Source organism: Cryptomeria japonica, chromosome 7 (assembly GCF_030272615.1).
Source record: "Cryptomeria japonica chromosome 7, Sugi_1.0, whole genome shotgun sequence".
In the NCBI taxonomy this organism is placed as follows: Eukaryota; Viridiplantae; Streptophyta; class Pinopsida; order Cupressales; family Cupressaceae; genus Cryptomeria; species Cryptomeria japonica.
Genome location: NC_081411.1, coordinates 169,375,013 through 169,447,101, shown reverse-complemented (window position 1 = coordinate 169,447,101; position 72,089 = coordinate 169,375,013). Strand labels below are relative to the sequence as shown.

Below are 72,089 nucleotides of genomic sequence, written 5' to 3'. Positions count from 1 at the left end.
GATTTATTGGTATAATAAATAATATTACGTAATTACCAAACTTATGGGTTTCAATAAAAAATTATGGATCAAACTCCACCAATTCAATATTTTTAAACAATCAATTATGACATAGCCATATACATGTAATAAATTTGAATAAGAGTAGAATGATAAACAATTGGATATTACTATATATTTAAATAAGGTAAATAAATTCAATTTTGATTATAGAAAATATAGAATATTTATGAAAATATATTGCATGAACTTATTTTAAATCTTTTAGCCTATTTTCTTCAGATTTTCATTTTTCAAGTTTTTTTCATTTTTTCATACCAATCATAAAATAAAATAGCCCATGGTCGCCTTCTAAATTACCCCATCAATGATAACACAAAGGAAATTCAAGGAATCCCCATAAAATAAACTCCATGGTCACTTTCTAAATTACCCCATCAATGATAACACAAAGGAAATTCAAGGAATCCCGATTAATCCTATAGCTGTCTTTACCTCTCCACCTTCGACTCAAGATTCATGACCTTAACTTGAAGGCCAATAATCTCACTTTTTAGCTGATTAGCATTGATCTCATCCTCGCCAATAGAGGAATTTTTAGAATGTGACACCATTTCTTCATCTTCAAAGGCCACTGAAGAGGGCGAATTTTCACTCACTTTCTCCTCCTCTACCTCTTGAAAATCATCATCCTCTGCATCATCATTTGAGGAATCATCATCTTCCTCATGGGTAAAAACCTCTGCATGCTCAAGGGAAGCCTCTTTTGTTTCAAATTTCTCTTTTTTGTGCTTTGCGAGGAGGCTAACTGAGCACCTTTCCCTAGAGATTCTCTTCTATTTATCATGTTCATGTAGGATTTCCTCCTTTTCCTCGAAGTCATGCACATCTAAATCAATTTTTATCTATTGTTTGTTGGAATCCTTCCCAGTTTTCCTAGTCTACAATCTATGTTGCTACCCAACAACAAGTGAACATTGCTTATGGCCTCCCACAAGGATTTCATTTTATAATTTTTTTTATCAAAAAATATAATCAATTGGGAAGAAAAGAGAGAAAGAGGGAACAAGTATGTCGTTCCCTAGATGTGGTCTATCTATGACCTAACACAAAAATCATTTATGATTGTGCATATGAAACCTACTGTGATCAAGCCCTAGAAACAAATGCACCCTAAGGACTACTACATCTATGATATTAGATTCAACCTAAGTGAAGTTAAGAATCCAGCCAATATCAAGACCATTATTAATAGGTTGAAATTCGAGAATCAAAGTAAAGATGCAAAAATTAACTAGCTCATGATAGATCTTTAGTGGCATGTCTTAAAATAAACACTCCAACTTTAGTACACTAAGAATGCAAATTTCTAGATAGAGCTAATTGAAACTTGAGCCTAGATAGATTCCTTGAAAGAAGAGGAAACCATAATAGAGAACAAACTATGGGCTCATTTGGATGGTATGTGAGCTCTAATTGACACATTAAAAGAAGAAAAGACTATCACTGACATAAAATTAGGAGTTATAGAGATGATGTGATATACAATGAAATTTGGGATTTAAAATATTTTAAAACTTAATATGATTTAACAACATAAAACCCTAGTTCTATAATGAAATCCACTATACAACAATGAATAACCTAAAAGTATGCAAAACAACAAATATGGAAGAGTATTCTTTCACATGCTAATTAGGGTTTAATGTCCATTGTTTCCTATTTTCATTTATCTTTCTTTGATACTATGGTTTCTCATAGATTTTATATGTGCACAAGAGCTCAAAAAATAATGGATTGTGCTTGTGTAGACACTTGATTTATTGATTGGTTTCTATGTCATAAGTTCATTAGGGATTAGAGATAGAAAAAAATAAAGGATCCTCTTTTATAGAGAGTTCCCTAGAAATATTAGAGAGGTTTTTAAAGGGGAATTAAAAGATGAATGACAAGTGCCATGGAGGGAAAAATCTAATGAATTAATTAAAGAAATAAATATTTATTTAATTAAAAGAAGAGGTGCGGCCAATTAATTAAATAAATAAAATATTTATTTAATCTAGAGAAATGATAATTTAAATAAATTAAAATATTTATTTAAATGGGAAATTGCTTTCGAAGAGGATTAATGAATTGATTAAATATATAAAAATATATTTAATTAATAGAAGGCTTAGGCTAAAATAATTAAATAAATAAAATATTTATTTAATTAGACTAGGAAAATTTTAGGTGTCTACAAATGCATGTTCACAAAATTATTTTAAACTGTGAATTTGCGACAATAGTTATAGAAGGAGGTACAAAAAAAGAGATAAATAAATCTCTCAACTCAAAGATGAGATAAATCATATTTCATAGCCACAAACATTCTCCCATGATTTAAGAATTGTATTTTTATAATCGAGATAAAATTAGGGATGAAGTCTTGCATCTAAAGAATTCACTTAGATTCATTATATACTTTTAGTATTTAAGTGCAAAGGTGAGTGTTGCTATGATGAAAATCGTCTCTTTCATCTCCCCAGATATGTAGATTCACAAATATTAATGCAAACACTATATAGTGCAAATAAGTACACCTTTCAAATGATAGGAGTAAATAATATGAGATAAAAATACTAAAGGTAAATGAATTTTTAATTTGTAAGAAATTTGCAATGGTCATGTAAAAAAAGGGCACATCAAACAATTGGTCCAACTAGGCCTTTGTTTCCTATTCCTTTAAAATAACAATCTTTTAAGATGATCAAGTAAAGAATTTATTGTTTAACAAGCAAAAGGATCAAATGGATTTTAAGGGTCATATTCAAACATTAGAGTCCTCGATGGGAGAGCTTTCTACAGTGACTCACCTAGCTAGATTATCAAGCACAATTTGTTTGCAAATTTTAAATAATTTCTCTTTTAAAAATATTATTAATCTAGAAAATGTTTTAATATCTAAATGTTTATCTCATAGAGTTTCCATGTCGGTCCCAATAGCCTTCTTTTTAAGTGGTCCTCTTTTATTTGTCTATGTAAAGTTCATGAAGAGTGTGCAACACATTTCTCTCATGCAAGTTTTATTTAATTCAAATTCTTAGCCCCCATTCAAGGTGTGTCTGAGTACCATTTAGTAGCTTCATGTATCAAAATACAAAGAAAGAGATAAAAGCTTCACAAGTACTTGAAGCATAGAATGACACTTGTCACATTGGTGCAGTTTTTAAAAGTGCTTGTGTATTTCACAAATTTAAAGTTGCACCATTAGTTAAAGCCTAGATGAAAGGTAGTTGGCGAACCTACTGCCAAAAGAGAAGAAGGAGAACATGTGACAAAATTATGCTTGTTTGAAGAATGATAATTTTCTTTTGATTTTAAAAGTTTATTGTTGGCCAAAATAATGGGAAATGATGAGTGTTAGCACGACACTATCTAAAAGTTGAGGGATTAAGTTTTCCTCCCTTGTTATGATTATAATCAGAATTTATTAGAAGAAGTTTACATCTTACATGCCCCGCATTAAAGGGAGAAGCCATCATCATTTTTCAGTTAAGTAGTTTCAATTTCTATATGAAGAAGCATGGGAGGAATTTATTGAGGTTTTGTCTATCGCCTCAAGATCTACATAGAGTAGAAGGGGATAGGTCTACATAAGTTTTTCTTAGTTATTTGTAAAGTGAGGTTAATTTAAACACTAATAGTAGTTTTCAGTAATAGTAGTTTTCAGTAGGAGAAATAGTAAAAGTGTTTGCATTCCATTTCGAATCTTAGATCTCACTTGTAAAAAGGGTTTGAATATATTAAATTGTGTTCTAATGATCTATGAAATGTGTTTCTCCACATTCATGATTTTGGAATTGTGGATTTTCACTATTTTAAAAAAAAGTTATATAGTTTTAGCTCTATGATAAATATTTAGGGTATTGGTTCATGTCCACACTATTATAATTCCTCATGAATGTTTGCAAAGATAAAACTTTATTATGATTTTATAAGGGTGAATTTTCATTAAAGTATTGGTGTTTCACATAAGAATAGTTTTCTAGTTTTATTTTGTTATACTATTTCTCTTTTCTTTTTGTTCCCTGACAATTTTGAAGAGCCTAAATCTAAAATTTTGGATGTTGTTTCATAAACTCAATCAAGTCTTATGTTCATAAAATTTCATAAGACTATCATTTTAAGTGTCAATTTGAGAGATCAATGATAGAAAATTAACTTGAGGCTACATTTTTTATTTTTTATCTATTTAAATTTTATAGATAAAAAAAAAGAAAACTATTTTTTACGTTATCATTCACTAAGGCTTAATATCATTGCATATGAGGACCTATGTGTGAAGTGATTTGGATATGTGACATTCTAGCCAATATGAGTATTCCTATAGAATACCACCAATTCTATATTGTAACAATAATGTAGATAGTTTTCCTTGAGAGATCAAAGCACATTGAGATTGAACTTATTACATCTGAGAGCATGTGATACACCACCTCATTCACCTTAGTACTATCCAACTGATTCTTAATTCGCCAATATACTCACCAAGCCTCTTCGCAAGGTAAAATTTGAGTAATTTTTGGGATACATCTAAAGGAATGATATGATTACGGGGGAATGTTAGGGTAATACATTATAAATGGTACCTATTTATTTCTTGTTTCTTACAATTTTTCAATCAATATACCTCATTTCACATTATATTTATTTTCCTATAGCCTATTGAAATAGTCAAGTTCATTTTGTTTCTTTTCTCTTCTATTCTCTTGTATTATATGATAGGCTTCTTCTTGCTTAGCAATATGACTAGATCCCATATAGACATTATCTTTAAAGAAAATATATTTTACTTATTAGACAAATGGAAAAACTTGAAATGATTTGAGTAGATAATGTAGTGAATAGAAGATGGAATATATGCCAGTGACCCCAAATAAGTAATTTCTTATCTTTGAACCTTGTAGTTATTAAAATCTCTTATTAAGAGAATAATCTTTTTTCCTTATTAACGTAAGTGACAAGAAAATAAATTGAAAACAATTACTACCTATATGTGAAATAAAATTTAGTAGCTATGAAATATTTCTCTCCCTTTATAAATTACTTGGTTTTATGACTTCTGCAATATATAACATAAGAATCACATAGTAAAACATAAAGATCCTTCTTATAAGTAATAAATATAAATATATAGAGAGAGACTGACTTTAATAGAATAATGTAGATATAAATTTGTGAATAAATCTATTTTAATGTGCCCATATATATCAGGCCGAAAGGAAGCCCATTGAACTACAAATTTGTAAGTCCAAGTTAAAGGAACTTAAAGGCAGAATTTTTTACCCGTCCTTGAGAGTCTAGCTGGAATCCACTGACCAGTAATCACTGTGCATGGGCGCTTGGAGAGGAATCATCTTCCAACATTTAAGGCAAATAGAACAAGTAAAAATAAAAGATTTGAATAACAGAATAATAAAAAAACTCTAAACCTGACCAATGTTCTGTATATAAATAAAAAAAAAATAGTAATAAAGAGTAATGAAGAGAGATAATATAATAAATTAATATATGTGCAGATATACCTATCCACGACCTTAACCGCCTGTGCAAATTGTCACTGAGAAGGAGATATCTTTATAGAGCAGAACCTGATTAGTTAATGGAGCATAACAGTATTGAAATTTTTAATCATTTCTCTTATTTTTTATCAATATATTCTTTTATTAAAATTTCAAAATAAAGATTCAATGTAAATTACACGATATTGATTAAATTTTTGTTTAAAATGTTAACATAGATTAATTGAAATTTACTTTATTCTAAGTAATTTGTAACTTTCTAAAATACTGTTTGGCTGACATGATATATAATGTATTCTAAAGGCACTCCCTAAGGGTGTGGCCATTGATTTTGGAGAAGCGTTTACAAGTATAAAGTGTCAAAATAACTCATATAGTTCTCTAAAAAAATTTCCACACTCTGGACTTTGACATAGGGAACTCTTTCATATCTTATTTAAGAAGAAATAATTGATAATGGATATTTTGCAGGAACTCCCTGAACAAATCTTTCGAGACATCTTACTAAGAGTACCATACAAATCCCAGTCAAAGATTAAGCAGTTGTTGAAACCTGCCAAAGAAATTATGGAAAGTTCCCGGTTTTATCAAGATAGAATTAAGTTTGGCCTACCTGAGAAATACATATGTGTGCTCCACTCTAATGAGATATCTATTTACCATCCCGTTGATCAATCATTCAAACTGCTCTCTCGTATTCCCTCTATATCCGATGGCCATTGTACTGAGATTATAAATGTGAATCATAAGATTGTTGTGCTGGGCTTTGAATATCGTACTACTCCAATCTTTGTGATATATGATTTATTATCTTGTACATGGAAGTATGGTGCTGAATTTCCCACCCCCAAACCTCACGGCGGTTCGTTTGCATGGTGTGCCTCACCTGATGGATCGATTTACATTGCAGGAGGAAATGAAGGATATATAAATAATAAACTCCGTGCAGCAGCAGTTTATAAAGTAGATGAAGACAAATGAGAGCTTCTTCCTGAGATGAACCAAGAGATGTACCCCTGTAGGGGTGTTTTTATCGAAGGAATGTTTTATGTCATTGGTTATAATGGATGTCAAAGATTTGATCCCACAACAAGAGTATGGACAACAATAATAAATATGTCTATGCCTCCTTCACGTTCCTTTGTTCTTAATGCGTTTGGACAACTAGTTGTGTATGGAACTGCTGGAATAAGGCAATATGATTGGGAAGGAAATGTATGGAGAGAATTGGAACGTTTCCCTCAACACATTTTCCGATCTGTTTGTGCCACAGTGTGGCGTGATCGAATTTTGTTTTGCGGACGTCCTAACTTTCGTATGTATAAACCTGGAGCATCTCCATCTGAGAGGTCGATTTCTGTTGACGAACCGAGCATTTTTGACAAAATACTTGTTGAATTTGTTGCTACAATAGAGATCTAATATAACCCTACCCGCTTCATTATTATAACATTTAAAACATACGATTGTTCAAACGAGACTTCAGGTACCAATCTTACAATTGGGATTCCACAATGTCATTTAAAACATAGGTATAAGAATTATTATTTTTAATATTATTAAATTTATCTATATATATAATTTTAAATTTTTAAATAATTTTTAATATATATATTTGGTACATATTTCATCATATCAATTATTTTTTAATATTTTTTCAAAATAATTCATCTTAAAACTATCATATTTTTCACTATCCATAATAATATCTAACTGTTTTCTAAATTTGATTGTGTGACTTTTTTTGCATCAACATTTTAGATTACACCCATCATCAGAATGAATGTATACTATATACAGAATGTTAGGATATGAAAGAAGGCAAATTGCATAGCTCATTCCAATATTGAAGGATGGGCAAGCATGTGGAACAAGGAGTAGAAAAATAAATAATAATAATAATATTAAATAATCAAAAAATAATAAAATGAAATGGCTAGTTATCAAAGGCTACTAAAAAGACAAAAAAATAAAAAAATAAAAAAATTGAAGATAAAAATAAATAAGTAAAATAATAACCCAAATACAAAGCCTATGACAAAAGAAGAGCTAGCAACAAAAATTAAGAAGAAACCAAATGCACTATATATACACATACACATACACATACATGTGTGTATATATATATAAAAGTGAGTGCACGAGTGTAAAATATATGTATATGTATAGGTATATATTATATATATATAAATATATATGCATGTATGTATAAATAGTTCAGAAAGCACCTAGATATAATTCTAAAATTGTAAAATTGAATGATTATAATGAACTCAATAAAAATAAATCTTGATAATTTTTAAACCAAACACATAAGAATATTATTATAGTAGCTAATGAACAAGTGATGAGAACTCTCACAAACATGCACTTTTTTTCATTTTTCCTATTGGACCGTGTCTGGTGGCATCTCTCTTCGCTGTCCATGGCCACCATGTTGCTTCTGAAACATAATTCTAATAAAGTAAGTAGTTATTTGGGATTTATGCAACGTATTAATACAATAATATAGATCATATAAACTAGTTTGAAAATTGTGTGTCTTTTGTTGGTATAAAATATTAATAGAATAGTATAAAGTAGTTTGAAAATAGTGACCCCCAACATTATCAATTTCTATTATATATATATATATATATTAAAAAAATTATTCTTATAAAATTGTTATTATAATCATTCATATACATATATATTTGGTATTGTGTGTGAGTTCAAATTTTGCTTTATTTTCGTTTTCTCAAATATTTTGTTACGTCAATTTGTAAATTTAATTGATCCCAAATGAACACAATAGTCCAGAATGGACATTTTTCCTCTAGATGGGGTTCTAGAAGGGTGGGCCTAGACATTGGTGGTGGGAGTGAATGGTTGGCTCTTGGTGGTGGTGGTGGCTAGCCAAACTATATTGAACACACCTTAAGACTGACAAGGGGAAGGTTATTCAGTCTAAAAATTAGAACATTTAACCTTAACTTTATCTTTCCAAAACAAAAAAATAGCAAGTGTGCCCTCCATTTTGAAACATCTAAAACATCATTACAATGAAATGCAAAGCAATTTTTCATACCAATCAAAACCAATTCTAATAGACAACCAGACTGTTAGCAAACAATAATCACTATCCACACTAGCTACAACAACAAGAACTTGAAAAGATAGCAATGCAATGTCCACAGAGAAATTATTTTATGTCCAAATCGACAAGACTAAATTATCGAATGTGGAGGAATGTAGAGGAGTATTCTCACTAGACTTTAAGTACTCTTTCCTACATATCACATCTCATATAGAAAACATTCAAAATAATACATAAATTGGAGCTGAAGTGCTATCGTCAAGGAGAGCACACCCACACCATCATAATCCTCATGCTATAAATTCACTACATATCATTATTAACACACCAAAGAAACTACAACTATCAACCATCTATACTATATAACATATACCTCAAACATAACAATATTAGCTTTATAGAAACATCAATAAAAACACATATTGCCAAAAAACTCTCCCTTTGCCATTGATGGAAACGCCATATATAATATTGCATGGACACCCAATATCAATAGCTACATTTATCATTGACATCATGGACAAAGGGTGCATAGATAAATATCATCATTATTCTAGCATTAATATCTCCACTCCTTTTAATTTTGTATCTAGAAAAATTCTACATCCATAAGAGGAAGAAACGAGCCACCCCCATAATCCTATCTCCTTATTCTAACTCTAACCCCCACATTAGCTAAATTAATCCCCCTTCCCAATTTAATTCAATTCATTAGCAACTTGATTAAATTCCCCATTCACCTGCTTATTAATAAATCTAAGGATTTATTTAATAAGTTCATTTCAATAGTCTCGTTTGATTAATTAATATAAATTATTTAATCCCCCCCTCCCCATTTAGTTCATTCTTCTAATCCCGTAATTAATTAAAACAAATCAATTTATCAGTGGTTGAAAGTTAATTAGCCGTTTACTATTATTTGAATTTTTTAATTTAATTTTCCCACATGTCTCCTAACTTCTAACCATCTAGCCTAACCACCCCCTAACCTAACCCATTCCACCTAATCCTGGGTTTAACTAACCCTATCCTCTTGCACATCCAAACCTTTTTTATCCTAACCACTTATGGGTTGGATATTCTCCCCTTGAGACACATGGCACTTTTGCCACATGTCTCCTCCCTTGGACACTTTCCCTCTTATGAGCAAGGCTCCTTGACACTTGTCACCATAGAGATGACAAGTGTCCCTCCCTCCAACCTCTTCTCCAACCTCCTCCAATTTGACCCTTGATATCTTCAGACTCAATCTTGACCGTTGATTCCTGCCACCTCACCCCTGGCCTTGGAAATCCTATAAATATCCCCCATTTTGGAGAACAATGGTTTCTATCTCAAGCATTGTTATTATAGGAATATCATGTCTAGCATTCTAGTTTAGCATTGTTATCATTTATTGCATCTTAGATCTAGCTTAATCTAATCATCTTCTAGCTTGATTGTGTCTATCATTTAGCATAATCATGCCTATCATTAGCATACTTAGCTTCTTGGATCAATATAGCTTAATCATGCATTTATCTAGCTTGCACATCATATCATTTTAAATCCTTCATCTTGGTGTAGTCAAGTCATTGGGATTGCTCATCTAGATCTAAGAGAAAATCCACAATCGCATCTCTTAGGAGGCAATAGGTCGCTTTGCCCTAGTTTAGCTTTCATTTTATTTCAATTTGTTAACCATGCTTGTAATGATCTATTGAGTGTTTGTGTTGCAGTTGCAGGTACCCTACTTCACACATGACATTTTGGCACCCACCGTGGGGCAGGGAAGCTCATTTCTTGGCCTCTTGCATCTTCAAATCTTCAATCTCACAGATATATGGCCATACTATCTTCAGAATCTTGTACGAGTATATTTTTAGTACCGAACGAGTTTCTTCTGCACTCGCATGGGTATGTGAGAATACTCGTACTGCTAGGTGAGAAAACTTGTACGAATTTTTGTATCTATCTTTTCATAAACAAAGTTCATTTTAGGGTTTTCATGCTTAAAATTTTCTATTACTAATGCTAACCCTAGTTTATTTGTGAGTTTTCTATCAGCCTAAATGGTTTTCTGTAGAACTTTTGTCTAAGATTGCATGGGCCAAAGAATCAATTACTCAAAAAAAATGTGATTACTAATGTATTGGTTTTGCGCGCTTGTCATAGTAGGATAAAGTAATCACCATGTGAGAACAAACCAAGTGATTATAGCTAGACCTAAGCTTTCCAAATCACTCTAAAAAATAGGCCTCTTGGGATTAAAGTCTCGGAGGATGGGATTATTTGAGTTTTCTCTTTTGAGATCTCTCATATCAGACATTTTGTAGTGCCTCGGGGTCTCAATCACACTTGGGTGACTACTTCTTGTTTCGGTACCTTTTTGGTCTATGTGTCTAAATCGCACTTGCATGACTGCAAGGAGTAATTCCAAACGGAAATCCTTACTACGAACCCTAAGATAGAAGTTACCATGTTAACCTCCGGAAGGAGGATAATCTTTGTGAAAGAGAGATAGTAACTCTCCCAAGACACTTTCCATATCGTGCCCCCATTAGCATTTGGATTCGGATAATATGACGTTGAGAATCCATTGTGTGAGACTCAACAACCTTATTTTGATTAGCTATTGGGCGTGTATCTAAGTTTGCAAGGAAAGGTTTTCTCTCTCAGCCAACTTCCTTAGGATTTAGGATGTTGTGCTTGAGGTCACTTATCATATCGCGTGTTTGTTGTGTTTTCATCCTTGGCACTAAAACTAAAACATTTAAAACTGGAAAACACAACCAAAACATCAAACATCATTGGTCAAAAATATGTCAGAGTCAAATATTTGTCTTTGCTCTAAGTTGTACGAGTTTCCTAGTTTGTCGTATGAGAAAGCTAGTTCATCGCTCTATTATGTCTAAATTGTCGTACGAGTCAGATCAGCAGAGGTTCTTTGTTATCAAATTGTCATATGGTTTCTTCTAAATTGTCATTCAAGGTTTTGTCTCTGTCAGTCCAGAGATGTCCTCTTGCATGTCTTTTTCAGATCTATCATGTTTGCTTGGTCAATTTACATTTATCGCATACACATGATATCATTCATTTTGTGCTTAGGTTGTCTTCTTGGTTTGCTCGGTTAAGTAATCTTCTGTCAAAATGGATTCTAGAACTAGACACCCCAAGATTTTCAAGTATTCATCTTCAACAAGTTCAAGATCTAAAATCTCAAAGTGCATCATCACCTTCTTTCATAAACTGATCACTCAAAACATAGTTTCTCATCGGGATCTATCATCCTTTATCACGAAACTACAACATTTGATCAAGATAACCGCATCCCATATCAGAGGATATATTGTTCCTATTGGACTTGGTCTTATCAAAATCATCTACATTGCACTCCATCCTAAGATCGAAAAACTTACAAACTTACAAATACTTGAATTATCTTTTCGTGTCATATCACTCTATCATATCGACGTTGACAGTTGGTCACTTATCAAAACACCTTTTAGACAATCGAATCCCTGCACAACATCCAACACACATGTATGCCCATTTTGACTAGAGCTTAGAGATGTAAGATCGTAGAAATGAAATTAGAAACATTTGAAATAGATGAAGATCATAGGAACATGGCATACCAAAGTGAAATACAAGAAGAGGACATAATAGATCAACATATCAGAGAAATCAAACAAGATCCTAAATTCGATAAATTTATGGAGAAAATATTGGAGGGAGAAAAAGAAAAATACTTCCTAATGTTAGAAAAATATAGTGCTACACTCCCCCAAGATTTTGATGTGAGCAATTTAAGAAAAAGGAGAAGTGACCCTTTCCATGATAATGAATGACATGAGGAGATTTCCAGTCACAAATAGGACAACACATCAATTCCTGATAATACAAGAACTAATGAGGAAACTTTCTTTCCCAAAGAGGATGACGTAGAAATTCTCAAAAATCCCAAATCTAATCAGGACACAAGAAAGAGTCAGGATGATATAAGAAGAGATCAAGATCATACTAGAATGCAAACTCATGATTATACAAGAATAAATCATGTGGATAATCCTCTCATAGCTTTTACACAACAAATACAAATGTTGCAAATACATATTCAAGATATGCAGAGAGATACTGTTTGAAGATACTCGCTTCAAGAGATATGTCCTTACCCATTTGACAAAAATCTAAACATGATACCATTTCCTACAGGTTGTGAAACTCCTAGATATGACAAATATAATGGAAGCACTAATCCTCGAGATCATATAAGAGAATTTTGCATGATGAGTATGGATTTTTCACATGAGGATACATACCTGATGAGATTATTTCAAAGAGCTTAACTGGACTAGCTATGGAATGGTTCTCCAAACTTCCACCTGGAATTATATCATTCACATAATTGGTGGATAAGTTTCACAATACTCTTACAACAAACAACATGAGGTCACAATTCTAGACCTATTTAATACCAAACAAAAGACTGGAGAGCCTTTCATGACATTTCTATAGAGGTGGACATGAATGGCTTCATGATATCCTCAAACGGTGTCAGAATATGAGAAAATAGACATTTTCATTGACAACCTAAACAAACAAATGGGCTATTATCTAAAAATGAAATGTCATAAAAGTGAGGAAAAGATGATTGATAATGGAATCAAGACGGAGGAAGCCATGATAAAGAAGGGTGAGTTGAAGCTATGCAAAGAAGGGGTTAATCCTCCTAACAACAATACTAGAAAAAAACACCAATGATAAGCCCAAATTTTAGAATAGAAATCGAATGTCATCAATAATAGAATAGTTGATAACAATAATGTAAAACCAAAGCAATCAGTTTTCAATGTATCCAATCACTCAGTAGTGGCTCAACAAAACAACAATCACCACAAAACACCTTTCAACAATTTCTTTCACAGGAAATTTATAAAAATTGGTGAACCACTTGGGTCAGCATTAAAGATGCTTCTTGCAAACAAGTTGATCACCTTGCCAAAAGGAAGAAATTTTGAACCCTAGGTGAAACCTTCTTGGTGGAATGACAATCATTATTGCGATTTTCATCAAAACAAAGGACATGAAATGGATAATTGTCAATGGTTGAAACATATCATCCAAGATTTGATTGATAATGGAGTGATAACTATGGATGGCCATACGACAAATGAATCTCACACAACTTTCAAAACTCTGCTTCCTAACTATGAGAAGGGTAAATCATTATTAGTGCATAATGGTAAAGGTAAAGAAAAGGTGAACTATGCTCATACATATGACAATGTGGTAAATGTGATTATCATCAAAGAGAAACAACATCAAGAACCCGCACATGCTATCATAAGAAGAAAAGCCAAAGTTGTTTTTCTGGGTCCTACAACTAACATGTCATCCACTTCAAAATAATATAGTCTAGTGGATCAACTATAGAAAACTTGCATGCAAATATCCATCTTAGAACATTTAAGGCTTTCACCTGCACACAAAGAAATTCTAGAAAGAGAATTAGTAGATACGATAGTGTCCAAAGATCTTGGTGTAGATCAATTCCAAACCATGGTGGGACACCTCATAACCCCTCACTACTTATCATTCACCAAAGAAGATGACATGTCCTTGCCACATCCCCATAATGCTCCTTTACATATTGAAGATCTCATTCATAAGACATGTGTTAAATGTGTCCTAATAGATGGAGGAGCTTGCCTAAATATTTGCTCATTAAGTCTTGTTCGTGGTCTAGGTTATTCTGAAGATGCATTTGACCCCTGGAAAAATATCACAATCAAAGAAAATGATGAAGAAGAGCGTTCCTCCAAAGGAATTGTGGTATTAGCCTTCAGACAGGGACCCTTGCAAAAAGACACAACATGCCAATTTATAGACTTGGATTTATCATACAACATACTTTTGGGAAGACCATGGATACATGACATACAAGCTATTCCATCAACATATCATCAATGCCTGAAGTTTCCATACAATGAGCAGGAAATCATGATCTCAATAGATTCAAATCCATTCTAGTACTGTAGTAATCTAAAACTGGCTCAAGAGGTCATTTTTCCTCATAATAGGGAGGCATCATCTTCAAACACACAATCTAAGGAAAAATTATTTTCCTCAATTTTGTCAAGTATGGAAAAAAATGCATCTAAGAGATTGAGGGAACAAAGAATATTCATTGTCACAGTTACCACTTTCTCCTAAATCTTATGGAAAACCATCAAACTTTAAACAACAAACAATTGTGAAACATCTTCCAATATTTGATGGCATTTATCAGTGCTGGGATGTTATCTGAGTAAAACAAAAGACAAATATGTTCTATAGTGGCTATATAAGGATGAAGAAAATCAACAATGTTAGAATACCCACAGAAAAATATGGAAAAGGATTTAACATTCTTCAAAAAATGGGATACATTGGAATGGGTCCTGTAGGAAAAATAAAAGAAGGTATCTCAGAACCTATACAACCTCATACTCAGTAGGCTATAGACAAATCAGGCTTAGGGTATGGACAAGTTACTCTACAAGAGGACACATCTCCTACGCAACAAAAAGATGAACATGATAACAGGCAAGGGCAACTTGCAATTGAAAGGGAAGAAACATCTACCAAACAACAGGAATAAGAAAACATAAAATGACAAAAGAAGAAAGTTTATAATCAACAGGAAAAGCAATCTAAAGGCACTTCCCAAGTAGAGTTAACTCCTAATCAAAACAGACAAGAAGTTGGTAAAAATCAAGGAGAGATGATAGAAAGGTTGACGAAACTCAACATCAGCCCAGAGGAAACTGAATATGAGAGAAGAAAAGATATAGTAAGAAAAATAGAAGAAACAAATCAAACATTATATGAACAAATTTGTTAATTGCAAGATGCAAGTGAGACAAATTCTAATGAATGGGAATGGGATTCCTATCATTCTCAAAAATCAGCTGAAGAAACTTTCTTTGAAGAAGATGTAGGTGTCGATCTAGTTCATGCATATGCAGGACAAATGTTAGGAACTAGCCCACTTGAATTAGAATCACATTCGATTGACTTGGACTTAATTGAGGACGATCAGGAGCTACTTGTGAGAGGTCGTTCAGACAAGAATATCATTCTAGACATTGAAATAAATATCGAAAACTTTGACATCTCTATCATGACCCTTAATACCTTTAAAGCATCTCAACCTGAGGACCCCTTACCCCTAATCCATCCTGAACTAATTGACTAGGAAAATGAAAAGACATACTGTCATTGATACCTTTCCTAATGACCATGTCATATCCTTATATCTTAATGCAATCGAACCCGCAACAACTTTCACCAAGGATTTCAACAACGCATCTTCCAGTCAAGTGGGTACCAAATCTCTCAGTTGCAAAAGTGAAAATAAACAAAACAATATCAGGTCTACTGTTGGAAACCATTTATTGGCACCATTAGACCAAGAAAAAGTAAAAAGAAAGGACGCATCTAATGGTGAAAACCTCCTCAAGGCTCCAGAAGATGGGAGATTTGACACCTTACCTAAATACTATCAAGAAAGGTCATCCATATTGATTGAACCAACAGAGGTAGTTAACATTAGGATAACAAAGAAACCAATGATTCTAGATCCAACAACTTCTCTATCAAAACAAGAAAAGAAGGAATATTTGGAATTCATCAAAAAATGTCAAATCAATTTCGCCTATTCATATGCAGACATGCCAGGGTTGGATCCAGATCTTATTATGCATCACTTAAATGTCAGTCTAGGAGCCAAACCAATTAAACAAAAATTAAGGAAGATGCATCCTCATATCGCTCTTCCTATCAAAGAAAAACTAAAGAAATTACTAGATGTAGGATTTATCAAACCTGTAGCATATCCTCAATGGGTATCAAACATAGTTCATGTATCTAAACCAGATAAAAGTATCAGAAAATGCTCAGACTTCATAGATCTCAATAATGCATGTCCAAAGGATGACTTTAATTTGCCTAATATTGACACCATTGTGGATTTAGCTGCTAGACATTTCATGTTTTCTCTAATGGACGGTTTCTCAAGATATAATCAGATTCAAATAGCTCCAGAAGATCAAGAAAATAAAACTTTCACATGTCCATGGGGTAGTTTCTGCTAGAACGTCATGCCATTTGGATTAGAGAATGTAGGTGCTACATATCAGAGAGCCATGACAACGATATTTCATGACATGATGCATACATTCATGAAAGAATATGTAGATGACATATTGGCAAAATCATACAATAGAGGAGAACATCTGGAAATACTGGAAAAGATCTTTGACCGGTTAGAACAATACAATCTAAGGCTCAATCCAAAGAAATGTTCCTTTGGTGTCAATTCTACGAAAACTATTAGGATACATTATTTCAGCTAGAGGTATAGAAGTGGATCTGGCTAAAGTTAAAGAAATCATGGAAAAGGCATCACCCAGAAATATCAATCAACTCAGGTCACTTCAAGGAAGACTGTAGTCAATTAGAAGATTTGTTGCCCAGTTGGTGGATAACTGTCAACCATTTACACATCTGTTGCATAAGAATGTTAATTTCAAGTGGGACCATCAAAGTGAGGAAGCAGTCAACAAGATCAAGGACTATCTCATGCAACCACCAGTCCTAATGTCACCAATTCAAGGAAAGTTGTTACTATATGTATCAACCAAATAAGTATCATTAGGAGTTCTACTCGCACAACAAGATAATGAAGGAAGAGAATGATCTATTTACCATATCAGTAGAAAAGTAGTGGGATATGAGCTCAACTATTCATCAATAGAAAAAGCATGCTTGGTGGTAGTGTTTGCTTCTCGAAAATTGAGACACTATCTACTATCTCACTCTATCAAGTTGATTGCTAAAATGAATCCATTGAAGTATTTGCTCAGCAAGGTGGCATTAACAGGAAGATTAGCAAAATGGATCATGATCCTAAGCAAGTTTGATATTGAGTATGTGGACAGAAAAGATATCAAGGGGCAAGTCATTGCAGACCAACTAGCAGAGGCACCACTTCAAGATGATCTTCCTTTACACATTGAATTTCTAGATGTTGATATCGTAACAGTCACCACGAAGACATGGAAATCGTACTTTGATGTTTCATATACACAACATGGATCAGGAACATGCATTCTATTCATCACGCCACAAAGTTATACAATTCCAAAGGCGTGCAAATTAAGCTTTCCTTGTACCAATAACACAACGAAATATGAATCTTTGGTCATAGGAATCAAAATGGCCATAGAATGAAATATTACACAACTTCAAGTTTTTGGAGACTCTCAGCTTGTGATCAACCAAATCAATGGAAATTATCAAGTTACAAATGATGAAAAGATAATGCCTTATAAGAAGATGGTTGATGATGTCAAGAAGTAATTTGTCGAAATAAATTTTGAGTAGATTCCAAGGAATGACAACAAAGTAGAAAATACCATGGCAATAGTTGCTTCTCTACCTCAAACACAGGAAAATCAAGAGCATTACGAATTCCTGGTGGAAGAGTTGTTTTACCCTACATATAAGTGTTCTGATTCCCAAACTATCTATCACCTTGTTGGGCATGATTCCTCCCGCTATGGTCAAACTTATAAATACCTGAAAGATAATATCCTCCTTCCTGACTTCTCAAATAACCAAAAGAGAAATTTCATCCACCAATATTTCCATTATACTCTTGTCATGGATATCCTTTTTTAAACGAGATCTAGATGGTACTCTTTTAAGATGTCTCGAGCAAGAAGAATATGAGAAGGCCTTAAATGAAGTCCAAAATGACATTTGTGGCACTCATTCAAGTGGTCTTACCCTTTCAAAAAAACTCATACACTTGGGCTATTGTTGGCCAACTATGGAACAAGACTCTTTTTAGACACCTAAAACATGCAAACAATGTTAGATCCATGGAAAATTAATTCATGCACTAGCACAAGAACAACATGCTTTGGCAACATCTTTGCCTTTCTGCCAATGGGGTCTTGATCTAGTAGGAAAGATACATCCTACTTCATCCAATGGTAACAAATTCATCCTTGTAGCTACAGAATATTTCACAAAAATCAACTGAGGTAGTACCTCTCACAAATACAGAGGAAAACAAATTTATGCATTTATCTTGAACTACATCATTTGTGTCTATGGCATACCCATCACCATTATCACTGATAATGGGCTACCGTTCAAGAATCTGGATGTAAAAGAGATTTGTGAGAAATTCAAGATCCAACACAAATTATCCACACCCTACTATCCTAAAGGGAATGGACAAGCAGAAGCATCAAACAAAATAATTTTGAGAATCCTGAAAAAGATAGTGAATGATGTTGGCGGAGATTGGCATGTTCAATTATACCCTACTCTATGGGCCTACTGTACTAGTATCCACACACCAATAGGTACCACACCTTTCTCTCTTGTCCATGGATTGGAATCAATACTGCCAATAGAAGTAGAGATATCTTCTCTACAAGTATCACTAAAAGGCCTTATCCTAGATGAATAACAATGAGTATCTAGACTACAAGAGTTAGAATTGATCCATGAATGATGACAAAATACCTTTGATCATTTAAAGGTGTATCAGCAAAGAATGTGCCGAAGTTATAATCACGAGGTCAAACCAAGAGCCTTTCAAGTTGGAGAACTAGTACTAAAGGAAAATACACGAAACCAGTCAGCTCGAGAAAAGAAAGGGAAGTTTGAATGAAACGAGTTGGGTCGGTTTATGGTCACAATAGTATTTGGGCTAGGAGCCTATTAGCTATCAACACCAGATGGGGATTAGCTTGAAGAACCCATCAATAGCATGCATCTGAAGAAATTTTATGTCTAAAAAAGAAGAAAAATCGAAAGCAATAAAAAAGAAGAAAATCCAAAAATAGTGGAAAAGCAAAAAATCCAAAAACAGTGAAAAATCAGAAAATCAGAAAATAGTGAAAACAGAGAAAAAATCAAATATGAGAAAAAGCGCAATAAAAATAGATGGTGAAAACCTAGCAATGGACGCTATCTATCAGCTAACTCTTCCATCTATTAGCTCATGCATCCTTCAGCTTGTCTTTCATTTTCCATCGGCATTGTTCATATCCATAAATAATCCTTTGTACATACGTAGGCATTGCTGGTGATTTCTCACCATGGTTTGGATCATTGGGTATATCATAATAAATTTGTTTCTAGGCTAGGGGAAAAATCTTGAACCTAGCTAGGAGCAAAAAATTTCATTATTTAGAGCTTCATCCAGCAGGTAGAACAACTGTTAGCCAACACTTGCCAAGCGAAAACTGAGACACATTCAACATTGAACACTAGATCAAATTATCAACCATCAAACTATAACATGTCAGTCTAAGTACATCAAACACGTATCAATGGATGATATCTTTTGACTAATGATTTTAAAACTTTCGTTCAACATATCTATCTTGATTATTTTTTATCCTAGATGGTGAGCCAGAGAGGGAGCGGTTCGTCGAGTGGGACCGGGTCGTCAGGTGGGAGCGAGTCATTTGGTAGGGTTTCCTTTATTGATGGCATTGTAGGGAATGCCAATGGGGAGGATGGTGATGGATCAGCTGAGGAGGTGGGCGTGGTTGTGGAGGATGATGGTCTATCATGGATCTCGAATGGTTTCATTGCCTCTCTTGGTCTCTATTCTGTCGGTTGCCAGTCTCTGCTCCTTCTTTCAGAGCCTATTGGTGGTAGTTGTGATGGAGATCTTGGTGTGCCCTGCGCTTGGAGGTGTGCCCCTTCAGGTTTGGCTACTCACCCTTGTTGGTTAGGTTGCCTTTCTGCTCTCCTCGACTATGTTGTCCTTATTCATAGAGGTTGCCTTTGTTGTCTCTGGGCTTGGTGTGGTTTGATATGTTGCTTCTTTCAGAAGGCCCTCCCTTTGATTTGGGACCTAGATGGATCTTCTATAGCTGGGGTTTTCCTAGAGTTTGTGTACTCTCCCTTCCCCTTGGGTTACCTTTTACCCTTGGGATGGGATCTATTGTTTGATGTTGCTTTGTTCTTTCTATCGGTGATATTGACTATTCTTGAACCCTGCTTTAAGGCCATGACGGTGGGGATTCATTGTTTGCTTATAGGGCCCTTTCCCCTCTTTCTTTTGATTGATCTAGCTGACCCTTTGGGGTTTCTTTTAGTTATTTTGGATTCTATTTTGCCATGGAGCATGGTGGAAGATCTAATGATGAGTTGTTTTCTTGGGTCGAGTTGTGTTTTTGCATGTAAGATCTCTTGGCCTACCTTCTCTCTGCAACTTGGGTTTTGTTCAAATTGCCTTATTGAGGTGGCCCTTCCTTCTCTGTCAGTGGAGATAGATGGTTTTGGAGTTAACCTCCCTCCTATTGAGGTGGACCTAGCTATTGTGGTGCAGCCTAGGTATTTCTATCCTATAGAGGTAGATAGATGCTTTACTGTTGGAGGTGCGGTTATCGGATGCTTTGAGGGTGTTGGCATCAAACCTGTGGCATTGAGATCCACCTCAAAACCCATTTCAAAGGTTAAGGGTGTCTTTCAAAAACCCCATGGTATGGTTCAATTTTTGGTGGTCTTTGGAGCCATTGTAAAACCCAATTTGAAGGTTAGGGGATCCTTTCAAAACCCTCTTTCTTATCTTTGGTTGGATGCTGATAGTTTTGAAGGGCTAGGCTAGCCTTTTTCTACCTATTTTTTCTGAATATGGGTAGGGGATCCCAGAAAAACCTTGATATTTGGATGTCGGAGTCTATCGACTTTATCTATTGTTCTAGGTTGTGAGGCCAGTAGGTTTGGTGTTGGCTTTTGTCTGGTTTTGGTTGTGCTGGCTTTTGGAAGGTTCTACCTAGTTTTGCTATTTTAGTTTGTTAATTTTAATTTCCTATCTTTCCAGTAGAAGTTTCTTTATATGTTCCATATCCTGGCAAAATCTGGCGGGTTTCGGGTCCCTTTAAAAACCTGCTCTATGGATTTTTCGGTCCCCTCAAAACCCATTTTCCCTTAATCAAAAAATTATCTATCTTGATTTTTGCTATCATGATTCCTGAGTGACTCCAAGATGTCTTTGACTAGAGGAACAAGGAAGGAACATGATATTTTTCTTGTCTGATATCTGTAAATTAATCATTAATATGTGTAGATTTGTCTCAGGACATGATCATCGAAGTATCATCGAAGACATTTTTGATTTGCATATAGAAATGGTTAATACTGTCTGTTTTACACAAGCAACACTCACGTCATCTTGGTTCAATTATACCTCGATGCTTGTGCTAACTTGCAATATCAAAATCTAGGAAAGTAGTGCTTAGGTCATCATGGTTCAATTATATCATCAATGTTTGCACTCACTTCCCATATTTTAAAAAGCTCAATGATGCCACAAAGCAATAACCCAGTGATTGGTCCGATCATAGAATTGCATTTCATTTCCATTTGTATTTGCATTTAGCTCAAATTTCATTCTTGCATAGGATCACAAAATCTCATCTTATCCAAGGCCATATCTATCACAAGAATCATCAATGTATCATCATAGGTGTATACATAATCAAAACGATGACTCATCTCTCTCTAGATGTTGTTGACCCAAAGCTAATCTTATGCTACTCCCACGAATGTACCAACATCAGCACATCTGAATCTTCTAGCAACGGGATATCAACAAAATTTCAGTTCTCTATCGAATCAATCATATCAATTCTATCAATCCATATCATTTGATCCACTCTATCAAGCCTTATACAAGATATATCGTTCCTAAAACCAGACGCTTTGATAATTTTTGTCTGATATAGTCTTGATCTCAATCTCATCAGTTTTGATCAATCTTATCAATCTGAGCAATCTTATCAATTCAATCAAACTCTATCAACCATCAAATCAAGCATCACATCAAAGTGATTGAAGAACTCGCACTTTCATCAACCACAGTGGCAGGAATCAACTAATAATCTATCGAGAAATAAATTTTAGAAGAATTCAAACACTCCAAGGGTCAATTATCTTAATTGATCTCCCAAAGGGGCATCATCATATCGTAATTTAGAAATCAATGGTTGGGGAATCACATCAAACCAATATTACATCAACATCATCAAATTGAGAATTCTTTGAATCAACGCGTCATCACACCTCTCTTCAAAGAGGGGAAAAATGTATACACCTAAAAATGGTCTGAAGATAATTAATTAAATATGCAATTATTTAATTAATCCCCCTTCCCAATTTAATTCAATTCATTAGCAATTTGATTAAATTCCCTATTCACCTACTTCTTAATAAAGCTAAGGATTTATTTAATAAGTTCATTTCAATAGTCCCTTTTGATTAAATAATCTAAATTAATTAATCCCGAACCCATTTAATTCTTTCTTCTAATCCCCTAATTAATTAAAACAGATCAATTTATGAGTTGTTGAAAGTTAATCCTATTATTTGAATTTTTAAATTCAAATTCCCCACATGCCTCCTAACTTCTAACCACCTAACCTAGCCACCCCCTAACCTAACCCATTCCACCTAATTCTTGGTTTAACTAACCCTATCCTCTTGCACATCCTAACCTCTTGTATCCTAACCTCTTATGGGTAGGATATAATCCCCTTAAGATACATGGAACTTTTGCCACGTGTCTCCTCCCTTGAACACTTGCCCTCTTATGAGCAAGGTTCCTTGACACTTGTCACCACATAGATGAAAAGTGTCCCTCCCTCCAACCTCTTGTCCAACCTCCTCAAATTTTACCCTTGATATCTTCAGACACAATCTTGACCATTGATTCCTGCCACCTCACCCCTGGCCTTGGAAATCCTATAAATATCCCCCATTTTGGATCACAATGGATCCTATCTCAAGCATTGTTATTATAGGGATATCATTTCTAGCATTCTATTTTATCATTGTTATCATTTATTGCATCTTAGATCTAGCTTAATTTGATCATCTTCTAGCTTGATTGCATCTATCATTTAGCATAATAATGCATATCATTAGCATAATTAGGTTCTTGGATCAATCTAACTTAATCATGCATTTATCTAGCTTGCACATCATATCATTTTAAATCCTCCATCTTGGTTTAGTCAAGTCATTGGGATTGCTCATCTAGATCTGAGAGCAAATCCACACTTGCATCTCTTAGGAGGCGATAGCTCGCTTTGCCATGGTTTATCTTTCATTTGATTTCAATTTACTAACCATGCTTGTAATTATTTATTGAGTGTTTATGTTTCAGTTTCTTGATATCATTTTTTAAGGAGAAGAAAGCTTATGTAAGAAATTTGTTCATGATATGAAGAATGAATTTGAAATTTCTATGATTGGAGAAATGAATATTTTCTTAGGTTTGTAGATTACTTAGATTGATAAAGGTATTTTCATTTGAAATCTGATGGTCGGATCTAATGTTATGGTGACTTGACTTTGTGGTGGTAGTGTTGGTGGTTCATTTAGGATCCTTTTCATTTTTGTTGCTATCTTGGTGGGCCTAAGGCCCATTCTTTGTATTTATGTGATTTTTGAATAAATCTTTACTCCTTTTTTCAAAAATTAAAAAAAGAGAGAGAACATTGAGACTTGAAGACTAGAGATGTTAATGCTTTTGATCAAGAAGAATAGTTATAATAATTATGAGCTACTAAATGCAAATCAACCTGAATAAGAATGAGAAGATATTTTGAGAGCTATGACATAATAGATATGATAGAATATACATGAAAATTTAATTCCATTAAATATAGATCTTGATGTATTAAGAGGCCCGATTCATGGATTGTTCACCTTTTCCCATACCCAAGATATGAACTGGGTCCAAAGAAAAATTAGTTATGCGTTGATAGGGAGGTTCTCACAAAAGAGTTGCAATTTGGTTTGTAGGTTAGAAAACTAGGAAGAGGTGTCATAGTGGGCTTCCATGTTTTTTTTCACCACGCCCTTCTCTTGAATCAATTCCAACACCTAAACTCTTTTGGGAGACTCTCTACCAACTAGTTTGATCAAATTACTCAAGATCAAGGCTAGAACTCACTAGAGTAAGTTCAAGCTCCAAGATGCCAAAATATTTAACCTTCATTTGTAGGGGACTAGGAGCATGCTGAGATGGTGTAAAAACTCCTAACACGTTGTTTTGTGGCTTGTTTCCCTTCATTTCTTCATCTCTTTCACAAGTTCCTATTTTCAAGGCCTAGTAGCCCTATGAGCCCCTTTTAACCCTATCTTCACGGTTTTTGCTCAATTGCTCAAAACAATTCCAAAAGACCTCCTAAAATATTTAGTGAGCCAAATACCCTTTTGGACACTCTTTGAGTTTTAGGAGGTTAGATTATCTGACATGTTCGTACAGGTACGACCCCCAAAATGGCTTTGTTTTAAGGGTTTAAGGATTAAGAGCTTTCTCCAATAGGGTTTACTGATCTCCACACCCTTTCACACCTCCCTACTCACACTGAGGCTCTTCTAGACAAACATATTCCATGCCAAACACTTGGATCAATCACATTTGATCATCCCTGCAAGTAATAATGCAAACAATAGTCATGTTCCCTAGTCGGGCTATGGTAGAGCTCACCTAGGTCATGATAGCAAATTTCTTCAATGTAACTTCAATGAAACTAAAATGAATATTTACACTATACACATACTCCATTACTTTAATCCCAAGGGCCATTGAGAAAACACAATGGGAGTTCAAGTTGGAGCCATCCCTAGGGTCTTAATCCCTTTGCTTAGGCTGAGAGCAGTGCAAATAAGAAAATTTTCAAACATAACACTAAACCTGCACAATGAAGGAGTAAAATTACTTCTAAAGCATCAAAATAATTAATCCTAAGCCACCATGAAATAACAATTCCAAGATCAATCCATCTAGTATGGACTGCTATAAGCAAATTACAAGTTTTTATGCAAAATATGGAAATTGCTTCAAATTGTTATTCAAATTTTTCTCTTTGGATCTTCCAACCCTTTTACAATCATTTTAAAAGAATTATATATGTGTATTCACTCATAACCAACCACTGATTTGATCATTTTTTTCAAAAATTTCTCCAAAAGTTGTAAAAAGTTGTCAGGCAAACATGACAACTTTTGCTCTATCATGCATTTTTTGAACTTGTATGTATTTACTCACTCTAAAACCCCTACAATGGTTCCCCTAACATCAAACCAAGATTTTCAAAATCCTTATGGGGCCTTACAAGGAGTTCTACCCAATTTTGTTAAATGATGCCATTTTAGGCTTACAAAGGCACATTGGCCAAAACTGAGAAAAAAAGTTAACACTTGAGACAAAAAAACTACAAATAACCTTAAAACATACTTTTGGACGTACCAATGGTCTTTTATTCACTCATTGATCAAATTGAGGATCATTCACTCCAAAATTGTGAAAATTCACCAAGAAAACTAGGTGCACCTGCACCATACTCCCCCAATGAGAAATAAGTCAAGTGAATCCTTTAGGAATTAAAGAGATGGAAATTCCACACTTTGGAAAGTCTACTTCAGGTACCCAAGTGGCCTCAGATTCTAGAAGATGTTGCCACTTAACCAAATGCTCCATATAGGTGGTATGCCTAGTCTTTTTAAGGATTATTGAATCCAACACCTTCTCAGTGTGTAGCATGGTTGGAGGTGGAAAAGGTAGGTCTGAAAGTGATTGAGAGATATCTGAGACTCTACTGCATTCCTTTGGAAGTGTGCCTTTGTACTGCACCAAGTCTGCAACATTAAAGATAGGAGATAAAGCTATGTCCTCGGGTAGATCAATTTTATAAGCATTTTGCCCATACTTAGCCAAGACCTTACAAGGTCCAATCCTTATCATTTGAAGCTTTCTAGGGACACCTTTTTGAAGCCTTTCTTTGTTCAAGTCTACCATTACAAATTCACCAACAACAAATTGTACATTCTGCCTCTTTTCATCCACTTTGTCTTTGGTTCTTTGAGAGTTTTCTTGTAAAGCCTGCCTAACTTGCTCATGAATCTACTTCATGTACTGAGCCATGTCAACAGCATGTGGACACTCCTCTGCACCATACTTCCAATTTATCTAAACTCAAACACACCTCTTGGATGAATCCCATAATCTACTTCAAAACGACTCTTACAGATGATCTATTCACATTGTCATTGTAAGCAAATTCAGCTTGATGGATGATCCAATCCAAAGATTTTCCATACTCATTTGTCAAACATCTGAGAAGGTTCCCAAGTTTCCTATTTACTACCTCTTTTTGGCCATCAGTTTGGGGATGGTATGCTGAGCTAAAAGACAAGCTAGTGCCCAATCTCTACCATAAAGTTTTCCAAAAATGACCAATGAATTTGGTGTCTCTATCTAACGCTATACCGATTGGTAGACCATGAATCCTAATGACGTCCTTGAAAAACAAATGAGCAATATGACTAGCATCATGAGTCACCTTACATGGAATGAAATGGGTCATTTTACTAAATCTATCTACCACAACATAGATACTATCAAATCCAGTTTTGTTCCAATGTCTTATTCAATCCAAAATGACCACTTAAGCAACCATTGTTCTTCTCTTGCATCAATTTCTCTCTCATGGACCCTCTTGGCACACAAAGATGTCCTCCTTTAAAAAAAACACCATCTTGCAAAGTAAAATCTGCATATCCACTATGAAAATGATTCCTAAACTCTTGGCAAACCATGTAGATAGCAGCAAACTCTTCATCATCTTGATATAGCCCTTTGAAACTAGCAACTCCAATACTTTTGAGCTGCACTTCTTGAACTATTAGCAATTTTCTACTTGATGTATCGGAAACCTTCTTCCATTGACCTTTCTTATGCTTAATGGTAAAAGTATAATATTGTAAATACTATACCCATTTGATATGCCTATGATTCAATTTTTTAGGGAGTTGAGGAAACTAAGAGCATGGTATCAGTATAGACCACAAATTCTTTAGGTAAATAAGTAATGCCTCTATTTCCTAAATGATTGAACAAGTGCATATAACTCCAAATCATAGGAAAAATACCTTTTCTTGGCTTCATTGACCTTTTCACTAAAAAATACAACCGGATTGTTGTCTTGGCCTAGAACCGCTCCAACTTCTATGTTGCTTGCATCACATTCTATGGTGAAGAGTTTGTCAATGCTTGGGAGAAAAAGAATAGGTTGAGTAGCCACCTTTATCTTCAAGAGTTCAAATCCTTTTTGTTCCTCCTTGTTCCATTGAAACTTAGTCTTTACACCCCCTTTGATTGTATCAAGCATAGGTGCACATATCTCACTGAACACTCTGATGAACTTCGTGTAAAATTGTGCCAAACCATGAAAAATCCTCACTTCACTTGTTGTTTTAGGTGTAGGCCAACTGATTATGGCTTCCATCTTTGAAGTATCCATCTTCAAATCACCATTTGAGATTACAAACCCAAGATATACCAACTCTTGTTTCATGAACTCGCATTTCTCCAAATTGATAGTTAGTTGCTCATTACATAATTGCTTCAATACAATCTCTATATTCTTAAGATTTTCTTCTTTAAACTTACTAAAATTAAGATGTCATCTAAATAAACAACAACAAATTTACTAATATAATCCTTGAGCACTCCACTCATAAGTCTCATGAATATGCTAGGGACATTTGTGAGTCCAAATGGCATAACAAGCCATTCATAAAGACCTTTTGTTGTTTTGAATGCTATATTCCACTCATCTCCCTCCTTGATTATGATTTGGTGGTAGCCACTCTTGAGATCTATCTTGGTAAAATACTTAGCACCCCCTAAACAATCCATCAAATCTTCGATTCTTGGAATAGGAAACCTATACCTAATTGTAATCAGGTTGATGGCTCTTGAATCAATACAATGCCTCCAAGTACCTCCCTTGTTAGGTACCAAAATGGTGGGAACTGTACATGGGCTGATTCTTTTTCTTATCAAACCATTGTCCAAAAGTTCTTGGATTTGTTTAGCCACTTCTTTATTCTTCTCCGATGTGATTTTATAGGCTGATTTATTAGGCAATGAGGCTCCGGGTATGAAGTCAATTTGATGACTTATGGCTCATTGAGGAGGCAAAGTAGTAGGTGTTCCATCACTTATGATCTCCTTGAACTTATTGAGTATTTTTTGCACTTCAACAAGAATAAAAAACTTCTTGTCCTTCTTTTCCTCTTTTGGTTTCACAACAAGCATACCCCACTCATTCTCCTTATTTGAGAGTGTTTATGAACTCCTTCTCACCAACTAATAGCACACTGGAACCTTTAGATCTGATCTCTTTTTGATTCCCTATGGACTGAATTTTATAGGTAACTCCATCTTTTTGAAAGGTATAGGAATTATTTACCCCATGGTGTATTTCTTTCCTATCAGATTATCAAGGCCTACCTAAGAGTAAGTGGCATGCATCCATTGGCAAGATATCACACAAAATATTGTCTTTGTAGACTCCTATGGTGAACTCCACCCAAGTTTTCTCATACACCAAAACATGTTGCGCCTTGTTGAGCCAAGTAACCCTATAAGGATCACTATGTGGGATTCTTTGTAGTTTGAGTTTTCTTACTGCTTCTTTTGACACTATGTTATTAGTGGATACTAAATCCACCCCCACTCTACACACTTTACTCATGATCTTGCACTCTATCCTAAACAAGGATCTTCTTTGACTAGGTTCCTCCTTTATCGGTTCTTTGATCAAAACTCTCCTCATCATGAGATTCTCTCCAACCTCAGAATCTAATCTTACTTTTGATGTCTTCACATTTACTGCATCTTCTTGAATATAACTTACTCTCCTTTCACATCCTTGGGATGAAGAAGAATTCTCAGGGCATCTATAGGCCGGTTGTCCAAGTTGATGGAAATTGTAGCACTTCGTTATGGAGAAATAGGACCCTCTTCCTAATCCATTAGACCTTCCTCTATTAGAGTTACTAGATCCCCTTCCTATATAGCTACTCTTGATATTGGAATCCCCACTTTGTTGTACCAACTTGGAATCCCCTTGGGATCTTTGGTCTACACCTCTTCCACCATAGCTACCTCTATGACCTCTGCCATCTCCTCCCCTACCTTTGCCTCTATTACCTCGCTCTTGTTTCTTTTTACTCTTCTCTTCCACCTTGAGTGCCAATTGATAGCACTTGTGGATAGTAATAGGACATACCAAACTTAACTCTTCTTGGATATTCCACCGCAAACCATTCAAGTACCTGACAACCTTGATGTTTTCATCTTATACCACCTTGGATCTCAAACACAACTTCATAAATTCTTCAGTGTAGCTGCTCACATGTAGTTCTCTTTGTCTCAAATTTTGTCTCCTCTTGTGTAATTGAATTTCATAGTCTTCAGGGATATAGGCTTCTCTCACCTTGGTTATCATTAATTTCCAAGTGGCAATTGGGTTCTTACCCTCCTTTTGTATCTTCTCTTGGATGAACTTCCACCAAGTCAAGGCTGATCCTCTCAACCTAGATTTTTCTACGTTCACCTTTTATGCTTCACTAACTCCATCACATTCAAAGTGATTCTCTAACCCTTCAATCCCCTCCATGACCACTTTTAGTTCCATTTTTCAACAAAAAAGTGACACTCCTTCTAGGGACTTACCTCCTAAGGCTTTGATGGCTTTAAGGAAAGCTTCTTCAGGAAAAATAGGATATGGTCTAGGTGTGCCATCCTCTTCTACCACTTCTTTACCATTTTCTTCATTGATTTTGATAGTCACCTTCTCATTTTTGTCTTCTACTTCACCTAGTTTATTCTCCAATCGTTGAAACTTTTCCCTAAGGAGTCTATTCTCTTCCTCTTGGTCTTCTACTCTTTTGGATAACTCTACATTGGTCACCATCCTGAGGCTATTTTTACCCACTAACTTAGTCTCTGACATCAACTGGTTCCTTCCCAAATCTTAACTTGCTTTGATACCACTTTGATAGGGAGGTTCTCACAAAAAGAGTTGCAATTTGGTTTGTAGGTTAGAAAGTTAGGAAGAGGTGTCATAGTGGGCTTCCATGTTTTTTTTAACCATTCTCTTCTCTTGAATCAATTACAACACCTAAATTATTTGGCGAAACTCTCTACCAACTAGTTTGCTCAAATTACTCAAGATCAAGGCTAGAACTCACTAGAGTAAGTTTAATCTCCAAGATGCCAAATCTTTAACCTTTGTTTGCAGAGGACTAGGAGTATGTTGAGATGGTGTAAAAACTCCTAACATGTGGTTTGTGGGTTGTTTGCCTTCATTTCTTCATCTCTTTCACAAGTTCCTATTTTCAAGGCCTAGTAGCCCTATGAGCCCCTTTTAGCCCTACCTTCACGGTTTTTTCTCAATTACTCAGAAAACTTCCAAAAGACCTCCTAAAAGCTTTAGTGATCTGAATACCCTTTTTTACACTCTTTTATTTTTAGGAGGTTATATTTTCTAACACGTCCATACAGGTACGACCTCTAAAATGGCTCTTTTTTAAGGGTTTAAGGATTAAGAGCTTTCACCAATAGGGGTTACTGATCTCCACACCCTGTCACACCTCCCTAGTCACACTGAGGCTCTACTATAAAACCATATTCCATGCCAAACACTTGGATCAATAAAATTTGATCATCCCTACAAGTAATAATGCAAACAACAGTCATGTTCCCTAGTCAGGCTATGACAGAGCTCGCCTAGGTCATGATAGCAAATTGCTTCAATGGAACTTCCACGACATTAAAATAAATATTTATACTATACACACTCTCCATGACTTGAATCTCAAGGGCCATTGAGAAAACACAATGGGAGTTCAAGTTGGATCCATCCCTAGGGTTTTAATCCCTTTGCTCAGGCTGAGAGCAGTGCAAACAAGAAATAACAATGCCAAGATCATCACAACAATGAATCATAAGCCACCATGAAATAACAATGCCAAGATCAATCCATCTAGTATGGACTGTGTTGGTTAACAGATTCGCCCCTTTCTTGGAATTAGAATGTTTGTTTTCTTTGAAATATAATATGACTCTTTACACCCTTTAATGAAAGGAAAACAAATAAACCAACAGTTGGATGAACAAATTATAAATTCATCCTCTACATTAGAGGGAAGTTCCTCATAAGATTTGCAATGAATTTTTATGTAGACAACTCTGAAATGAATACACTTTTAACTAGAAAGCGTAAAAAAATGGGGCTTTAGCATTCATTCATCAACACAGAAGAATGCTTTCAAAACTGAAAGAATATATTTTTGAAGACTTACTTCAAATTAGGAGCTCACAAACTTCTATTTCAACACACGTTCAATTTATAAATTCAAAGCAAAACAAATGCATAGTAGTATGAACACTGATCGATTCTCTCTCATTTCTCACTGGACAAGGGGGATTAGCACAACTCAATCCACCATGAATTTTTCTTGTAAAAAAAATGGTAACAATGAATTCAGAAAAACACAGGGATAACTGATAACAAAATGATATTATGAACATTAGCAAATTTCTCAACAGAGATCACCAATTCCTCAAACACATAGATTTAAAGTCTGCATACCATAACATTTCATTGATAACTAGCCATTCTAGTTTTCAGAAATTCATAGAAAATAGATTTTGGTTTGTTCCTTCCAAAAAACACAGTTTTTTCTGGACCGCAAAATAAACTTACTTCCAAACTTAAATAGTCACCAGGCTCATAGTTTGTTACATAAAAACTGAAATTTCACTTTAACCATAGGTTAAAGAAACCATTTGCTTAAAACAAAAGAAACTAAAGTAACAGTCACAGAAAGGCTGACAGCTCATCCCCTAATTGATCATGACTCCACCATGGCAGAAGGAGCTATTGGTTTTTCCTTCTTCACCGCAGAACTGTGCATGCCACGCCACTCTAAATGTGCTGCCAAGAAGCTCAGGATGACTTGGAAATAGGGGAGTCCAATATGCTGAATTTGTTGCTTTCAGACCTCCTTATCCATATTAACCTATGTCACCTTTGCCTTGTGTGTTTCTAGATGATCAGAACTGAATGTGAGCATAGACTCAATCATGGCCACTTTTGAGAAATAATCCGTAGTTAAGGATTTTATCTTCCTAATGAATTGTATCCTTTCCTAGAACAATTTTTTCATATCTGTAGGAGCTTCGATTGTTCGACCATCATCCTTTATAAGTTGAATGTCAATGCATTTAAGATCTTATGTACAAGCTAATATATAGAAAAGATAAGAGGACATATAAAAACTTGACATGCCCACAAAATTACTCAAACCTTCATGGAGTCTCTCTACAATTACCTGCACCTAGTCAAGATATTTGTCTCCTCATAAAAGCACCTGAATATAAAAAATACATCCAATCTTCCCAATAAAAGGTGTGTGAATTACCCTTTAGCCTATTTAATAGTATAACAATGTCCCACACTTATATGATGAAGTGCTCTCTAGAAAGGAGTTTCGGCAGCCATGACCAACCCTTTTGAACTTTCAAGAGCCGGTTTCTTGCAATTACACTTATATACATACTTTTCTTCTCGAAGAAGAATGCATATGAGGTCCCAATTGACCAGTCCTCATATGACTCCTTGTGGGGAATTCCCATTGCCGCCATTTTTGTTTCCCTATTGATACCAACTAATAACTCGCCATTACTAGTCCTTATGCACCTATTCCTAGCATCATTCCTATTTATACAAGCTACTACCAAATTTGGACAGTGTGCAACAAGTGGAAATGTAGCGGCTTCAATGAGACCATCTTTCACTATTTTCTCCATTATTGAACCAGTTTCAGGGTTCTTGGTTCTTTATAGTAAATCCCCTAACTCGGCATGAGCCAAGGATGTATCATCTAGTTCTGGTAATATTCTCACTAAACATGACATCCGACCAAGTTTTGGTAGTAGCGGCCTCATACTGCGTACCTAAACTTTAATTAAGAAAATCTAAAACAGGGTGGAATTCTACTTCCAACAAACCAAAGATTTTCTTCCTACATTGATAAATCTTCGGAACTAAAGAAATACAATATGGGGGAATTGTCTGAACTCACCTATTACAACCATGAATCTGTGAAAACCCTCTCAAGAAAGTAGAGATGAATTTACATTCTGCACCTCCAATTTGCTCGATTATAGCAGTTGCAACCCTTATAAATTATGGAGATGATTCATTTAAGCATGTGAAGTAACAGGGATACAATTGAAAACCTGACACTTTCTTAATTGCCCATCACTTTCACACAAGTAGTCAATGTCCTCATGATCACTTTCCAAATTTAGAATTTTAAATTGTTATATGTCGAAAATATTCCTTTTTACCGCGCTACCTCCAGCATCATCAAAGTCTTTAGAAACAACTTGAAATGAGCCTTTTGAACCTTGAACCATCTCACAAAGACTTCAATGGTTCAAGTTCATTTGGGATGAACAACAGTTAACTAATGGCTCAAAACAATACCGGGAATGAGCAATAATCATGACTAATAAGTAAAGGACTTTGAACTTTGAACCATTGAACCGAAAAGGCAATTGGTTCAAGGTTCAAGTTCAATACCATCTTAAACATATTTACACTTGCTCGTTATATAACATTACATAGCCATGACTCACACAAAGAGGACTTTTTGAACCTTGAACCAAAAGATTCATGGGTTCAAAGTTCAAAATGCATAACAATAACATGCTTGCTTTAGATGAGATGAAGACCGCTAATAACATTACTCTGAACGCACCTTGAACCTTGAACCAATTGAACTATTTTAAAAGGTTCAACGGCTTAAGTTCAAAGCCTAGTTTCTTCAAATTGTGTGGGACATAGGTCCTTCTTTTATTTTATGGCATATTTGGCTGGAAAGAAATAGACTGATTTTTCAAGGGAAAGGAATGTTGAGTCACAAATTATGGATGCATATTATGAGTAGCTTGTAGGAAACTATCATGTCTAATTATGACATGTGTGACATTGTGGATGATAGTGATCAGGCAGTTATCCAAAGGTTGGGTTTACCTGGTTGTTAGGGTTGGACCCTCCCTCATAGGAATAGCTCACGTACTAGTAATAAGGTTAGAAGGGATGGGTGTTGGTCTCCTCCCCCTTTGGGAATTTTGAAGATAAACACCAATGGTTCATCACATGGCAATCCGAGGTATGCTGGCAACGGGGAAGTTAGTAGCGATAACAATGGGGTGGTGCAATTCTTCTTCTCCTTTTAAAAGGGACATCAGACCAATAAATTGAAAGAGGGCAAGACTATTATTTATGCTTTGGATAAGGTTTACTTCTTAGGCTGGAGAAATATTATTGCTGAGTCAGATTCTCGGATAATTGTGGATATGTTAACTAGCAAGCAGCTAGAGGGGGTTGGTTGGCAATTCACTCGTATTTCAAGACAAATTTTGGAGATATTTGATTCTTTGGATTTTGTCACCTTTTGTCATGTTCCTCGAGAATGGAATAAGGTGGCAGATTTCTTGGTTCGATGGGCTTTAGAGAAGATTATTCAAATGAACTTTAAATATTTCTTTTTAATTGACATATTTTAACTTTAGTAAAATTATTTTAATATGTAAAATTATAAATTTAGCTTTATTAAATTAAAAAAATTGAAGCAGTGATATACCTTGATGTAATTTAATTGCAACATAGTTGAACATAATTGATTCATAAGCTTAATTTAAGTTTAACCCTAATAATATATTATAATGAAATTGTAATTGGTAATGATCCCTAAAACTAACCATAAACATACCTATATGATTTGGTTTAATGTTCATTTAGGATGAATCATGATTAGAATAAGGGTTCAATTTTATGTAGTGCTAGGGTGTGGGTTGAAATTTTTTTACTTTAAGCGATAAAATAATATCCAAAAATTTAATTTAACGTCTAATTGGGTTAAGGGTTAGAGTTACATTTCATTTAATGTTGTAGTTAGGATTTGATTTGGGTTACAATTAATCAGGTTTTGTGTTCAATTATATTTAAGGTTAGAGTTTAATTTGAATTAATGATAGGGTTAGGATTCAATTTGGTTTACAAGTAAGGGTTTAATTTGGTTGAGTTTTGGGTTTCAGGTTTGTAATTATCTATGTTGTTTAATATATATGTATAGTATAATAAATTTAATTAATGTGAAAATAATTATTATATTTAAATTTTAGCACGATTTAAAAATAAAATGTAGAATTACATAGAAAGTCAATTGCAATATAATTCTAACTCCATACTCCAAAATATTAAATTTTACAAATAATTGTGACTATCATATAAAATGCAATGAATAAATTATTGTGGCCACCATAAATTCATACAATCTATAGGCATTCTAAATAATGGTATATATATTTCATACTTATTCTTCTTTCAATATTCTATAATTATACTCTCTCTTCCACAACTAATATGTATCCATTGTTATTTACTACTATTAAATTCTTTCAGTAAATCAATATGTAAAGGAGTCCATTTATTTCTTTCATAATATTTTTTGTCAACCAACACTATGCAACTATCACATCCGGATATTTCCTAAGACATTGTTAGCTCTTCTAATAAATTATTATTATTAAATTATAACATAATAATAATTTTGAAGAGATTTTTTTTACTTCTTCAAAGGGAAAATCTACAATTGGCGCATGCATGATTCCAAAATATCATCTAAGTTAATGTAGCATAATTGAAAACAATAATCTTGCCATTATTTGTATGATTTCTCATCCAACTAAATGTTCTTTTGAAAAGAAAAACTCTTCCCAAAGATAATAATCATATTTTGACTCATAAATCTTAGGATAGCTTAGACCATTACAAATTCTATAGTACTGGATCCATGTAAGATTATAAGCTAATTACTAGAGGAGACATAACTTGCTACCATATAATCAAAATATATAGTTATTTTAATGTGTCTTATAGAAGAAGGTTTTGTCCAAGATGGAGTAAGCGCATTCAATTTATCATATATGTAGAAATTAGAATCAAAATATGGGTTAGTGAACTTTAATTTCAACAAATCTTATTAAAATTTGCATTACAGATAGAGTTAGTGTTAGTGTTAAAGTTATTATTAGTAATTATATTAATGATAGGGTTGCAATTAGGTTGAAAGTTAGCATTAATATTATTAAGTGAATTTTAATATGTTATTAAGTATAATAATTATACTGTATCTTCAATTTAGAAGATGTTATTAAATACATGATTAAAGTTTAGTGTCATTCAAAGTACAAAATAAAAAATATTTTTTAAATTATAGAAAGTCAAGTACAATATAATTATTTTTTCAAAGTTCAAAATTTTAAATTATACATCAAAATTATTCAAAATAAGTTGTTATGGCCAGCATATATATTTTTATAATCTATTGGTATAATAAATAATATTACGTAATTACCAAACGTATGGTTTTCAATAAAAAATTATGGATCAGACTCCACCAGTTCAATATTTTTAAACAATCAATTATGACATAACCATATACATGTAATAAATTTGAATAAGAGTAGAATGATAAAACAAAAGGATATTACTATATATTTAAAAAGGGTAAATAAATTCAATTTTGATTATAGAAAATATAGAATATTTATGAAGATATATTGCATTTAAATCTTTTAGTCTATTTTCTTCAGATTTTCATTTTTCAAGTTATTTTCCTTTTTTCATTTTTTCATAGAAATCATAAAATAAAATAGCCCATGGTCGCCTTCTAAATTACCCCATCAATGATAACACAAAGTAAATTCAAGGAATCCCCATAAAGTAAACTCCATGGTCGCTTTCTAAATTACCCCATCAATGATAACACAAAGGAAATTCAAGGAATCCCCATTAATCCTACAGCCTATCTTTATTTGTCCACCTTCGACTCAAGATTCATGACCCTAACTTGAAGGCCAATAATCTCACTTTTTAGCTGATTGGCACTGATCTCATCCTCGCCAATAGAGGAGTTTTCAGAATGTGACACCATTTCTTCATCTTCAAAGGCCACTGAAGATGGCGAGTTTTCACTCACTTTCTCCTCCTCTACCTCTTGAAAATCATCATCCTCTATGTCATCATTTGAGGAACCATCATCTTCCTCATGGGTAAAAACCTCTGCACGCTCAAGGGAAGCCTCTTTTGTTTCAAATTTCTCTTTTTTGTGCTTTGTTAGGAGGCTAACTGAGCACCTTTCCCTAGAGATTCCCTTCTATTTCTCATGTTCATATAGGATTTCCTCCTTTGCCTCAAAGTCATGTAATTCTAAATCAATTGTTATCTATTGTTTGTTGGAATCCTTCCCAGTTTTCCTAGTCTACAATCTATGTTGCTACCCAACAACAAGTGAACATTGCTTATGGCCTCCCACAAGGATTTCATTTTATAATTTTTTTTATCAAAAAATATAATCAATTGGGAAGAAAAGAGAGAAAGAGGTAACAAGTATGTTGTTCCCTAGATGTGGTCTATCTATAACCTAACACAAAAATCATTTACGATTGTGCATATGAAACCCACTGTGATCAAGCCCTAGAAACAAATGCACCCTAAGGACTAATACATCTATGCTATTAGATTCAACCTAAGTTAAATAACCCCCAAGATAAAGTTGAATTAATGAAGGAAATCTAAAAGGATATTACCATATAAATAATGAAAGTTAGCCAACAACTAGAGATGAAAGAAAAGAATCTAGCCAATATCAAGACCATTACTAATAGGTTGAAATTGGAGAATCAAAGTAAGGATGCAAAAATTAACTATCTCATGAAAGAGCTTTAGTGGCATGTCTTAAAATAAACACTCCAACTTTAGTACACTAAGAATGCAAATTTCTAGATAGAGCTAATTGAAACTTGAGCCTAGATAGATTCCTTGAAAGAAGAGGAAACCATAATAGAGAACAAACTATGGGCTCATTTGGATGGTATGTGAGCTATAATTGACACATTAAAAGAAGAGAAGACTATCATTGAGATAAAATTAGGAGTTATAGAGATGATGTGATATACAATGAAATTTAGAATATAAAATATTTTAAAACCTAAAATGATTTAACCACATAAAACCCCAGTTCTATAATGAAATCCACTATACAACAATGAATAACCTAAAAGTATGCAAAACAACAAATATGGAAGATTATACTCTCACATGCTCATTAGGGTTTAATGTCCATTGTTTCCTATTTTCATTTATCTTTCTTTGATATTATGGTTTGTCATAGATTTTATGTGTGCACAAGAGCTCAACAAAGAATGGATTGTGCTTGTGTAGACACTTGATTTATTGATTGATTTCTATGTCATAAGTTCATTAGGGATTAGAGATAGATAAAAATAAAGGATCCTCTTTTATAGAGAGTTCCCTAGAAATATTAGAGAGGTTTTTAAAGGGGAATTAAAAGATGAATGACAAGTGCCATGGAGGGAAAAATCTAACGAATTAATTAAAGAAATAAATATTTATTTAATTAAAAGAAGAGGTGCGGCCAATTAATTAAATAAATAAAATATTTATTTAATCTAGAGAAATGATAATTTAAATAAATTAAAATATTTATTTAAATGGGAAATTGCTTTCGAAGAGGATTAATAAATTGATTAAATATATAAAAATATATTTAATTAATAGAAGGCTTAGGCTAAAATAATTAAAGAAATAAAATATTTATTTAATTAGACTAGGAAAATTTTAGGTGTCTACAAATGCATGTTCACAAAATTATTTTAAACTGTGAATTTGCGACAATAGTTATAGAAGGAGGTACAAAAAAAGAGATCAACAAATTTCTCAACTCAAAGATGAGATAAATCATATTTCATAGCCACAAACATTCTCCCATGATCTAAGAATTGTATTTTTCTAATTGGGATAAAATTAGGGATGAAGTCTTGCACCTAAAGAATTCACTTAGGTTCATTATATACTTTCAGTATTTAAGTGCGAAGGTGAGTGTTTCTATGATGAAAATCATCTCTTTCATCTCCCTAAAGATGTAGATTCACAAATATTAATGCAAACACTATATAGTGCAAATAAGTACTGTAGTCACACAAATTTGTCCAGCTTAATTAAATAAATATTAGATATTTATTTGATTAAAAATCCACTAGCCATCAATTAATTAAATTAATATTTAATTAATTCATCCCCAAACATTCTTCTATTAATTAAATAAATTATTCAATTTATTTTTATTAATTCATTAAATCAAATTTAAATCAATTAAATAAATAAAATCTATTTATTTAATTAAATCCCCTTTTCCTCTTTTGAATAAATTAAATAAAACATTTATTTAAATCATTACCCCCACCCCACTTGCATTTTCCTTCAAATGCAACTTGCACACATTTATTGAAATAAATGAATTTTTATTTTAATAAAATCCTATTTTCCCTCACCCACCAAATCCACTTGCAAAACTCTAATCCCTTTCTAGATTCTTCTAACCCCTTCCTAATTAGCCTGATCCATCCCCTAATTATTGTCACATTCCTAAGCAAAATGGAGTCACTTCTCAAAGACTCCAAAGTCTTTGAAAAGCATTTAATGCTTTGTGTGTTCAACAAATTAACCCCTAAAGTCTTCCAAGACCACTAATGGCTCTTACATGACCATTTATGGCTCTTACATAACCATTTATGGTTATTTCAAACTTGTCCCCCCAAACATTTATTGTTTTGACCATATTCATCCATTTCACATTTGCACAAGAGTTTATCCATTGGATAAAAGCTTTATTCTTTGAATAAAGAGTTTATTCATTCAACTAACCTTGACTTTAACTTCCAAAGTCATGTCAAGCATTTAATTCTTATTCCCTCTCCTCTCAACCTATCTCACATTGATACTTGTCATCCTGGGATTGGGTTGAAATCCCTCACATGGATTTGAAATCATTCAATCCTGACCCTTGTTGAGATTACTCAATCTCAACCATCCATTGCTCCATTTTTCCTATAAATAGAGCCCATTTCTTCATAATCCAGATCCTGAAAACTTGCATGCATTTAACCTATAAGCATTTTAGAGAGCATTTAGCAGAGAAAACTCATATATTGTCATTTTGGTTAAAATAAATCATTTTAGTATCAATAGCTTAATATTAGCTTCTTTATTTACATTTAGAGCAATATTTCAATCTCAATCCTCCATAAGCATCCATAGTGCAAAAAGCTGCTGAGAGTTACACTATTTTAGAACTTGGAGAGGAGAGTAACAAGGGAGAAGGAACTAAGAGCATGCTAAGAGGCATTTGGAGATGCCTCATTATCTTTGTTTCATTAGTTAGATATATTAGCATGATTTTAGTGTCTCTCTTGATATGCCTGTTTAGATTAGTTTTTGATTGAATAACACTAACGGTTTCTTGTGTGTTTTGTGTTCTTTCTCTTAGACTAACCTTGTCCATTTTGCAGGGCATCAAGTACATCTTTCAAATGATAGGAGTAAATAATATGAGATAAGAAATACTAAAGGTAAATGAATTTTTAATTTGTAATAAATTTTATTTAAAATGTAAGGCATGTTTGGATGCCTTAGATCATAATGGTCATGGTAAAAAAAGGGCACATAAAAAATTTGGTCCAACTAGGCCTTTGTTTCCTATTCCTTTAAAATAACATAGTCTTTTAAGATGATCAATTAAAGAATTTATTGTTTAACAAGCAAAAGGATCAAATAGATTTTTAGGGTCATATTCAAACATTAGAGTCCTTGATGGGAGAGATTTCTACAGTGGCTCGCCTAGCTAGATTATCAAGCACAATTTGTTCTGCAAATTTTAAATAATTTATCTTTTAAAAATATTATTAATCTAGACAATGTTTTAATATCTAAATGTTTATCTCATAGAGTTTCCATGTCAGTCCCAATAGCCTTGTTTTAAAGTGGTCCTCTTTTATTTGTCTATGTAAAGTTCATGAAGAGTGTGCAACATGTTTCTCTCATACAAGTTTTATTCAATTCAAATTCTTAGCCCCCATTCAAGATGTTTCTGAGTGCCATTTAGTTGCTTCATGTATCATAATACAAAGAAAGAGATAAAGGCTTCACAAGTACTTGAAGCATAGAATGAGACTTGTCACATTGGTGCAGTTTTTAAAAGTGCTTGTGTATTTCACAACTTTAAAGTTGCACCATTAGTTAAAGCCTAGATGAAAGGTAGTTGGCGAACCTACTATCAAAAGAGAAGAAGGAGAACATGTGACAAAATTATGCTTGTTTGAAGAATGATAATTTTCTTTTGATTTTATAAGTGTATTGTTGGCCAAAATAATGAGCACTCCTAGTAGATAAGCATCCTTTAGAAAATTAGGAAATGATGAGTGTTAGCACAACACTATCTAAAATTTGAGGGACTAAGTTTTCCTCCCTTTTTATGATTATAATTAGAATTTATTAGAAGAAGTTTACATCTTACATGCCCTGCATTAAAGGGGGAAGCCATCATCATTTTTCAGTTAAGTAGTTTTAATTTCTATATGAAGAAGCATGGGAGGAATTTATTGAGATTTTCTCTATTGCCTCAAGATCTACATAGAGTAGAAGGGGATAGGTCTACATAAATTTTTCTTAGTTATTTGTAAAGTGAGGCTCACCAATTTCAACACTAATAGTAGTTTTCAGTAGGAGAAATAGTAAATGTGTTTGCATTCCATTTTGAACCTTAGATATCACTTGTAAAAAGGGTTTGAATATATTAAATTGTGTTCTAATGGTTTATGAAATGTGTTGCTCCACATTCATAATTTTGGAATTGTGGATTTTCACTATTTTTTAAATTTTTTTTATTGTTTTAGCTCTATGATAAATATTTAGGGTATTGGTTCATGTCCATACTATTATAATTCCTCATGAATGTTTGCAAAGATATAGCTTTATTATGATTTTATAAGGGTGAATTTTCATTAAAGTATTGGTTTCTCACATAAGAATAGTTTTCTATTTTTATTTTGTTATACTATTTCTCTTTTCGTTTTGATCCCTGACAAATTTGAAGAGCTGAAATCTAAAATTCTGGATGTTGTTTCATAAACTCAATCTAAGTCCCATGTTCATAAAATTTCGTAAGACTATAATTTTAAGTTTCAATTTGAGAGATCAATAGTTTTATTTATTTATTTATTTATAATGTGGATGATCTTATGATTGCAGGGAGTAACCTTCAACATGATAGAGTTGATGCTAGTTGACTATTTCTTGGATTTGAGGTATGGAAGAAAGAGAATTATATTTTTATCTCCTAGATGCAATATGGTAAGACACTCCTTGAAAGCTTTGTCATGAATAATTGTAAACCTATGTCCACTCTAATGGAGAAATGTTTGCAACACTCTCACTTTCAAGGTTTGACTCATGTTGATGTGACTCTCTATAGGAAACTTGTCGGTAGCCTTATTTATTTTACTTATACTAAACCAAATTTATGCTTTGTTGTTAGCTATCCATCTAGGTTTATGTAGGAGCCAAAAAAGTATCATGTTGGATTATAGCTAAGAAAGTTTTGAGATATATTTGAGGTACACTTGATTATGTTCTAAAATATAAGAATAATCGATTCTTTTTGTAGGGTATGTTGACTTGGACTATGCTAGATCTTTCAATGATAGAAAATTAACTTGAGGCTACATTTTTTATTTTGTATCTATTTAAATTTTATAGATAAAAAAGAAGAAAACTATTTTTTACCTTATCATTCACTAAGGCTTAATATCATTCCATATGAGGACCTATGTGTGAAGTGATTTGGATATGTGACATTCTAGCCAATATGAGTATTCCTATAGAATACCACCAATTCTATATTGTAACAATCAGGGGATGTTGAAGCCTATCAATAATGTAGATAGTTCTCCTTGAGAGATCGAAGCACATTGAGATTGAACTTATTACATCTGAGAGCATGTGATACACCACCTCATTCACCTTAGTACTGTCCAACTGATTCTTAATTTGCCAATATACTCACCAAGCCTCTTCGCAAGGTAAAATCTGAGAAATTTTTGGGATACATCTAAAGGAATGATATGATAAAGGGGGAATGTTAGGGTAATACATTATAAATGGTACCTATTTATTTCTTGTTTCATACAATTTTTCAATCAATATACCTCATTTCACATTATATTTATTCTCCTATAGCCTATTTAAATAGTCAAGTTCATTTTTTTTCTTTTCTCTTCTATTCTCTTGTATTTTAATGATTGGCTTCTTCTTGCTTAGCAATATGACTAGATCCCATATAGACTTTATCTTTAAAGAAAATATATTTTACTTATTGGACAAATGGAAGAACTTAAAATGATTTGAGTACATAATGCAGTAAATAGAAGATAGAATATGTGCCAGTGACCTCAAATATGTAATTTCTTATCTTTGAACCTTGTAGTTATTAAAATCTCTTATTAAGATAATAAGTTTTTTTCCTTATTAACATAAGTGACAAGAAAATAAATTGAGAACAATTCCTACCTATATGTGAAATAAAATTTAGTAGCTATGGAATATATCTCTCCGTTTATAAATTACTTGGTTTTATGACTTCTGCAATATATAACATAAGAATCACATAGTAAAACATAAAGATCCTTCTTATAAGTAATAAATATAAATATATATAGAGAGACTGACTTTAATGGAATAATGTAGATATATCAACTAGTATAAATTTGTGAATAAATCTATTTTAATGTGCTCATATGTATCAGGCCGAAAGGAAGCCCATTGAACTACAAATTTGTAAGTCCAAGTTAAAGGAACTTAAAGGCAGAATTTTTTACCCGTCCTTGAGAGTGTAGCTCCCATTCCCTTTCTATGAACTATGAAGCTCGTCTAGCTGGAATCCACTGATCAGTAATCACTGTGCATGGGCGCTTGGAGAGGAATCATCTTCCAACATTTAAGGCAAATAGCACAAGTAAAAATAAAAGATTTGAATACCAGAATAATAAAAAAACTCTAAACCTGACCAATGTTCTGTATATAAATAAAAAATAATAGTAATAAAGAGTAATGAAGAGAGATAATATAATAAATTAATATATGTGCAGATATACCTATCCACGACCTTAACCGCCTGTGCAAATTGTCACTGAGAAGGAGATATCTTTATAGAGCAGAACCTGATTAGTTAATGGAGCATAACAGTTTTAAAAATTTTAATCATTTCTCTTATTTTTTATCAATATATTCTTTTATTAAAATTTCAAAATAAAGATTCAATGTAAATTACACAATATTGATTCAATTTAGGTTTAAAATGTTAACATAGATTAATTGAAATTTACTTTATTCTAAGTAATTTGTAACTTTCTAAAATACTGTTTGGCTGACATGATATATAATGTATTCTAAAGGCACTCCCTAAGGGTGTGGCCATTGATTTTGGAGAAGTGTTTACAAGTATAAAGTGTCAAAATAACTCATATAGTTCTCTAAATTTTTTCCACATTCTGGACTTTGACATAGGGAACTCTTTCATATCTTATTTAAGAAGAAATAATTGATAATGGATATTTTGCAGGAACTCCCTGAACAAATCTTTCGAGACATCTTACTAAGAGTACCATACAAATCCCAGTCAAAGATTAAGCAGTTGTTGAAACCTGCCAAAGAAATTATGGAAAGTTCCCGATTTTATCAAGATAGAATTAAGTTTGGCCTAGCTGAGAAATATATATGTGTGCTCCACTCTAATGAGATATCTATTTACCATCCCGTTGATCAATCATTCAAACTGCTCTCTCGTATTCCCTCTATAGCCGATGGCCGTTGTACTGAGATTATAAATGTGAATCATAAGATTGTTGTGCTGGGCTTTGAATATCATATTACTCCATTCTTTGTGATATATGATTTATTATCTTGTACATCGAAGTATGGTGCTGAATTTCCCACCCCCAAACCTCACGGCGATTCATTTGCATGGTGTGCCTCTCCTGATGGATCGATTTACATTGCAGGAGGAAAGGAAGGCTATATAAATAATAAACTCCGTGAAGCAGCAGTTTATAAAGTAGATGAAGACAAATGGGAGCTTCTTCCTGAGATGAACCAAGAGATGTACCCCTGTAGGGGTGTTTTTATCGAAGGAATGTTTTATGTCATTGGTTATAATGGATGTCAAAGATTTGATCCCACAACAAGAGTATGGACAACAATAATAAATATGTCTATGCCTCCTTCACGTTCCTTTGTTCTTAATGCGTTTGGACAACTAGTTGTGTATGGAACTGCTGGAATAAGGCAATATGATTGGGAAGGAAATGTATGGAGAGAATTGGAACGTTTCCCTCAACACATTTTCCGACATGTTTGTGCCACAGTGTGGCGTGATCGAATTTTGTTTTGCGGACGTCCAAAATTTCGTATGTATAAACCTGGAGCATCTCCATCTGAGAGGTGGATTTCTGTTGACGAACCGAGCATTTTTGACAAAATACTTGTTGACTTTGTTGCTACAATAGAGATCTAATATAACCCTACCCGCTTCATTATTATAACATTTAAAACATACGATTGTTCAAACGAGACTTGAGGTACCAATCTTACAATTGGTATTCCGCAATGTCATTAAAACATAGGTATAAGAATTATTATTTTTAATATTATTTAAATTTATCTATATATATATATAATTTTAAATTTTTAAATAATTTTTAATATATATATTTGGTACATATTTCAAAATACTTCTTCTTATAACTATCATATTTTCACAATTCATAATAATATCTAACTGCTTTCTAGATTTGATTGTGTGACTTTTTTTGCATCAACATTTTGGATTACACCTATCATCAGAATGTATAGAAAATGTTAGGATATGAAATAATGTAAGCTGCTAAAAAGACAAAAAATAAAAAAATAAAAAAATTGAAGATAAAAATAAATAAGTAAAATAATAACCCAAATACAAAGCATATGACAAAAGAAAAAAGAGCAACAAAAATTAAGAAGAAACCAAATGCACTATATATACACATACGCATACATGTGTGTGTGTGTGTGTGTATAAGTAAGTGCACGAATGTAAAATATATGTATGTATGTATATGTACATGTATATGTATAGGTATGTATTATATATATAAGTATGCATGCATGTATGTATAAATAATTTAGGAATCAGCTAGATATAATTCATCTTGTAAAATTGTAAAATTGAATGATTATAATGAGTTCATTAAAAATAAATCTTGATAATTTTTAGACCAAACACATAATAATATTATTATTTAGTAGCTAATGAACAAGTGATGCGAACTCTCACAAACATGCACTTTTTTTCATTTTTCCTATTGAACCGTGTCTAGTGGCATCTCTCTTCGTTGTCCATGGCCACCATTTTGCTTCTAAAACATAATTCTAAATAAAGTAAATAGTTATTAGGGATTTATGATTTAAATACATTTTTTGTGCATGTGTGTTGTTGGTATAAAATATTAATACAATATAGATCATATAAACTAGTTTCAAAATTGTGTGTGCTTTGTTGGTATAAAATATTAATAGAATAGTATAAAGTAGTTTGAAAATAGTGACCCCCAACAATATCCATTTTTAAAATGAAAAATTTAAAATGTTTGCGGATATGCATATATGTCCAAATCCACAAGATTAAATTATCAAATGTGGAGGAATGTAGAGGAGTCTTCTCACTAGACTTTAAGTACTCTTTCCTACATATCACATCTCATATAGAAAACATTCAAAATAATACATAAATTAGAGCTGAAGTGCTATGGCCAAGGAGAGCACATCCACACCATCATAATCCTTATGCTATAAATTTACTGCATATCATTATTAACACACCAAAGAAACTACAACTATCAACCATCTATACTATATAACATATACCTCAAACATAACAACATTAGCTTTATCGAAACATAACAACACAATCTCCACAACATCAATGACCATATCAATAGAGATATTAACAATCATCAATGACAAAATATATTGTTAGGCATCAAGCTGACATCAATTAAAACACATAGTGCCAAAAAACTCTCCCTTTGTCATTGATGGAAATGCCATATATAATATTGCATGGACACCCAATATCAATAGCTACATTTATCATTAGCAGGTCTCTCTCCCTCATTGACATCATGGACAAAGGGTACATAGATAAATATCATCATTATTCTAGCATTGATATCTCCACTCCTTTTAATTTTGTATCTCGAAAAATTCTACATTCATAAGAGGAAAAAATGAGCCACCCCCACAATCCAATCTCCTTATTCTAGCTCTAACCCCCACATTAGCCAAATTAATCCCCCTTCCCAATTTAATTCAATTCATTAGCAACTTGATTAAATTCTCCATTCACCTACTAATTAATAAATCTAAGGATGTATTTAATAAGTTCATTTCAATAGTCCTGTTTGATTAATTAATAAAAATCAATTAATCCCCCCCCCCCCATTTAATTCATTCTTCTAATCCCCTAATTAATTAAAACAGATCAATTTATCAATTGTTGAAAGTTAATTAGCCATTTACTATTATTTGAATTTTTTAATTCAAATTCCCCACATGCCTCCTAACTTCTAACCACCTAACCTAACCACCCCCTAACCTAACCCATTCCACCTAATCATGGGTTTAACTAACCCCATGCTCTTGCACATCCTAACCTCTTTTATCCTAAGCTGTTATAGGTTGGATATTCTCCCCTTGAGACACATGGCACTTTTGTCACATGTCTCCTCCCTTGGACACTTTACCTCTTATGAAAAAGGCTCCTTGACACTTGTTACCATAGAGATGAAAAGTGTCCCTCCAGCCAACCTCTTCTCCAACCTCCTCCAATTTGACCCTTGATATCTTTAGACTCAATCTTGACAGTTGATTTCTGCCACCTCACCCCTGGCCTTGGAAATCCTATAAATATCTCCCATTTTGGAGAACAATAGTTTCCATCTCAAGCATTGTTATTATAGGCATATCATTTCTAGTATTCTAGTTTAGCATTGTTATCATTTATTACATCTTAGATCTAGCTTAATTTGATCATCTTCTAGCTTGATTGCATCTATCATTTAGCATAATCATGCATATCATTAGGATAATTAGCTTTTTGGATCAATGTAGCTTAATCATGCATTTATCTAGCCTGCACATCATATCAATATAAATCCTCCATCTTGTTATAGTCAATTCACTGAGATTTCTCTTCTAGATCTGAGAGAAAATCCACACTCACATCTCTTAGGAGGTGATAGGTCCCTTTGCCCTGGTTTAGCTTTCATTTTATTTCAATTTGCTAACCATGCTTGTAATGATCTATTGAGTGTTTGTTTTGTAGTTGCAGGTACCCTACTTCACACATGACATTTTGGCACCCACCATGGGGTAGGAAATCTCATTTCTTGGTCTCTTGCATCTTCAAATCTTCAATCTCACGGATCTATGGCTGTACTATCTTCAAAATATCGTACGAGTACATTTTCAGTACTGAACGAGTTTCTTGTTCACTCGTATGGGTATGTGAGAATACTCGTACTGCTAGGTGAGAAAACTCGTACGAACTTTTATTTCTATCTTTTCATAAACAAAGTTAATTTTAGGGTTTTCATGCTTAAAATTGGCTATTACTAATGCTAACCCTAGTGTGTTTGTGAGTTTTCTATCAGCCTAACTGGATTTTTGTAGAACTTCTATCCAAGATTACACGGGCCAAAGAATCAATTACTCAACAAAAATGTCATTACTAATGTATTAGTTTTGTATGTTGCCTAAGGAAACTCAACCAAACTTTGTGTCTTCTTAAAGTTTCCTAGGCACACTTAATTTGCTAATGGTAAATGAACAATCTTGTTTTCTATGGTTGAGAAGTTATCTAAAAGGTAGGAAAGTATGCTCTTGTCCATATGGACAATCAAAAATCCCGACCTTTGAAGCTCTTCTATGTTTGAGATTTGAATACCTTTAGCGAGCTTGTCATAGTGGGAAAAAGTAATCACCATGTGAGAACAACCCAAGTGATTATAGATAGACCTAAGCTTTCTGAATCACTCTAAAAATATAGGCCTCTCGGGATTAAAGTCTTGGAGGATGGGATTATTTGAGTTTTCTCTTTTGAGATCTCTCATATTAGACATTTTGTCGGGCCTCAAGGTCTCAATCATGCTTGGGTGACTACTTCTTGTTTTAGTACCTTGTTGGGCTATGTGTCTAAATCATATTTGCATGACTACAAGGAGTAATTCCAAACGGAAATCCTTACTACGACCCCTAAGATAGAAGTTACCCTATTCACCTCCAAAAGGAGGATAATCTTTGTGCAAGAGAGATAGTAACTCTCCCAAGACACTTGCCATATCGTGCCCCCATTAGAATTTGGATTTGGATGATACGACGTTGAGAATCCATTGCATGAGACTCAGTAGCCATATTTTGATTAGCTATTGGGCATGTATCTAAGTTTGCAAGAAAAGCTTTTCTCTCTCAGCCAACTTCCTTAGGATTTACCATGTTGTGCTTGAGGTCACTTATCATATTGCTTGTTTCCTATGTTTTCATCCTTGGCACTGAAACTGAAAAATTTAAAATTGAAAAACACAACCAAAAAATCAAACATCATTGGTCAAAAATATGTCAAAGTCAAATATTTGTCTTTGCTCTACCATAAGTCGTATGAGTTTCCTAGTTTGTCATATGAGAAACCTAGTTGATCGTTTTGTTATGTCTAAATTGTCGTACAAGTTAGATCACCAGAGGTTCTTTGTTATTGAATTGTCATATGGTTGCTTCTAAATTGTCGTATGAGGTTCTATCTCTATCGTATGGGACTATCTAAATTGTCATCTGAAGCTTATTAATCTGTCGCACAAGGTTCTACCTCTGTCAGTCTAGAGATGTCTTCTTGCATGTCTTTTTTAGATCTATCATGTTTGCTTGGTCAATTTACACTGATCGCATACACCTGATATTAGTCATTTTATGCTTAGGTTGTCTTCTTGGTTCACTCGGTTAAGTAATCTTCTCTCAAAATAGATTCTAGAACTAGACACCCCAAGATTTTCAAGTATTCATCTTCAACAAGTTCAAGATCTAAAATCTCAGGGTGCATCATCACCTTCTTTCATAAACTAATAACTCAAAACATAGTTTCTCATCAAGATCTATCATCCTTTATCACGAAACTACAACATTTGATTAGGATAACCGCATCCCATATCATAGGATATATTGTTCCTATTGGACTTGGTCTTATCAAAATCATCTGCATTGCACTCCATCCTAAGATCGAAAAACTTACAAACTTACAAATACTTGAATTATCTTTTCATGTCATATCACTCTATCATATCTACATTGATAGTTGGTCACTTATAAATACACCTTTTATACAATCGAATCCCTACACAACATCCAACACAAGTGTATGCCCATTTTGACTAGAGCTCAGAGACGTAAGATCGCAGAAATAGAAATAGAAACATGTGAAATAGCTGAAGATCATAGGAACATGACATACCAAAATGAAATAAAAGAAGAGGACACAATAGATCAACATATCAGAGAAATCAAACAAGATCCTAAATTCGATAAATTTATGGAGAAAATATTGGAGGGAGAAAAAGAAAAAAACTTCCTAATGTTAGCAAAATCTAGTGCTACACTCCCCCAAGATTTTGATGTGAGAAATTTAGGAAAAAGGAGAGGTGACCCTTTCCATGATAACGAATGACATGAGGAGATTTCTGGTCACAAATAGGATGACACATCAATTCCTGATAACATAAGAACTAATGAGGCATTTTTTGTTCCCAATGTGGATGACGTAGAAATTCTCAACAATGCCAAATCTAATGAGGACACAAGAAAGAGTTAGAATGATATAAGAAGAGATCAAGATAATACTAGAATGCAAACTCAAGGTTATTCAAGAATAAATCATGTGGATAAACCCCTCATATCTCTTACACAACAAATACAAACGTTGCAAACACATATTCAATATATGCAAAGAGGAACTTTAGAAGATACTCGCTTTAAGAGATATGTCCTTACCCATTCGACAAAAATCTAAACTTGATACCATTTCTTACATGTTGTGAAACTCCTAGATATGACAAATATAATGGAAGCATTGATCCCCAGGATCACATAAGAGAATTTTGCAAATGAGGATACATACCTGATGAGAATTTTTTCAAAGAGATTAAGTGTACTAGCTATGGAATGGTTCTCCAAACTTCCACCTGGATTTATATCATTCGCATAATTGGTGGATAAGTTTCACAATACTCTTACAACAAACAATATGAGGTCACAATGCTAGACTTATGTAATACCAAAAAAAAGAGTGGAGAGCCTTTCATGACATTTCTAGAGAGATGGAAATGAATTGCTTCACGATATCCTCAAACGGTGCCAGAATATGAGAAAATAGACATATTCATTGACAACCTAAATGAACAAATGGGCTATCATCTAAAAATGCAATGTCATCAAAGTTTTGAAAAGATGAGTGATAATGGAATCAGGATGGAGGAAGTCATGATAAAAAAGGGTGAATTGAAGCTATGCAAAGAAGGAGTTAATCCTCCTAACAATAATACTAGCAACAACACCAATGATAAGCCCAAATTTAAGAATAGAAATTGAATGTCGTCAATGATAGGATAGTTTATAACAATAATGTAAAACCAAAGAAACCAATTTTCAATTTATCCAATTACTCAGCAGTGGCTCAACAAAACAACAATCACCACAAATCAACTTTCAACAATTTCTTTCACAGGAAATTTAGAAATATTGGTGAACCACTTGGGCCAACATTAAAGATGCTTCTCACAAACAAGTTGATTACCTTGCCAGAAGGAAGAAATTTTGAACCCCAGGTGAAACCTTCTTGGTCGAATGACAATCATTATTGCGATTTTCATCAAAACAAAGGACATCAAACGGATAATTGTTAGTGGTTGAAACATGTCATCCAAGATTTGACTGATAATGGAGTGATAACTATGGATGAACATACCACAAACAAATCTCACACAGCTTTCAAAACTTCACTTCCTAACTATGAGAAGGGTGAATCATTAGCAGTGTATAACGGTAAAGGTAAAGCAAAGGTGAACTATGCTCATACATATGACAATGTGGTAAATGTGATTATCATCAAAGAGAAACAACATCAAGAACCTACTCATGCTATCATAAGAAGCAAATCCAAAGTTATTTTTTTGGGTCCTACAACTAACATGTCATCCGCTTCAAAACAATATAGTCTAGTGGATCAACTACAGAAAACTCTCGTGCAAAGATCCATCTTAGAACTTTTAAGACTTTGACCTGCACACAAAGAAATTCTAGAACAAGAATTAGTAGATATGACAGTGTCCAAAGATCTTGATGTAGATCAATTCCAAACCATGGTGTGACACCTCACAACCCCTCACTGCTTATCATTCACCAAAGAAGATGACATGTCCTTGCCACATCCCCATAATGCTCATTTGCATATTGAAGTCCTCATTCATAAGACGTGTGTTAAACATGTCCTAATAGATGAAGGAGTTGGCCTAAATATTTTCTCATTAAGTCTTGTTCATGGTCTAGGTTATTCTTAAGATGCAATTGATCCCTGGAAAAATATTACAATGAAAGCATATGATGAAGAAGAGCATTCCTCCAAAGGAATTGTTGTATTACCCTTCAGAGTGGGACCCTTGCAAAAAGACATAGCATGCCAAGTTATAGACTTGGATTTATCATACAATATACTTTTGGGAAGACCATGGATACATGACATACAAGCTATTCCATCAACATATCATCAATGCCTGAAGTTTCCATACAATGGGCAGGAAATCATGATCTCAACAGATCCAAATCCATTCTAGTACTTTAGTAATCTAAAATTGGCTCAAGAGGTCATTGTTCCTCATAATAGGGAGGCATCATCCTCAAACACACTATCTAACAAAATTTTATTTTCCTTAATTTTGTCAAGTATAGAAAAAAAAGCATCTTAGAAATCGAGTGAACGGAGAATATTCATTATCACAATTACCACTTTCTCCTAAATCCTATGGAAAACCATCAAACTCTAAACAAAAACCAATTGTGAAACATCTTCCAATATTTGATGCAACATTTATCAGTGCTAGGACATTATCTAAGTAAACAAAAGACAAAGATGTGCTAGAGTGGCTATATAAGGATGAAGAAGTTCAACAAAAAATAAACAATTTCAAAATACCCACAAAAAAATATGGAAAATGATCTAACATCCTTCAGAAAATGGGATATACTGGAATGGGTCCTATAGGGAAAAGAAAAGAAGGTATCTTAGAACCTATACAACCTCATACTCAGCAGACTATAGACAAATAAGGCTTAGGGTATGGACAAGTTACTCTACAAGAGGACACATCTTCTAGGCAACAAAAAGATGAACATAAAATGACAAAAGAAGAAAGTTTATAATCAACAGAAAAAATAAACTAAAGGCAATTCCCAAGCAGAGTTAACTCCTAATCAAAATAGACAAGAAGTTGGTACAAATCAAGGAGAGATGATAGAAAGGTTGACAAAACTCAATATCAGCACACAGGAAGCTGAATATGAGAGAAGAAAATATATAGTAAGAAAAATAGAAGAAACCAATCAAATGCTATATGCACAAATTTGTAGATTGCAAGATGCAAGTGAGGCAAATTCTAATGAATGGGAATGGGATTCCTATCATTCTGAACAATTAGCTGAAGAAACTTGCTTTGAAGAAGATGTAGGTGTTGATGTAGCTCATTCATATGCAGGGAAAACATTAGGAACTAGCCCACTTGAATTAGAATCACATTCAGTTGACTTGGACTTAATCGAGGATGATCAGGAGCTACTTGCGAGAGGTCATTTTGAGAAGAATATCGTTCTAGACATTAAAATACATATCGAAAACTTTGACATCTCTATCATGACCCTTAATACCTTTAAAGCATCTCAACCTAAGGACCCCTTACCTCTAATCCACCCTGAACTAATTGACCAGGAAAATGAAACACATACTGTCATTGATACCTTTCCTAATGACCATGCCATATCCTTATATCTTAATGCAATTGAACCCGCAACAACTTTTACCAAGGATTTCACCAATGCATCTTCTAGTCAAGTGAGTGCTAAATCTCTCGGTTGCAAAAGTGAAAATAAAGATAACAATATCAGGTCTACTGTTGGAAACCATTTATTAGCAACATTAGATCAAGAAAAAGTAAAAAGAAAGGACGCATCTAATGATGAAAACCTTCTCAAGGTGTCAGAAGATGGGAGATTTGACACCTTACCTAAATACTATCAAGAATGGTCATCCATATTGATTGAACCAACAGAGGCAGTTAACATTAGGACAACAGAGCAACCAATGATTCTAGATCCAACAACTTCTCTATCAGAACAAGAAAAGCAGGAATATATGGAATTCTTCAAAAAATGACAAATCAATTTTGCCTATTCATATGCAAACATGCTAGGGTTGGATCCAGATCTTATTATGCATCACTTAAATTTCAGTCCAGGAGCGAAACTAGTGAAACATAAATTAAGGAAGATGCATCCTCATATTGCTCTTCCTGTCAAAGAAAAACTAAAGAAATTACTAGATATAGGATTTATCAGACCTGTAGCATATCCTCAATGGGTATCAAACATAGTTCATGTTTCTAAACCAGATAAAAGTATCAGAATATGCACAGACATCAGAGATCTCAATAATACATGTCCAAAGGATGACTTTATTCTGCCTAATATTGACACCATTGTGGATTAACTACTAGACATTTCATGTTTTCTCTAATGGATGGTTTCTTAAGATATAATCAGATTAAAATAGCTCTAGAAGATCAAGAAAAGACAACTTTCACATGTCCATGGGGTACTTTCTACTAGAACATGTGGCCATTTGGATTCAAGAATGCAGGTGCTACATATCAGAGAGCCATGACAACGATATTCAATGACATGATGCATACATTCATGGAAGAATATGTGGATGACATATTGGAAAAATCATACAATAGAGAAGAACATTTGGAAATATTGGGAAAGATATTTGACTGGTTAGGACAATACAATCTAAGGCTCGATCCAAAAAAATGTTCCTTTGGTGTCAATTCTAGGAAAACTATTGGGATACATTATTTCAGCTAGAGGTATGGAAGTAGATCTGGCTAAAGTTGAAGAAATCATGGAAAAGGCATCTCCCAAAAATATAAGTCAACTCAAGTCACTTCAAGGAAGACTGCAGTCAATTAGAAGATTTGTTGCCCAGTTGGCAGATAAATGTCAACCATTTAAACATCTGTTGCACAAGAATGTTAATTTCAAGTGGGACCATCAATGTGAGCAAGCATTCAACAAGATCAAGGGATATCTCATGCAACCAGTAGTCCTAATGTCACCAATTCAAGGAAAGTCGTTGTTACTTTATGTATCAACCACATAAGTATCATTAGGAGTTATACTCGCACAACAAGATAATCAAGGAAGAGAATGATCAATCTACCATATCAGCAGAACATTAGTGGGATATGAACTCAACTATTCATCAACAGAAAAAGCATGCTTGGCGGTAGTGTTTGCTTCTCAAAAATTGAGACACTATCTAATATCTCACTCTATCAAGTTGATTGCTAAAATCGATCCATTGAAGTATTTTCTCAGCAAGGTGGCATTAACAGGAAGATTAGCAAAATGTATCATGATCCTAAGAAATTTTGATATTGAGTATGTGGATAGAAAAGATATCAAGGGGCAAGTCATTACAGACCAACTAGAGAGGCACCGCTTCAAGATGATCTTCCTTTACACATTGAATTTCTAGATGTTGATATCCTAACAGTCACCACAAAGACATGGAAATTGTACTTTGATGTTTAATATACACAACATGGATCAGGAACATGCATTCTATTCATCACGCCACAAAGTTATACAATTCCAAAGGTGTACAAATTAAGTTTTTCATGTACCAATAACATAGCAGAATATGAAGCTTTGGTCATAGGAATCAAAATAGCCATAGAATGAAACATTACACAACTTCAAGTTTTTGGAGACTCTCATCTTGTGATTAACCAAATCAATGAAAATTATCAAACAAATGATGAAAACATAATGCCTTATAAGAAGATGGTTGATGATGTCAAGAAGTACTTTGTCAAAATAACTTTTGAGTAGATTCCAAGGAATGACAACAAAGCAGAAAATACCATGGCAATAGTTTTTTCTATACTTCAAACATAGGAAAATCGAGAGCGATATGAATTCCTGGTGAAAGAGTTGTTTTATCCCGCATATAACTGTTCTGATTCCCAAACTATCTATCACCTTGCTGGGCATGATTCCTCCTACTATGGCCAAACTTATACATACCTGAAAGATAATATCCTCCTTCCTGACTTGTCAAATAACCAAAAGAGAAACTTCATCCGCCAATCTTCCCATTATACTCTTGTCGTGGATATCCTTTTTAAACAAAATCTAGATGGTACTCTTTTAAGATGTCTCGAGCAAGAATAATCCGAGAAGGCCTTAAATGAAGTCCAAAATGACATTTGTGGCACTGATTCAAGTGGTCTTACCCTCTCAAAAAAACTCATATGCTTGGGCTATTATTCGCCAACTATGGAACGAGACTCTTTTTAGACAACTAAAACATGCAAACAATGTCAGATCCATGAAAAATTAATTCATGCACCAACAAAAGAACATCATGCTTTGGCAACATCTTTGCCTTTCTGTCAATGGGGTTTTCATCTAGTAGGAAAGATACATCCTCCTTCATCCAATGGTAACAAATTCATCCTTGTAGCTACAGAATATTTCAGAAAATCGATTGAGGTAGTACCTCTCATTAATACACAGTAAAACAAATTGCTACATTTATCTTGAACTACATCATTTGTATCTATGGCATACCCATGACCATTATCATTGATAATGGGCGACTGTTCAAGAATCAGGATGTAAAAGAGCTATGTGAGAAATTCAATATACAACACAGATTCTCCACACCCTACTATCCTAAAGGGAATGGACAAGCAAAAGATTCAAACAAAACAATTTTGAAAATCCTCAAAAAGAGAGTGAATGATGTTGGTGGAGATTGGCATGTTCAATTATACCCTTCTCTATGGACCTAATTGTAATAATAACTAGCATATATGTCTTAAATTTTAATTTAATCTATATAACATACAGCGAGAGATATCCTTCTCGAGGTGCCTATTTTTAATTAATTTTGAACCCTAAATTGAAATAGGCGCCTCGAGAAGGATATCTCTTGGGGTATGTTATATAGATTAAATTAAAATGTAAGACATATATGCTACATGGAAAACATAAAATAAATGCAATATGTAATAATACAATATCTTTTTCTTGAATTGAATTAAATTATAGTAAATTATAATATTATTATATTATTTTGTGGTGATATATAATGTTTTATATATCCATTTAGACTATTTTTAATAAATATATATGTGTTGCAAGATTAAAGCATATACAGAAATGTAAAATATATATTAGGCTTTAATTACTAGTAGTATAAAACATTATTTAATGGTCAATATTATGGTTACAGATAGGGTTAGGGTTAAGGTTACTAATATGGTCAAGGCTAAGGTTTACATCATTGTTAGGGATATTATTAGGGTTCACATCAAGGTTAGGGTTCAGTTTAGGTTTAGCACAGGTTTAAAATTATGGTAAGGGTTAGAATTTAGGATTATTGTTAGGGTTAGGGTTAAGGTTACTATTATGGTCAAGGCTAAGGTTTAGATCACTGTTGGGGTTAGGGTTAGGGTTAGGATTAGGGTTAGGGTTCTGGTTAGTGTTAGGGTTATGATTAGGGTTAGGTTTTAGGGTTAAGTTTAAGATAATGGTTATGGTTTATATCATGGTTATGGTTAGCATCAAGGTTAGGGTTTGGTTTAGGTTTAGGGTTAGGGTTAGGGTTAAGGATTACAATAAGGTTAGGTTTAGGGTTAAGGATTACAATAAGGTTAGGTTTAGGTTTAGGTTTAGGGTTAGGGTTAGGGTTAAGGATTACAATAAGGTTAGGTTTAGGGTTAGGGTTAAGGTTTAGTGTTAGGGTTTATTGTTTAGCTATTTTATATCATGCTAATACAGTATCTTATATTTAAAATGTTTGGTTTAGGTTTAGGATTATGGTTGGGGTTAGGATTTAGGAATATTGTTAGGGTTAGGGTTACGATTACTATTATGTTCAAGGCTAAGGTTTACATCATTGTTAGGGTTAGGGTTATGATCAGGGCTGGGTTTTAGGGTTAAGGTTATAATAATGGTTAAGGTTTATTTCATGGTTACAGTTAGCATCAAGGTTAGGGTTTGGTTTAGGTTTAAGATTATGGCTAGGGTTAGGGTTAAGGATTACAATAATGGTTGGGGTTAGGGTTAAGATTAGGGTTTAGTGTAAGGGCTATGTTTAGGGTTAGGGTTGGGTTATAATTATAACTGGGGTAGGCTTAGGATTATGATTTGATTTATGATTATTTAATGTAGGTTTAGGGTTAACGTTAGTATTGTGTTTAGGGTTATGGTTACAATAATGGTTATGGTTTTCTTTAGGTTGAGGATTATGGCTAGGGTATAGTGTTAGTGTTAAGTTTATGGTTAGGTTAGGGTTTATTATTAGTGTAACCATAATTATAGTTACAGTTAGTGTTAAAATTATAATTCAAGTAGGTAAGATTGTGGCTAGGCTTAGGATTTACGGTTATGGTTAAGATTATGTCTAGGTTTAGGGTCAAGGGTTAGGGTTAAGATTATAGTTATGGTTTTCATTGTTGGTAGGATTAGGTTAATGGTTAGGATTTATATTTACATCATGTTTAGGGTTACGGTTATGGTTATGGTTAGGATTAAGGTTTAGGGTTATGGTTATAGTTTGGGTGAATATTTAGGGTTAGGATTATGATTATTGTAAGGGTTTACATCTTGGTTAGGTTAGGATTATGATTTGGGCTATGGTTATGGTTATGCTTATGGCCATATTTAGGGTTAGGGATTATTATTGAGGTTATGGTTTGGCATTATGGCTAAGTAAGGGTTAGGATTAGTGTTAGCACTAGGATTATGATTAGGGTTATGGTTTACAGTTATAGTTAGGATTATGGTTACAATTATGTTTTGGATCATAGTTTGGGTTAGTGTTAGGGTTAAGATTATGGTTAGGCTAAGTATTCAGGATTATGGTTAGGATTATGTCTAGGGTTGGGGTTTATATCATAGTGATAAGATTAATATTAAGGGTTGGGGTTTTGATTATAATTAGGGTTTACATATGGTTAGGGTTAGGTAAAATGGTTAGGGTAAGGAAAAGGGCTTAATATTATAGTTAGGGTTAGTGTTTACATCATGGTTAGTGTTAGGGTTTACATCTTGGTTAGGGTTAGGAAAAGGGCTTAAGATTATGAATAAAGTTAAGGTGTAAGGTTAGGGTTAGGGTTAGGGTTAGGGTTAGGTTTAAAGATTAGGGCTTAGGATTATTTTTAGGGTTAGGATTGAGGGTTAAGGTTAGGGTTAAGGTTAGGTTAGAGTTAATTTTAGGGTTAGATTAAGGTAATATTATGTTTAGGTTTATGGTTGCACTACAATTAGGCTTAATATTATATGATAATGTTTGGGTAAGGGTGGGGCTGAATTAGGGTTACAATTAAGGTTATTTTATGATTAGTGTTACTATCGTAGGATAAATTTTAAGGTTACGGTTAAGGTTCAAATATTGTTCAATGTATAGTCTAATTAGAATTATGCTTCGGGAACAATTAGGATTAAATTAGAATTAGGGTTAATGTTATATTACCATTAAGGCTACTATTGTATGATAAATGTTTTGGGTATTATCGGGGTTCAAATATGGTTTGAGATATAGTTTAATTATCAATATGATTCCAGGACAATTAGGCTTAGAGTTAAGATTAGGTTATGGTTTTAAGGTTAAGCTAAAATTAGGGTTTTTGTTATGGGATAATAGTTATGGTTACGATTAGGGTTAAGGTTTACAACATTGTTAGGGTAAGGGTTAGGATCAACATTAAGGTTAGGGTTTGGTTTAGGTTTAGGATTACGGTTAGGGTTAGGGTTTAGAATTATGGTTAGAATTATGGTAAGTGTTAGGGTTAGGGTTATGATAATGGTTAGGGTTTATATTATGGTTAGGGTTAGCATCAAGGTTAGGATTTGGTTTAAGTTTAGGATTATGGCTAGGGTTAGGGTTTATTGTTAGGGTTTCAATTGTGTTTAGAGATTGTATCAAATTTAGTGTTAGGGTAAGCATAATTATACTAAGGGTTAGGGTTAGGATTAGGATTAAGGTTTAGTGCCAAAGTCATGATAATGGTTAGGGTTTTTATCATGGTTAGGGTTTTTTTAATCATGGTTAGGATTTAGAATTACAATTAGAATTTTTGTTAGGGTTAGGGTTAGGGCTGAGTTTGTGCTTATGGTTAGGGCCAGGGTTAAGTTTATGGTTAGGATTAGGGTTTACTATTAGGGTTACAATTATGTTTAGGGTTTATATCAAAGTTGAGGTGAGGGTAAGCATAGTTATAGTAAGTATTAGGGTTAGGGTTATGATTGGGATTAGGGTTTAGCATTAGAGTTATGATAATGGTTAGGGTTTATATCATGGTTAGGGTTAGCATCAAGGTTAGGATTTGGTTTAGGTTTAGGATTTGGGTTAGGGTTAGGGTCTAAGATTACAATAAGGATTATTGTCAGGGTTAACTTGTATAATTTGATTTTTAAGATTACGATGTATTTTTTTAGTCTTAGGGGTAGAGCTCAATTTGGTATAGGATAAGGGGTTCAATTTTTTTTATAGTTAGTGTTATGGTTCAATTTCATTCAAGGTTAAGGTTACAATTAGGGTGTAGGAAAAATGTTACGATTTAAATTAGTCTTAGGGGTAGAGCTCAATTTGGTATAGGATAAGGGGTTCAATTTTTTTAATAGTTAGTGTTATGGTTCAATTTCACTCAAGGTTAAGGTAGGGTGTAGGAAAAAAATTATGAATTAAATTAGTTTTGTAAAATTTAATACATAATAATTATATTACTTGTGAATTTGCATTATTAATCTAATATTTGAAGCATATTTTAGTCTAGATACCACATATGAATATTATTTTATATTACAATTTTTTTTGCGCTCAATACACCTTGGATATCTAAAATACTTCTATCTAATATATATGAGCATCCTTGAAATGGATGTCTTTGATAAATTTATGATAATTTTATTATTTTTTATATTCTACTTTTTATCTTTTTAATTTTATGAAATAATTAAAATCATTTGTATTTATGATTAAAATCTAATCCTTTCCATGTAACTTGTGTAGTGTGTGATATGGTTGTCTTGATAGATTTTTCATTGATTGCATTGCTGGCTAAATACATGGTCTACAATTTAGTTAAGATAAAAATTCTCATTTTAGATTTTTCATCATCACATCTTTTTCAAACATTTTAATGTTTTTATTTTTATTTTCTATTGAATTAAGAGCTATTTTGTTTATCTATAATATTTAATTATTATTTATTCATTATTTATTTTTTAAGCATATAATTATTTAAAAATAATTCATTATTTTTCATCCATATCCATGATAATAAGGAGAATAGATATAGAAACAACTCTTTGAAAGAAGTTGCATTTACAAACACACTTCTATTACAAACATTCCTAAATGAATAAGCATGAAAGAAAAAAAAACATTCCTAAATTGAGTACCACACCTAACATAACTACAAACTTGCCTTGGAAAAGTTCTTTCTATTATATTGAGGTTTTTTCTTAAAATATTATATTATTTGGGCATTCTTTATATGTAGATTTTTAGAAAAAAAGGGAAAAAAATGTTTCTATATTGATATTTGAAAATATAAAAAGATATTTAGAAACATTCTTTCTATTATATTGAGGTTTTTTTTATTATTGTATTATTTGGGCATTCTTTGTATATAGATTTTTGGAAAAAAGGGAAAAAAGTGTTACTATATTGATATTTGAAAATGTTGTATTCTAAATTATAATCTTATGAAGGATATTGCAGAAAGCAAGAGGTTGTGAGAAGAAAGGAGAGTAATCGATGCCTTCGAAGGGGAAGGAACGCCTTGTCTTATCTCTGCATACTTCCATACTTTTGGGGATTCAAGTGAAGGACCTCCTCTCCACTGAATATGGTGTTGCTGTCAGGAGTATATTGCAGACAATTAGGAAAAATAAACAGAGACAGAACAAAAATATTAGCGAAATCAATATGAGGAGATGAGGTAAGATGCTCAAATTAGAAAGCATGGTGTGGATATTTATAGAAGAGAGGTGAAAACCTTAAATGTTAAATCGTGTATCATTTGCATGTATCAACATTCGTAAAAAATAATTTACAGGTGTATTTATTTCCAAGATTTGATACAGACGAAGAGTATGTTGCAATCATTTCGCTGCACAACAATAATATAAGAGTTCCAATCAGTAGACACTGAAAAATAATTAGTATTAAACAAAAAAGCCGGACGATTAAAATAGATGCAAGTTGCAACATATTTGTCCAGAACCCATTTTTCAAAATGCATCGACATCAAATATGGATAGAGAACTTGAATCCATATTCTGCCATTTCCTACTCCGTCATCGCCCTCATATTCTGCCATTTCCTACTCCGTCATCGCCATCGTACAATTTACATATATTGATAGAGGACTTGAATCGCTTAATCTTCCATATTCGAGTTTTAGTGATTTTGATTTTTATTGTTATAGCTGTGTAAGTGCATCTTTAATCGTTTGACATTCTCCACTTTGCATTTTGCATTCCTAACTGCAGCTAAAGAAGTGTACACAGATGGCAAAAGACCGATAGTGAAGACAAAACAGTTGGCCTTTCACTATGTTACAGTTCCGAATGAAACAGTTGGTTCTACTGCTGCTACAGTAACGAATTAAATTGATGGTCTTCCACCGCCGCTACAGCTACAAATGCTGAAACAGCTGGAAACAGCTGGCCTTTCCATAGAACGAATTGCTGCAGTTACGAATGAATCTGAAACAGCTTGAACGAATTGCTGCAGTTACGAATGAATCTGAAACAGCTTGGACGTGACAACTCACTATATGATGCCATTGTAGGTTACGCCTCTCGGCGTAACAATCTTAAATATAATTATCGTTATAATTATTTAAAAATATTATAAATTCTTTAAATTATTTTCATCTTTAATCTTAATCTTAATTTTACTTAATTACCCTTAATCTTTATTTTAATCCCTCTAATTTGATTTTAACTTCAGTTCAAATTTTAAACATAATAAAATCAAATAAAAGAAAAGAAAATCTAAACACTACAATAAAACCTAAAACAAAAACCTCAAAAAGAAATAATATTAAATATAAATTATAATTTATTCACAATTTAATTTTTTTAGAATTAAAATTTAAAAAAATATTGTTTTAACACTATTTATTATTTAATATTTTATTATTTGTAATCATTATTTTTTAAAATAAAAATCATTTTATTTTTTATTAATATTAATAATTAATATTGATTTATTATTCTCCAAAAAAAAAAAAGAGAAAACGAAAAATAAAATCGCACTCCATGTTAAACATCATGTTGATTTATTGACAAAGGAATGCGTTTCAAATCTTTTGCCATTATAGAAATTTAATATAGTCATTAGTAAATCATTTAAAACTTGTGATTGTTAGCGAAAGATTGGAATTTGTGACTTCTTTTTAAAGATCATAAATTCTCTACTATTAGACTAATTCAGATTGTATAATATTTAATATATTTTAGATCATCAATTTTTATTTATTTTTTGATATGGAATTTATCTTTTTTATTGTACAATACCAATTTTAATGGTGTCTTATCAGACTAAGGAAATTGCAGCAACCAAAGTTCACTTTTCAGTTCACTCAAGTTATAATGAATTCTGTAAGGAAAATCAAATTTACAATGCAATGTTATCAGTATGAGCATTCAATTCATTCCACATACCCATACTTTAAATCTAACCCTATTTTTAATTCAACCTTAACATAAGGTTAAATGGAAGATTTAAAAGACCCTAATCTATTGATAATTTTAAAAGTAATCCCAATTCTATTTGAATCATAAACTTAATTATTAATACATCATATTAAAATTTGCTATATTATTATTATATTAATTATATTTTATTAATATTATATTTATATTATATTTTACTATTATTATATCCTTACTTTTATCTAGGTACATTTTAGACATAAGATTAAAATTAATGTAAGGGTTAAACTTAGATCAAAGGTTAAGGTTAGGGTAAGGGTTAAAATTAGACTAATTATGAAGTAACTATAATCATTTATGTATGTAAGTCCAAAAGTTTTTGGTAGGAATAAAACATGGAAACAACATGATTAAATACGCAGTATAAGTTACTATCAATAAGTCCAAATTTTAAAGAAACATATTAAATTCTGAATATTTAGTAATAGTCACTCAATAGAAATGCAATTCTAAAATAAATTTAACATTAATGTAAGTTATTTTATGACCATCATTAGAATGTATAGCTAAAAGTTGATTCAAATTAAATATAGAATGTTGTGAGTCATTTTCTAAAATATTATTTAAATAATATATATAAATAGACTATTAAAAATTAATATATAATGTATATAAATAATTAATATAAATTACATTGATAAATTCAAAAAAAATTGGTATCCATCAATATTGCATAATATTCAACAATCTGTATCTTTACTTACATTTACCTAGATTTTACGACTATACAAAAGTTGGATTTTTTTAATTTGATTTTAATAACTATTTAAGATATATTATTAATTTTTTATTTTTTTTAAATATGTTAAATGAAATTTTCAATAGAATGGGAGCAACATATTGTCACAATAGAGACATCTAAAATGAATTCTAAGTTGTGACTCTTGGCCTTCCAATAATAATACTAATAAACAACTCCTCATAATTTGTGCTATTCATTTTTTAAACTATGATTTAATATATATATATATTTTGTTTTGAGGTTTGCTAAAATTGGAGTTTGAGGGTTTCTCAACTTACAGTTTCAAAGACTCTGATTGTATCACAGGCAAGAAGGATTGTTTCTATTTATTTTTAGTTTGTATTTTTGGCAACAAAAACAGATTTTATAGCTTCTTTGTGGAATATATCTTCTCTATGTTTGATCAGATTATCAAAATATAATGTAATTAGTAAACAAATATTCATATTCGGCTCTCCATGGAGCCTAGCTGTACTGTTTCATGGCTGGGGTTTGTTCTTTTTATTTTTATTTTTGGCTCCTTGCAATGGTGGGGTGTGAGGCCTGCACCCATGCTACGTGGGGAGGTCTGCGTGTGCAGGCCCTCTCCCACGTGTTACCTTGCCCAACCAAACTCCTAGCCAGTCAAAAATAAATTTGCTTAGGCCAATTCAATTGGCGTTTGGATTTTAATTTTTCCTCTTATGTAATTGAATTTCATAGCCTTTAGGGATATAGGCTTCTCTTGCCTTGGTTAGCATTCCTTTCCAAATGGCAATTGGGTTCTTACCCTGCTTTTGTATCTTCTCTTAGATGAACTTCCACCAAGTCAAGGTTGATCCTCTCAACCTAGATTTTTCTACCTTCAGCTTTTATGCTTCACTAATTCCATCACATTCAAATTGATTCTCTAACCCTTCAATCCACTCCATAACCACTTCTAGTTCCATTTTTCAACAAAAAGTTGACACTCCTTATAGGGACTTACCTCCTAAGGCTTTGATGGCTTTAAGGAAAGGTTCTTCAGGAAAAATAGGATCTGGTCTAGGTGTTCCATCCTCTTCTACCACTTCTTTACCCTTTTCTTTATTGATTTTGATAGTCACCTTCTAAGTTTTGTCTTCTACTTCACCTAGTTTATTCTCCAATCGTTGCAACTTTTCCCTAAGGAATCTATTCTCTTCCTCTTGGTCTTCTACTCTTTTGGATAACTCTGTATTGGTAACCATCCTGAGGCTATTTTCTCCCACTGACTTAGTCTCTAACAACAACTGGTTCCTTCCCAAATCTTAACTTTCTCTGATACCACTTTGATAGGGAGGTTCTCACAAAAAAAGTTGCAATTTGTTTTATAGGTTAGAAAGTTAGGAAGAGGTATCATAGTGGGCTTCCATGTTTTTTTCCACTATTCTCTTCTCTTGAATCAATTCCAACACCTAAATTATTTGGGGAAACTCTCTACCGACTAGTTTTCTCAAATTACTCAAGATCAAGGTTATAACTCACTAGAGTAAGTTTAACCTCCAAGATGCCAAATATTTAACCTTTATTTTCAGAGGAATAGGAGAATGTTGAGGTGGTGTAACAACTCCTAAAATATTATTTTGTGGCTTGTTTCCCTTCATTTGTTCATCGCTTTCACAACTTCCTAATTTCAAGGCCTAGTAGCCATATCCCCTTTTAGCCCTACCTTCACGATTTTTTCTCAATTACTCAGAAAAATTCCAAAAGACCTCCTCAAAGATTTAGTGATCTGAATACCCTTTTGTACATTCTTTGAGTTTTAGGAGGTTAGAGTTTTTTCACAAGTCCATACAGGTACGACCTCTAAAATGGCTCTTTTTTAAGGGTTTAAGGATTAAGAGCTTTCACCAATAGGGGTTACTAATCTCCACACCCTGACACACCTCCCTACTGACACTGAGGCTCATCTAAACAACCATATTCCATGCCAAACAATTGGCTCAATAAAATTTGATCATCCCTACAAGTAATAATGCAAACAACAGTCATGCTCCCTAGTCATTCTATGATAGAGCTCGGCTTGGTCATCATAGAAAATTACTTCAATGAAACTTCCAGGACATTAAAATAAATATTTACACTGTACACATGCTCCATGAATTTAATCCCAAGGGCCATTGAGAAAACACAATGGGTGTTCAAGTTGGATCCATCCCTAGGGTCTTAATCCCTTTGCTCAAGCCAAGAGAAATGCAAACAAGAAAATTTTCAAACACAACACTAAACCTGCACAATGAAGGAGAACAAGTACTTCTAAAGTATCACAACAATGAATCCTAATCCACCATGAAAGAACAATGCCAAGATCAATCCATCTAGTATGGACTATGTTGGTTAATAGATTTGCCCCTTTCTTGGAATTAGAAGGTTTGTTTTCTTTGAAATATAATATGACTCTTTACACCCATTAATGAAAGGAAAACAAATAAACCAATAGTTGGATGAACCAATTATAAATTCATCCTCTACATTAGAGGGCAGCTCCTCATAAGATTTTCAATGATTTTTTATGTAGACAACTTTGAAATGAATACACTTTTAACCAGAAAGCGTTAAAAAAGGGGGCTTTAGCATTCAATCATCAACAAAAATTAATGCTTTCAAAACTGAAAGAATATATTTTTGAACACCTATTTCAAATTAGGAGCTAAGAGACTCATATTTCCACACACGTTCAATTTATAAATTCAAAGAAAAACACATGCATAGTAGTATGAACACTAATCAATTCTCTCTCGTGTCTCATAGGACAAGGGGGATTAGCGCAACTCAATCCACCATGAATTTTTATTGTAAAAACAATGGTAACAATGAATTCAAAAAAACACAGGGATAACTGATAACAAAATGATATTATGCACATTAGCAAATTTCTCAACAGAGATCACCAATTCCTCAAACACATAGATTTAAAGACTGCATACCATAACATTTTATTGATAACTAGCCATTCTAGTTTTTAGAAATTCGTAGAAAATAGATTTTTGCTTGTTCCTTCCAAAAAACACAATTTTTTCCGGACACCAAAATAAACATACTTCCAAACATAAATAGCCATCAGGGTCATAGTTTGTTACATAAAAACTGAAATTTCGCTTTAACCACAGGTTAAAGAAACTATTTTCTTAAAATAAAAGAAACTAAAGTAATAGCCATAGAAAGGCTGACAACTCATCCCCTAATTGATCATGAATCCACCATGGCAGAAGGAGCCGCTGGTTTTTCCTGCTTTACTACAGAACTGTGTATGCCATGCCACTCTAAATGTGCTACCGAGAAGCTCAGGATGACTTGGAAATAGGGGAGTCAAATATGTTGAACTTGTTGCTTCTAGACCTCCTTATCCATATTAACTTGTGTCTCCTTTTCCTTGTGTGCTTCCAGATGTTTAGAACAAACTGTGAGCATAGACTCAATCTTGGCCACTTTTGAGAAATCATCCGTAGTTAAGGATTTTGTCTTCCTGATGAACTGTATCCTTTCCTGGAAGATTTTTTTCATATCTGTAGCAGCTTCGATTGTCCAACCATCATCCTTTATAATTTGAATGTCAACGTATTTAAGATCTTTTTGCATTGTATCGATTAATTCTATCAATCCCTTTAATAGCTTGGTGGATTCCTCGTGGCCCTGTTTGATAATTGAATTTCGCCACTCCACATTTTTCTTTGATACATATAATACTTGTCATCCAAGTTCTCCACGATATTTTCAGCCAAGAACTTCATCACACCAAATTTTTTTATATCGTTCATCTGTGCAAGAACTGCCACCCATTTGGTCCTTTCTTTCTCCTAAGCAACAACCTCCAATTCCAATTCCTTGCTCACTGTTACAACATCCTCATATACTTTTACCAGACTAACAATATAGTCTGAACCTTGTTGTATTATGAGTATGTGAATCAACTCTTAGTTCATGAGAGGACACAAGGGACGCTTTCTTAAATTTCTGGTCTCTCAACCACTTCTCAGTTCTCCTTACATCATTAAAAGTCCTATCTTGAATATTATAATCTTCCTTTTTATTCCAGTAAATCTCAGGGATTGGCTCTCCTTGACTCTTAGTCAATTTCAGGATCCAGAAAATCTTCCTCTGTTTCCTCCTATATTCCAGATATGTTGATAGGAAACTTCATGGTGATTATCTATTGAAGAGTAAATATTGACCACAATTTCCTCCTTACTTCATGTTCATCACTATAATTCTCCCAATAATCTTCCAACTGGAGTTCACAACAAAAGTGACCATCTACATTCAGGTTTTCCACGACATAGCCTCTGCTATCAAACTTACATCTAGAAACATAGGGCTACAGGTTCATCTTTTTAAATTCCAATTCCAGATTTAAAGCATCGAACATAGACTTATAGCTATAGTATCCAAGTTCAACAGGAAAGATAACTCCAGACTCGTGTTTTTCCCCTAGCCTTTTATCAATATGAGCTAGTTGCCTTCTCACCTCAATGAGTACATAGCTATCGAAGGCATATCTAGGTAGCTTGAATGGTTCACCTTCAACACCACCTACTCTAAGATAGGTGAACCTAGGGAATTGAATGAAGAAGTTGCCATATATACTTACCAACTCCATCGCTTCAACTAACATTCTCTTGTTCACATCACCCTGTAATTCAAAAGCAAGTCTTCCTGTGAAGACACCATTCCATCCGTCAATATGTTCTATATTTTTTTGCTGTTGTAATAAGGGATAGTAATCATAAAATTTCATGCTATCCACCCATGGTTCATTGAGAAATCCATTCCAATCTCTAGTACAAGCTAATATGTAGAAAAGATAAGATGACATATAAAAACTTGACATGCCAACAAAAACTCAAACCTTCATGGAGTCTCTCTGAAATTAACTGCGCCCAGTCAAGATATTTGTCTCCTGATAAAAGCAGTCGAATATAAAAATACATCCAATCTTCCAAGTAAAAGGAGTGTGAGTTCCCCTTTAGCCTATTTAATAGTATAACAATGTCTCGCACTTCTATGATGAAGTTCTCTCTAGAAAGGGGTTTCAGCAGCCATGACCCACCCTTTTCAACTTTCAAGAGCCATTTTCTTGCAATTACACTTCTATACATACTTTTCTTCTCAGAAAAGAATTCATATGAGGTCCCAATTGAGCAGTCCTCATATGACTCCTTGTGGGGAATTCCCATTGCCGCTATTATTGTTTCCCTATTGATGTCAACTAATAACTCACTTTTACTAGTTCTTATGCACCGATTCCCAGCATCATACCTATTCATACAAGCTACTACCAAATCTGGACATGATGCAGCAAGTGGAAATGCAGTGGCTTCAATGAGACCACTTTTCACTATTTTCTCCATTATTGAACCAGTTTCAAGGTTCTTTGTTCTTTCTAAGAAATCCCCTAAGTCAGCATGAGCCAACCTGATGTATCATCTAGTTCTGGTAATATGCTCACTAAACATGACATCCAACCAAGTTTCGATAGTACCGGCCTCATACTGCCTACCTAAACTTTAATTAAGAAAGTCTAAAACCGGGTGGAATTCTACTTCCAACAAACCAAAGATTTTCTTCCTACACTGATAAATCTTCAAAACTAAAGAAATACAGTATGGGGAAATTGTCTGAACTCGCCTATTATCACCTTGAATCTGTGAAAACCCTCTCAAGAAAGTAGAGCTTAATTTACCTTCTGCACCTCCAATTTTCTCAATTATAGCAACTGCAACCCTTATAAATTATGGAGATGAATTCATATATCCTTTTTAAACAGAAGGGAAAAAGTCAAGAAAACTTCACACACTTCATAATGATTCATTTAAGCATGTGAAGTAAAAGGGATATGATTGAAAACCTGACACTTTCTTAATTGCCCATCACTTTTGCACAAGTAGTTAATGTCCTCATGATCACTTTCCAAATTTAGAATTTTAAACTATTATATGTCAGGAATATTCCTTTTTACCACGCTACCTCCAGCATCATCAAAGTCTTTAGAAACAACTTGAAATGAACCTTTTCAACCTTTAACCATCTCACAAAGAGTTCAATGCTTCAAGTTCATTTCAGATGAATAACTCTAAACTAATAGCTCAAAACAATACCGAGAATGAGCAATAATCATGACTAACAAGAAAGGACTTTGAACTTTGAACCGTTGAACCGAAAAGACAATTGGTTCAAGGTTCAAGTTCAATACTGTATTAAACATATTTACACTTGCTCGTTATATAGCATTACATAGCCACGACTCACACAAAGAGAACTTTTTGAACCTTGAACCAAAAGGTTCACGGGTTCGAAGTTCAAAATGCATAACAACAACGTGCTTGCTTTAGATGAGATGAAGACCACTAATAACATTACTATGAATGCACCTTGAACCTTGAATCAATTGAAATTTTTTAAAAGGTTCAAGGGCTTAAGTTCAAAGAAAAGAAATATAAAAGACCCGAAAGAATAGAAACACAAAAATGCAACCCACAAGCTCAGACATTTTGAATGAAAATTGAGGGGGCACTAACATCGGCTCTAACTGGGGACTAGGATTGTAAGGGAACTAGACATGAACTCAGGGATCTCTGGTTTTGCAAACAGGCTTTATTAAAGACCAAAACAAACACAACAACATAAAAGAAACTAGAGACTAAACA

The 72,089-nt window shown here is 33.3% G+C and overlaps 1 protein-coding gene across 1 annotated transcript; it reads left to right on the top strand.

Annotated features, from left to right (window-relative positions):
- The first annotated feature begins 45,099 nt into the window (after nucleotides 1-45,099).
- Nucleotides 45,100-46,065, top strand: LOC131856548 (F-box/kelch-repeat protein At1g26930-like). Its single transcript, XM_059208374.1, has one exon. The coding sequence runs from the start codon at nucleotides 45,100-45,102 to the stop codon at nucleotides 46,063-46,065; it is 966 nt and encodes a 321-aa protein (XP_059064357.1).
- Nucleotides 46,066-72,089: the final 26,024 nt, after the last annotated feature.

What these genes read in the sequence shown, in the direction of transcription:
- LOC131856548 (XM_059208374.1), top strand. Translation starts at nt 45,100, where the DNA reads ATGGATATTTTGCAGGAACTCCCTGAACAAATCTTTCGAGACATCTTA.